At 44.8% G+C, this 55,044-nt stretch overlaps 1 protein-coding gene across 2 annotated transcripts; it reads left to right on the top strand.

The window, feature by feature from the left end:
* Positions 1 to 2,400: 2,400 nt before the first annotated feature.
* On the top strand, positions 2,401 to 50,739 carry METTL24 (methyltransferase like 24). Of its 2 annotated transcripts, XM_072332539.1 has the most exons (5): positions 2,401 to 2,694; positions 17,757 to 17,855; positions 20,043 to 20,182; positions 25,054 to 25,282; positions 49,921 to 50,739. In XM_072332539.1, exons 1-5 carry the CDS (start codon positions 2,434 to 2,436, stop codon positions 50,233 to 50,235), a joined length of 1,044 nt encoding a protein of 347 aa, XP_072188640.1. In that variant the 5' UTR covers positions 2,401 to 2,433; the 3' UTR covers positions 50,236 to 50,739. The 2 variants fall into 2 exon arrangements, with proteins under 2 accessions (XP_072188640.1, XP_072188641.1); XM_072332540.1 differs by lacking the exons at positions 2,401 to 2,694; positions 17,757 to 17,855 and adding an exon at positions 20,346 to 20,525 and having other exon boundaries at positions 49,921 to 50,734.
* Positions 50,740 to 55,044: the final 4,305 nt, after the last annotated feature.

The raw sequence follows: 55,044 nt of genomic DNA, 5'->3' as shown, positions 1-55,044 counted from the left end.
TCTTGTGCATGGATGACTACAACCAGCATTTCCAGCACAATCCAGGAGCGTAGGAGGGAGAAGAAGAAAAAAGGGCATCCTTCATTCCGTCCTGCAGATTTTGGCAAACAGCTCATACCAAATGATGTTGTTAAGCCAAGCAGAAAACAGCATTTTTATACATTCACTCGTTTGATAGGAGGAATGTTTTATTTCCATTAGCAGCCCTTGGAGAACCCAGTGAATTCCTAGTGGTGTTTTTCCTGCCTGAAGTTTAGCTCTGCCTGGAGATTTGGGCAGACAGACATCACACCAAGCCAGAAAGCAGAGATGCAGGCTATGACGCTGGGTGGGGGCAGAAGGTGAATGGCAGAAAGCACGGGGTTTGAGCTGAGAATGGCCATAAGGGAGATCAGCATTTAAGGACTGCTGCAGGGTATTTGGCAAGGGAAAGCAGAAGGAATTTGTTTTTATCTTGCCTTTCTGGTGTTGTTCACAAGTCCACAGCCCTGTGGCCTCTCTACTTTTCAGGTTTTCTCATCCCCAGCACAAAATCAACCTTTTCCCTCAGCTGGCTGCAGCTGGTTTCAGCCTTTGGAACCAGAAGAGCCTCACCTGGACTTGTTTGGATGAGCCCAATCAACCAGCTTCAGCTAAAGCAAAAAGATGCTGATGCTGACAGTGGTAGTCAGCCCAATGAGTACTTGCTTCACGAGGACCTTTAGGACTCTTTGAATTATAACGTTATGAATCATAGAATTACAGAATGCTTTAAGTTGGAAGGGACCTCAAAGATCATTTAGTTTTAACTTGTGGGCAGAGTCACTAGCTACTAAATTAGGGACTAGATTAGATCGCCCAGTGCCCTCCAACCTGGCCTTGAACAACCTCTCTGGGCAGACTTCTGACACCCTCTCAGTGAAAATTTACCTCCTAACATCCAATCCAAATCTTCCCTCTTTAAAACCATTTCCCCTTGTCCTATCACTACTCATGTAAATAAAGGCATAACGCTCCCTGCTTTCAGTAGGTATTCCATGCTCAAAGCTAACGTTTCTCTTACTCCTTGCAATATGTTCTCTGTTGGATCCAGCACGATGTATTTTGCTTTAAGACTATCCATCTTGTTGGGGGACAACAGGGAGGAGAGGCCATTTGCTGCCTGTCCCCCAAAGTGTGCATTTTGCAGAAGCACTGGAACTTTGCTTGGCTCTGTTTCCCAACAGCCATCTCAGAAGGGCTGAGATCATCCCCCCAGTCAGACTGGAGCTGAGAACATTATGCTGGAATTTTAATTTCCTTCTCTTCTTAACAGGAATTGCTCACAGTCAGGTGCCTTCGCAGCTGATTCCTGGGGGAAGAAATTAGTTCATAACTCACTTGTCAAAACTGAGAGGATGCGGAGAGGTGCAAGTGATGAAGGTACCACCTTAATTCCCATTGATACTTGTGCTAGCCCAGATAAGGCTTTCTGTTGTTCCCAATATTTCCTCAGATCCTTCTCTATCATTGCTCCCTTTTACACTGTCTCCAGAACCCCCATTTTGTTCTTGACTGACTTGCATTTAAAAGAGATGGGGGAGAGCAACAAGAGATTCAATGGCTGGTTAAAATACAAAAACAAGAACAAAACATCAAGTAACGTTCACAGAATGTTCTTTATCAGGGTGGCTTTCAGCACCATCCTCCCAGAGCACATTAACCAGCATTGTGGGAGGGGTATCATAGAACTGTAGAATCACCGAGGTTGGAAAAGAACTCCAGGACCATTTAGTTCAACCATCCACATCCCACCAATATTTCCCCACTAATGGTTAGTACATGTAATGGGGTTAGTACATCTACAGGTGTGCTGAACACCCCCAGGGCAGTGACTCCCCCATCTTCCTGGCAGCCCATTCCAGTGCCTGACCACTCTTTTTTTCCTGATATCCAACCTGAACCTCCCTTGAGACTTGTGCAAGGCCTGCACCGCAGTCCAAGCTCGGTGGTGATGAGGGGCTGGATACAGGGATGGAGCTTTCTGCCCAAGCTATACAACCACAGCAAAACAGCAAACAAACCTTTGTTGCTAGATACAGAAAAGCCTCCTGTCTTCTGCTCAGATTTATTTACTAGAACACACTTTCTTCAAGCTTTCCCCAAAGTCCCAGTTTCTCAAGGTTTAAACTTTGACAGAGTTTTAAAGTGAGTCCGGGCTCTTCCCGCTCTTCGAGCCTTGCTCTTCGTGCTCCTGCCCTTAAGATCTGCCCTAGAGCCTTACCGCCCGCCACCCCCTCTCCCGGCCCCACGCACCCGCTGAGCCACCGCCGCCCCTTCCCCCGACGAGCTTCGGTGCGCGGGGGGCAGCGCGGCCCCTCCCCGTCCAGCCCCGCTCGGGGCGGGGTTTCCCTACTTTTCAGGCCGGCCGCGGGCCCGGCCCGCCGGCGGCATGATCCCTGCGGCGGGGCAGCGATGCCCAAGGAGCGGCCGCTGTGGCGGGGCGCGGCCTTCCGTCTTTGCGTGCTCTCGGCCGCGCTGCTGCTCTGCCTGCAGCTGGCCGTGCGGCGCTCCTGGTGCCCGGAGGAGAAGCCCCGGCTGCCCGCCGTGCCGGCGTCGGGGCGGGCTGTCCCCCAGCCCCGCGACGCGGCGGCGGTCCCGGGGCGGCGGCGGGTGACCTACGTGCGGAGCGGGCGGCGGGGCGGCCGGCCAGGCTGCTGTCCTCCGGGCAGGAAGGTAGGGTAGGGCAGGACCGGGCGGGGGGCCCCCGGGCAGCCCCAGCTCGCAGGTGCCGCTGTTGGATTCTGGCAAGAACGAGAGGGTTGGGGTCTTTGTGGGGTGCCCTTGGCAGCCTTGCTGTGTCAGGCTGATGCTTTGTGGGGAGCTGTGTGCTTGGGGAAGCTGGAACGGCCCTGTGGGAATCACACTGCTTATCCCTTGGGTTAGATGGTCTTAGTGGTCTTTTCCACCCTTAACGATTCTGTTGATTCTATAAGGACTGCTGGCCTTGTGGTCTGCTGTTGGCACCTGGTTGAGGCACCTAGGTCTTGCAGTGTCAATTCTTCTGATTTTTGAGGCTGAGTTACTTGGTATTTCCCCAGCATCCAGATTTTGAGTGATCGTAACTCCAGGGAAGCTGTGGTGCCCCCCACCTGGATGCACTCAAGGCCAGGTTGGATGGGCTCTGGGCAGCTGAGGCTGGGACTGGGTGGGCTTTGAGGTCCCTTCTAACCTGAGCTGTTCTGTGATTCTAATGATGGAATAATTTCAGCATTCATATGAAAACCAATTGTGATCATGTGAATTCAGCTCGTTGTTTGAAAGCATGCACTAAGCATAGCATTGAACACAGGAGACCAAAGTAAAGCATACACTAAACCAACATTACTATTTTCTTGAGGAAATCCTAAGTTGGGAACCAGCAATATGAGAGTGCTCACCATGTGGCTGTTTGTATCAGCATCCTTCCAGCCACGCAGAAAGACACCTGGCTAGGACACAGAGATTTGGGTTGGGGAATAGGGACGGAACCCCAAGAGCAAGGGCCAGCCAGCTCAGCTGTGCCAGGGTGAGGTTGCATTTCACCACAGTTTTTAGGTGTTTTTCTGTCTGTTTGCAAAGCACCGTCAGTCCATTTCTGAAGTCTGCAGAGGCTTCCAGAAGTGTTTTCCCCTATTGGTGGTTTTGTTGCTGTTGTTGGAATATATTGTGATGTGTAAGCCAGCAGGATGGCAGTAATAAAAAGTCAGCAAGGGCCAGCTTTGCTCTGTTTCCTCAGTGCCATTTCATTACAGCTCTGCTTCCACTTACATCACTGGCATAAAACAAAAGACCGATGAATGGAATATTTCCATAGGTCTAGTTGAATATGTTATTTTCTTGCCATATAAAAGAAGTTGCAGTTACGTGCGGGGAAATTATTGTTGACTACTTGGAATCGTGTTAAAGCTTTCTGAAGCAGAGCTGTAGTTAAGCAAACAGCACCAAAAGGGAGGAAAGCCATACCCAGGCAGGGTGGGAAGGATGGGAGTTAGACCATAAAATTGTCCTGGTGTCTACAAGAAGTTGCTGGTGTAAATGTGCTTTATTTGTGATTGCTGGTAAATTTGTGTCAGTGGGAAAAGTGACTGCGTGGCAGATGGAAGAGTTTTGTCACCAAGATTACATGTGTTGGTCCCTCAGCACCTGGTATAAAGAATGCTAATTGGAAGCCACAGGGAGTAAGGTCACTGAAAACCAGATGCTGCTGGTCTTGCTGGCAACTAATAGTAAAAAACTGATAGGATCGAATCATAGGATCGTAGAATAGCCTGGGTTGAAAAGGACCACAATGATCATGTAGTTTCATCCCCCTGCTATGTGCAGGGTCGTGGACCACCAGACCAGGCTGCCCAGAGCCACATCCAGCCTGGCCTTGAATACCTTCAGGGATGGGGCATCCACAACCTCCTTGGGCAACCTGTTCCAGTGCGTCACCACCCTCTGTGTGAAAAACTTCCTCCTAATATCTAACCTAAACCTCCCCTGTCTCAGTTTAAAACCATTCCCCCTTGTCCTGTTATCCAGAGATGCATGTTTATAAAATGACTCTAAACTCTGCTTCTGTTAAGTGTTGGTATGGGAACACACAGAACATAAAGCAAACCTCTAACTATATGGAAGCAGTTAGCATTCGGATGTGTACCTGCTTGTGCAGTAGGTATTGGTGAGATCTGCAGCCATGTAGTGCTGCAGGTATGGGAGGGAAGTTTTAAAATGTTATTGCAGACTGTGATGATTAAAAAATAAGAAAATGTTATATTTGGAATTTGAAATAACAGCAAATTCTTATCACAGTGGTTGTGGAGAAAAGTTATGGTAGGCTCTTGTGTTTTGAAATGGGAGGGGAGGAGGGCTTTTCAATGAGTCTGGTTTGGAGGAGTTGGATTTACTTGACTTCTGGACAGATTTATCTCTGTGTAGGAGGAGGAAAAAAAATAGTTTTACTTGGTGCAGTGCAGTTATGCACAAAAAGCAAACAACAAGAAAAACCATCAGATATTAGTCTGGGCAGATGTTTTAGGTTCCTGTAGTTGTACTTGCTGAAGTCTCTATTTGCAGTCTCAGAGGCTGTCTCTCTGATAAAAACTGAGGTCTGACTTCTTGCACTCTGACCAGCTTTAGCTGGGTTTTGTAGTCCAGGGTTCCCTGAACATGGGCTTAGTGTATTGCTTCTAACCCTGGGCTGTAGCCATAGGTGTATTTTCTGAAAGGGTGCCTGCTGTGAGACTAGAAGCAAAGTACTAAATTTAGTTTTAAAGCTGTAGTATCAGCGGTAAATCTTTGCCTCTTGAAGCTATTGAAAGGTGGGGAAGTACACTTCATGTCTCCCTATATACCCAAGTGAACCTGATGTCCTTTTGGATGATTTTTCACATCTATGGGTATAAAAATATTTGCTTTAAGTGACTGAAACCTGAGAGTTAGGTTTTGCTGCCTGGGACCATGTTTGTTTTATTTAGGATCATAATGTGTTTTGAAACATGAAACGTCATTGCCTAGAACAGAACAGTTATGTGAGATTATAGTTCTATAGGTGTTACTTGTATGCATTTGTGGTTTTGTTCTTCATAAATGAAGGCTAATTCATTTTTGCTATTGTTTGTTGTTTTGCTTTTGTTTCCCTCTCTAAATAGAGATAGAATAATAGTTCCTACTGCTTCTCTGCAGTAATGGCTGCTACGGCCTTGTCTTTAATGCAGTAATATCTGCAGAGTGGTGGGGAATAAGTGGTTTATATGCTGTAACTAATATGGCTTAGTTATATGAAGTCGAAATGATTTCATGTGATTTAGCATTATGTTAATGCTAAAACTTTCCTTTAAAACTACGTTTTATTTTTACTTTGAAAGTGGTGATGCTACTTTTGGTGGTTTGTAGGGCTTCTGTAAAGAGTCATTTTGAATTCTACTCATCTACAAAGCAAATGTATCAGGTGTTTTCATGGTCTACTTGTATGTATGTTGTCTTCACGTTGACTTTGTTGAAGATCTATACAACTTTGAAGCTGCTTGAATAGGGAGTTACTCTGCATCTTGATGAGCAAGAGCCTGAATTCTTAAAGAAAACTTGAGAAGATTCAGAATGAGAAAGCTCATTCCAAAGTCAAATAATGTCTGTCGCAGAGTGGCTGATGTCTTAGCTTTTACACATTTGAATCACAGCTGTGATTTGGTTGCAGAACAGCGGTGCAATGCTTGAAGAGCTGGATATTATTTATTCTTTGCATCATTGTTAGTTCTGGACTCTTCCAAGCTGATGACCTTAAAGGGAAGGAAAAAATGTGAAGACGTACAGGAAGGACCTCTAAGGAAAGCCCGAGAGAGCCAGAACTTGCTTTAAGCAGGAAAAAAAGTAGGTTATAAGAGGCCTGTGCTTAAACTTGTCCAGTTGAAAAAGAATTTAGTATTTTGGAAGTGCACAACGACCAATTGTTCTATAGGTCCATTGCAAGTGGGACAAGAAGTAACTGGTTTAATTTTCAGGCAAGATGTTAGGAAAATATTTTAACTTTCCAGCTGGGTAAGCAAAGGAAAGGTTTGCAGAAAAAAGCATGAAGTTTGGTGAGTAACAGCAAGGGTCTTATTTATGCTGCAAGGCACAGAAGCAGAGCTGAGTCAGTCTCCTGCGGTCGTTCCTACTTTACCTGCTCTGCAATTAGAGAAGCAGTCTGGCAGGCAGAATGTGATTATCCAAACTGGAATTTAGCCTGAATGACCATCTAATGTCAATATAATAAAAAGAGGTAATGGGGTCTTTTAAGATCGTAAGTGGTCATTGCTTTGGCTTAATCCCTCGCTAGAGAGACCAGGCTCCACCATAATTGTCCTGTACTGATTGAGTAGCCCCAGAGGAAGGAACATTACTCAACAACTTCTTTCCTCCAGTGCTTGGAGGTCTCTTACCAAAGATAAGATGACCTGAAGTTGCTCAGATTGAGAGATTAGCAAGAAGTAGCAGTTTATGGCTTCGGGCTATTAGAACCTGGGGAACAGCTACAAGAGCCTTGGTTTTTGTTCAGCTGTTCAGACTAATGTCACAGACTAAGACAGGTTATTGTGTTTGGAAGAAAATAGCAAACTTTCATTGATAGCAGTTTTCAACATCAGAGAATCGCATGTTGGGAGCCAGCTGCTGCTGCATGGGGGCAGCTGAGGGCCCCAAAGGTATCCGAGCATGGAGGTCCTTCCTGAAGTCATCAAAAAAAGAAGCAATGCTTGTGGTTTTTTCAGCTGCAAATGAGGTGTGTTTATAGTAGACCATAACAAGGAGATGGTCATCTTATTTATCACAATGATGTCACTTGTGACTTAAAGGATCACAAGAATAACCTTGATTCCTACATGCTTTTTATTGCCTATAAGATTTGCCCTCCATGGATTTTTAAGAAGCAGCTGGGGAATGTTATCTTTCAGAAAGTCATTAGAGCTTGATGAGATTTAATTATATCCAGTGATACAGATTTCTTTCAAATACTTACTCAATATTTTCTTTCTTCTGTAAAGAGAATAACATTTCCTAGAGAGCCATAGATTTAGACACAAAATCTTTGGTTTCCTTCACAGGAAAGGTGTGGGTTTTTTGGTGTTGTTTCTTTTTTTATAATTAAATTAATTTCACTGTTTAAGAACATAACCCAGAGATAGAGGTAGAAATTTCTCCTGCTGATGTTTTTTGTTGTTGTTGTTACAGAATTGGCTGTTTTGACAGTTGCTCCAGCTTTTTCTTCAGCCAAGCATAACATATAGGCCTGATGTGGAAAGCGAGACTGTCATGACTGTGGTAGAGAGTGTAGGAAGGAAACCATACTGCCTCAATCCCACTTGCAGTTCTTAGCTCAAACTATCGATCTGGGGCTGCTGTCTAGGAGGCAGGAACGTGGTAGCTGGGACAAGTAGAAGCCTCAAGATTGTTCCTGCTAAATCCATGATGGGGTGGCTTTGGTGACTGCTGACCTCACAGAGGTCAGATGACAAATCCTGGACCTGAAAGCTCTCCGTCTCTGCAGGAACATCTTGATGATTTTTTTTTTTTTTCCTATAATTTATGTCTTCCATGACACATTTGTAAATTTTCTTGTGTCTTTGTGTAATGATAAACGTAGTAGTTCCAGCAACTGTTACCGTGTGTACAGAAGTCTCTTTTATTATGCCTTCCCCATATGCTCTGCAGATGGGAAGAAAGTGGCTTTGCAGTGCTCTTTGAAATTCGGTAGCAGAGAACTGTCTTGTTTTTATGAAACCCAAATCTGAGAGACCCTTAGGAGAATCCGTCTGCCTTAGATTTAGTCACAAAATCTTTGGTTTTACTTACTTGTTGAAGGAAGAGCTAACCAAGAGCTTGTTTAACAAGGAACCTGCTCACATTTGCTTTGGGTTTCACCCTCTGGTAGATTTCATAGAATGGCCTGGGTTGAAAAGGACCACAATGATCATGTAGTTTCAACCCCCTGCTATGTGCAGGGCCATCCAGGCCCTTGAATGCCTCCAGGGATGGGGCATCCACAGCATTCTTGGCAGCCTGTTGTTCCAGTGTGTCACCACTCTCTGCATGAAAATCTTTCTCCTAATCTCTAACCTAAACTTCCCCTGTCTCAGTTTAAAACTATTGCCCCTTGTTCTATCACTATCCACCTTTATAAATAGCTGTTTCCCCTCCTGTTTATATACTCCTTTTAAGTACTGGAAGGCCACAAGGCTTCCCAGAGCCTTGTCTTCTCCAAGCTAAACAAGCCCCGTTCCCTCAACCTTTCCTCACAGGAGAGGTGCTCCAGCCCTCTGATCATCTTAGCAGCCCTCCTCTGGACCTGCTCCAGGAGCTCCACATCCTTTCTATACTGGGGACTCTAGGTCTGAGCACAGTACTGCAGATGGAGCCTCACAAGAGCTGAGCAGAGGGGGACAGTCACTTCCCTCTCCCTGCTGGCCACCCCTTTGTTAATGCAGCCCAGAACACAGTTGGCCTTCTGGGCTGCAAGCACACACTGCTGGCTCATGTCTAGCTTCTTGTCCATTGCGACCCCCAAATCCTCTGCAAGGCTGCTCTCTGTTTGTGTAAATACCTGAGGTTGCCCTGGCTCAAATCTTAGGGCAAGTGCAAGGAGCCTTGTACTTAGCCTTGTTGAACCTCATTAGGTTCTCACAGGCCCCGGATACGAGGTGCAACTTTAGGTGCATTGCTGTTTATCTTTCTGGAAATGACAAAATCCTGGATGGTTTCCAGTATTGATCTTGTGGTTCTTGCTGACTAGAGGAATGGGACACTCAGCCCTTCTTGGAGTGTGAAAAACAAAGCCTGCAGAGCTTCTTAAAGGGCTTTTGATGAGCCAGTTAGGCAACATATCTCTTAGGGATATCCCTCAAATAAGGGATGCTTAGTGTTTTTAGGATTTATTTTGATGAAATAAGAGGTCGTGTGCTTTTTGTTTGTTTGCTTTGTGACAGACTGGGAAAAATTAGCCTAGACAGAAATGAAAGCAAAGAAGAATGTGTTGGTGACATAGTGGGCATAGAAGTGTTTGGGAAATGGGTGCAGTTGAAACAATGTTAGAGCCAGTGAGCACAGACATCCTAGCATCAAATCCCTTACTGCTTTAACCTCCTCCTGTCCATTCCCAGCCCTCTTCCTCATTCTTGTTGTGGCTTGCTAAGCCAAATAATTAACTGGGAGCTTGAAAGCCAGTGACCTTTATTTAGCATCCTCTTTCATATGTTACAGAGACAGTATTTGAAATGCTAGGGGGAAGAGGTGGCAATGTCTAACGACCGATACAGTGTGTAATTTTAACTATTATTTGCCACTTAAAGGCCTCAAATGATACGAATCAGTTGAGATCCTTCCTGTAGCGTTAGCAGCGCTTGTGGTGGGTAGAGATCTAAAGAAAAAAAAGCCACAAAGAAATGATAAACTTTGTTAGTTCTGATGTGTCTCAGTTTGGACTTCGCTCATTTGTGTTCTGCAGCACTGGAAATTTCAAAGACTGTGAACTTTGTTTCATCTTGAATAGGGCAAAGTAGTAGTCTCTTGTTCATTTTTCCCTCACTCTTTTTGAGAAAATTAAACAAGAAGCAATTATGTGTCAATTGGCTGCTGCTGAGCTGATATGTTTCTCTTTAGTTAGATGTCTTGATTAATGGTTTGATCTTGTAATTGTTATTCATTATGAAATCTGTGGGAATTCTGGGTACATCGGGAGTTCATGCTCAAACTGTGTAGCTGATTAGTGCTGTGTTCTGTGTAGCATTTAGAATTGGTGATAAGACATTGGAAAATGTCCTTTGCTGAAAAGAATGGTGTAAATTTGCCCATGTGTCTTCCATGAGCTTATGGCGTGTGGGTCTATACCTACTTATCTTGAACAAAAAATACATTAAAATCGTGTGCTTCGAAAGAAGCTTGATATCCTTCTTATAAATTGAGAAATAAATGTGAAATCTTAAATTGAAACCCCTAGCAACCGGTAAGCCAGTTCTCATTCCTTTTCTAAGTAGAGGGAATTGATTGCCCAATGCGTGGCTGTGCTTTCTTTGAAAGACTTTTATTTAGACTACTCTCCATTGTCTAGAGCTATAATCACATTAAAAACAAGCAAGAGAATATGGAGACATTTAAAGCTAGTGTGCATTTCATTCTAGGGAGCTCCATTATCTTGTTTTATTAACTAACACATGCATAAAATAAGAAGCTGTTGGAAACATAAATGAAGTTAGGCTGTTAGCCTTCCCTGGCTGCCCAGCAAAACCCAGTATGATCAAGTGAATGGGTTGTCTGTTGAGGGACAGAAGCACTTAGGTCCCTGTCATATCTGTCTCTTTGCCTCTCCTAAGGTTTTATGCTGTGAAATCTAAATGCCTGCAGAAGTCCTGCAGCCTTTCATTTTACCTGCTTGTAAGAATTAATATTTACTTACTTTACTGTATTACAGATGTCCAATTCCAGCATGTTCCCTCTCCTTCTCCCTAGGCACAAAAGATCCTTGTTACCGGTAGGAGTGGGTCCTATGTTTTGCTTATGGCTGTAGTGTCTCTCATATTTTTTGACTGAAATTGAGGGCTATATAGATCTACTGATCTTCCACTGGCGTGGATACATTGTCAACACAGGCTGTTGGTGAAGGAATTTTCTGATGCTCTGAATTGCTCTTTAGGCTGGGAAGTGAGTGGATCACTTCCTTAAAGACGTTGGTACTCTACTTGGAAGAGGGAGAGAGCTGTGCAAGTATGAAACACTTTTATTCCTGTGAAAGTGGAAGTGTTTTCCCTTTAAATCACTTTTTTTTTGGCCAGTTTTTAGCCCTAGGCAAAGCCTGCTGAAGCCAGTGCATAGACTGCTAGAGACATCCCAATCTTTACATCATGATTAGAGCGCTGGAATTTGCACAAAATAAACTCAGCTTATCTGGCTAGCTGCATATTTACTGATAAAGTCTCTGTTGTGGGCGGTGTTTTGAATATTGAGATGAAGCCAGCCTAGGGGAAAATAGCTATTTTTTTCCCACCTCTGTAGTATGGTTTATGACACCTCTCATATTTTCTCAACTAAAGAACTTCCTTTAAAGCTGTTAAGCATACTGATTGAAACCCCCAGTTTGGACTCTGCTTAGCAGAAGTCTGAATGTGACAAACAGTGGCCAGTGATTGCTGTGTCTGTTCCTGGCTGTCCTTATCCTTAAGTGCTGGCACATAGGCACTGCAGATAATTCAGTTGATTAACTATTAGGCTGTTAGACTGCTTAAGCAGTTTTGAGAATTTGCCTCCATAAATTTCAGACCATCTTAGCTCCTGGTCTCATCTCCATCAGATGAGTTACCACTCTGTCAGCCACTGGATAGTGCAGGAATACATTAGATGTGGCACTTCCTGAGTTGCCTACAAAATGACATTTCGGCTAGTGCTCTGGATGCTTTCTGTCAGCCATGGGCCTGCTCCCTGCCTGCTACCCGTGTGTTGCCGGAGCCTGGGTCTGCCATTGGGTTTACAGAGGGCTGGCAAGCTGCTTCCTGACACCTGTGTCCTGCTGAAGCCAGGGATTCAAGTTGGATTCAGCAGAGCATTAGTCACTCAGTCTTCAATGCATCCAGCCCTGCCTTGTTAGTTTTGGAAAGGCCTCTGAACTGTCCCAACGCTGTGTTCTAATTCTTTGAGCAGTATAAATTCTGTTACTTAATGGCGGTGCCAAGCATCTTTTTTTCTTTGTTTTCTTTCTTTCTCTGATATGTGCTTTTTATATGAGGTGCTTGTTTTGGTGGGAAAGGCCCAAAGTTAAAAGCAGAATCTGAAAGAGTGGAATGGGCTGTACCCTGGGGCACATGCTGGTCTTGGTGTGCTGTGGGAGATGCAGGCCTTGCCAGCCCTGGGGCATCACAGGACACAGAAGTTGTGCTTTAGGTGCAAGCTTCAGGCCTGGGAAGTGAGCACTGGTGGTGGGCTGTCAAGTCAAACCATGGGGTGACACTCAGAGCAAGCTGCCTGTGGTCTCTGCCACCAGCAAGCAGAGTTAGCAGCACCCCGTAGGAGGGGATAGTGCCCAGAAGGTGAAGGAAAGCCAGGTGCATCCTAGGGGATCCCTATTTGGTATAATAAAACACACCCAACCTGACACACAAACACCTCTGGGTATTAAAATTCTTCACGCGCAAGTTGTGTCAAAACCTCATTTAAATTTAAGACATCTCCTTATTAATGCAGAAAGCACTTCTGTCACATTGCCATTTTCCATCAGCAGGATTTAATTTTCTAAGTGGCCTTGCTGCAGGGGAGAACCTGCCTCTATTAATTAGATTGCTTGCTTGCTCATCATGGCGCAAGACTTCTATTCCTCAGCATGACGTTCCATGGTCAAATCTCAGGATAGAGCACATCAGTTTGATGGCACTGGGGCCCATCTGTGGGATGGACTCGGTATGTGGTCAACTTGTTGCACAGCATGCAGCTGCTACCTACAGGGAACAGAGCAATGGTGGAATTTGTTTTACTTGTGTCACATCTTGCTGCCCCAAATATCAGACATTTGGGGCTATTCAGACTTACTGAAGAATAAAGTGCAACAAATCATTAGGTCAGACTCGCAACTAAAGAGTGGACACAGCACTATAAAATAAATGGCTGTAAGATATTTTTTTGTGTGTCTGAGAGTCTGATCTGGGCTTCCTCATCTCTGATGTTAAATGTCTATGGGGTGGATTCATCTCAGACAGTCCTCTACACTGCCTTTGCAGTTAATGGAAAGAAATGGAGGTTTCCAGTGTGTGATTCATCTTTCTTATTTTAGGCATCTGCTCTGTAGTGAGATGAATCACACCCCTAAAGAGCCTGTCTGCCTCATCTGTCCTGTCAAATAACCGCTTTCCAGCTGACTGTGGGACTGTGGTCCCAGGTTGTCCTCGCAGTGTGAGTGTTCTTTCACTCCTGGCTCTCCCCTGGAGTCAACCAGCTAATTGCCTCCAAGAATGTGGGAGTTCATCAGGGAACATTTGCTGCTGCAAGAGCTACGCTGCCGTTAGCATGACAAGCAATGTACCCGGGTTGGCTCTGCCCTCACCTTCAGCTGCTCTCCCACACATCTCAGCAGACTTTGCTTTGCTGGGTACATATCTCCTTCAAATGCTGACATGTGCCATGCAGCCAGCATGTATTGCTGGGTTGCCACACAGTGCTTTCACTGCTCAAGGAACACTTGAATTGAAAACACCAAAACCCACAAAACTGTATGCTCAGGGGCTTCAAAGGTAGCCTGAAGAAGATGCCCCTGTCCTGTCAGTCATGTCTAGGGGCAGTCTTCTCTAGCTTTCAGGAATGTGACCCTGTAAATACATGTCTGCTTTGTCATTATGTGACACTTTGTAATTTGAATCCTTGAGAACAACAACAGAAAAAATACTGCAAAATTTCACCCAAGAGCAAAAATTGTTCAGCCGTACCTTTCCAAAAGGGGCAAACATAGTGGTTTGCAATGTAAAGTCGGAACAACTAGAGATGTATGGAGAAATGTATGTCATTTGTTTCTATGGCTAGCAATATTGATAGAGTTTATTGCCATGAGTGCTTTTCATTCATATTTGGATCTGTCTTAGTTGTTGCTGTCTAGTCAGAGGGTTTTATATTTTCACCTCATTTAAGATCTGGTGTATGTACTGCCAACTCTTTTCTTTCTTCATTGGAAGCAACAGACTTCTAGGCAGGGCACTGGGATTGCAAACTTTTTGTTTATGGCTGGTATTTGCTGTTAAATAGGAAGGAGACTTACAGAAGGGAAAAATTAGTTACTACTGATAATAAAACCAAGGGAAAATTCCTGACTAATCCCATTTCAGTTCCCATTTCCAGCAGAAGGGAGGGAAAGGATTGGACTGTTTGAGTTACTGGACTGAAACTGTACAGTTGATCAGGGAAGAATTTCATTATTTATACTGCTGTGTTCGAGTTCTGGTTAACCTGTGTTCTGCAGGGAAAAGTAACCACTGATTTTGACCAGACAGGTCAAAAAGAAATGTCAGTCTGTACATGTGAAATAAGTGGGAAAAAATAAATCAGACCTTCAAGTGGATCTTTAGCTTTCTTAGTAAAGCAATGGCATCGACTTAATGTGGTTATCTCTTCTCCATGAAAATGTAAGCATCACTCTGGGTAACATCTTTTAGATATCCACTATAAGTAAGGGAATGAGGAAGATGGTGTCTGATATTGCTTGTGATAAAGTCTTTCTGAAGACTGGCATTTTTTCTTACAGTGCTAACCTCAGGTCATGTGCTTGTAAATGAAACAACATATGCATAGAGATGCTTCAGGATATTTAGGAGGATATTTTAAAGTTATTTCCAGGAATAAGCCTTTTTTCCCAAAGCAGCTGGTTCAGAGGAGCCTCGTACCTTTTGTTTGCGGAGCTCATGGGAGCAAATGCTGTAGAAGAGGCTGAAAATCAGCTGAAAATCCATCAGCAAGGGTTACAGATGAAACAGGGAACAGCAGCTGCAGGAGGGCACTTGGTAAGCCCTGAGCATGGCCATACTGCACTGCCAATGTCAGCAGGTTGCCCCCCTGCAAGAGACCTGTTTCAAGAGGTGCGCTCTGTTTTCATCCCCATCCACCATTCCAGGTCTTATTGTAGTGTAATGACTGAACTGCTTAGTGTGGGTGTTCAGCAGGTGTCAGAGCAGATCTCTCAGATGTATTCATTAACGAATGGAAGTAGGCTTCTTCATTGCAAGGAGCCAGTTACCAAGGGGGGTGTTTTGAAGCTATTCACAAGCATTGCCATGAATTGGGAGCTCTGTTCTCATCAGTCACAGAAGTAGCATTTGTGCGGTGCTCATAAATGCAAAGAAATTGATTTATTTTATTTTTTCTTTTGTATGTGTGTGTGTATGAAGCTGACTTAGTAAGCCACTGGGCTTTTTATCTTCCTTTTTGTGTGTTTGTTGGTAAGTTTTGGAGACCTACCAGTGGGAAGGCAATTTGTCATCTTTAAAATTTTAAGCAGCTGAGAATAAGCCATGGTGCTTCTCTGGTGCTGCACTCACTGGAAAAAGAACCTTACTTTAGGATTAATTAAAAGGGTTTTGTTTTGTTCTTTTTCCTTTGTCTTCTCTGTTCTCACACTGGCTACCCTGTAATTCTGCTACCTAATGAGGTACTTCTCATGCAAATAGATTGTGGAATAACGGGGCTCAGATGTTTAGGTGTCTGGGGTTTCTTTTGCTTGAAAATGATTGTCAGCCTTCATTTTCTTTTCAGCTTTCGAGCCTGTTGAAACAGCGGCATTCCTGTCGTTGCAAGCGTTATTCAGCCGTGTGAACTCTGACTCATTCTGAAAGATTACACACTTCTGCCTCCCGAGTGTGCACCTATCCTCCCGCTGTGCTAGTTGCTTGCAGGCTGCTGCCTGAAAGCAGTGTCTCAGGGTACATGCTGCTGCAGAGCTTTATGGCTGCCTGGCACTTGGCATGGTGCTGTGCAGGATGTAGGAGCCCTTAGCTATTGCAGGCAGCAGGCTTCAGGGTGGGAGATGCTACTTCTGTCTATTTCTGGAAAAAGAAAAGGAATAATTATTAAATATCCTTTTCAACATCTCTTTGCAGCAAAACGTAACAATACAAAAAATAAAGAGCTCACCCTGAAGGAACAATAACCCTCATATGGACCTCCTGGCTGCTGTTCACTCCAGCATGTTTACTTAGGCTGAAAAATTACTAGTTTATAGTATCAGCTCAAGGCAAACTCCATCGGGTCTGATGGTCCTCTTTTATCATTTCTGTTTTCTGGTTTTGCCTTCTCTTTTTCTTTTCTGTGTCCCTCCCTGCTGTCTGAAGGTGCTTTTTGTCACCACCCAGGCTCATGGTTTCCAGTAGAGCCAACTGCTGCCTTCCATCCAGCACTGCCCACCAGCCCAGGTCTTGGACTGAGCTTCTTACCTCTGCCATTTGACTCCATTCAGGCTAGTGATTTGTTACTTCTTTTCTTTTTCCAGAGCTTCTTTGGAAATAAGGTCCCGTGATAACCCTCCATTTATTTTTATTTTTTATTTCTAATTTTTTCTCAGAATCATAGAAGGGCTGAGTTTAGAAGGGCCCTCTGGGTCCATCTGGTTCAGCTCCTGCTCAAACAGAGACACTCAGAGCAGAATGCCCAGGCCCATGTCCAGGTGGCTTAGCTTGTAGTTTATTGAAAGTTAGAATAAATTTTATGGGGGGAAAAAACACACTCATCCTGTTTACTAAGGAAGCTCAGTTAATCACAACTGATTAAAGGAAAGCTTGACATTACCTGCCTAGCCATAGCAGTGAGCTATCACTCTCAAGGATGAAGAACTGGGAGAAATCAGTCTTAATGCAGTACAACTTAAGACTGTGCTTGTATTTCTATCTACATGATGGCAAAAGGTAACATGTCTATACTTCCTAGCATGACAAAAGTGGGCAGAATTTGGAGAAGGTACTGCAGATGTGAGCAAGAGTCCTACTGCTATGAGAGTGCGTGCCTAGAAGACCTTTTCTGTTCCACTTTGAGAAGGAACTGTTGTTTCATAAAGTGACAAGATCCCTAAGGTTCAGATCTGATGGGCCTCATGGGGTATACACAGAACATCCGCTACAACTAGTTCCTTGTTATTAAAACGAGGAGTTGTAGGGCTAAAGGGAGCCATGCTGGTATTTTTCTGGGAGAACAAAGAATTCTGGTGTACCTCATCAGTCAGGTGTGGGGTACAAAGAGGTTTTTTCGCAAAAAATGTGAGCATTCTTTTCATATGCATCTGTATTTTGAAAAAGGAAAGAGTTTGGTGGGATTTCTTTTGGTGATTAGTGTTAGGGTACAAACCTTGCTTTCAGCGAACAGACAGATGAGATAGATGCAAAATACAAGGGAGAAATTTCACTCTTTTTAGATGTCCTGCTCTTGGATTTAGGTACTCAGAGTTTTGTTTCCTTTGTTCATTTATATAAACCAGGACTTACTTGGGTGCCTCAGAATAATTGTGGCAACATTTGAGTTTTGATAAAGAGCTGGGTTTTTTTGTTGTTCTGAATTAACCATGTCTGCTTTTGATTGTGATAAATCATACTTGGGTGCTTTATCACAGTAGCTCAAATGCTACTTTATTCTGAAATAACTTTGAAGAGCAGACAAGTCCCTAGGAAACTTTATTTGAAATGAAATCTCCTTAATTTGTTGGCTGTTGCATTTTATGCTTGTACTGAGAAATTAATACTGTTCCTTTAAGGTATTTGTTTTATTTCATTTCTGTATTTATTTTTGCTTTGCAGACTGTAAGGTGGCACATTGAACTGCAGCCATGGGCAAGTCCAACTCCTTCCTTGAACTATGAAGCCTTGAGGTTCCTGAAGTACATTAGCACTTCTCAAGTAGGTTCTTATTTCAGTTCTGTCTGATACAGTCTGTTCCTTCACAGATGAGGAATTAAGCTCACACCAAACTCTTTTTGCAATTGCTTTTGGATATAAAATCTATTTCTAAAGTTGCTCAACTTCAGAGTGATGATCAACATGAATGTGAAGGTCAAAACTCAGGGTAGAAAGTGTCCATGTGAGTTCTTTGTAGAAACATCACTTCTGCAGAGCAACATGTGTGAATCATGAATTTATTTCCTACGATAAAAGCAGAAAAAGTACTGGAAGGCCACTATTCTCAGAGTGGTTGCTTTAGATATTCAGCAATTAGCCCTTGAATGCAGATGTAATCATACCATCATTTACGCCAAAGAGCAGCAAAAAACCTCAGGTCACCATCATGTCATTCATAAAAGAATTTCTTTGTCAGAGCAATGCTTTCAAAGCCGAGACAATAGACTCACCTGAAACATGTCTGAAAATATTCTGCTCCACCCACAGTTGGTAGCTGGGAGGGCAGCAGGGCAATGTCTTACCCTCCAGCTTCTGATACCTCTGGCAAAATGGTCAGAAACATGAAGAGGACATCTCTTCCTGGCACTGAGTGGACTGGGGACAAGAAAACACAGCAAAAGACCTGTGTAGAGCTGCTTGGTTTACAGTACAGAAGTTCAGGCTGAGGAGGCATATTAAGCTGAAAACAGCCCTCATCTCATTGACTTAATAAACAGTGGCAGATGCTGCTAAATTCCACTAGTTAGGGCAAAACCTACAAGGACTTCAGTTAGCAGAGAATTGATTGATTCTGACACAGTAATCAAGAACTTTCATTCCCAGAGTAACTGACCCTGGGGACAAGTGTAAGTGAAAACAAAAAATAAAAAAAAAGAAGAGAAACTCTTGTTTCTGACCTGGCAGATGTTGCAGGATTAACAGCTGAAGGGCTGATAGGAACATTTCTGGAAATGGGTTTCATTTTAATATCAAGAGCTGTTAAAATTGCTCCAAGTTCTGAGTGTTGAAATTGCTCATAATACCATGAATCAATTAAGTGGCAGCACTGAAGGATCTTTTTATTTTTCCATAGAGAGCACATTTTTCTTCCGTGTCTTGAAATTAGTGCTTGTTGTCACAGTGCTGTTTATTCTTTGAAGGGAAAGGAGTAGTGGGGTGCAGTGCAAATCATCACTTAAAACTTAGTAAATCCTGAGAGCAGCATGAATAGGTGCTTTATTAGCTTTTATGAATTTTCCATGAGAGTTTGGAGCTAAGCTGGAGTAAGGAGGTGGTGATGCAGCTTGCAGTTCTGTGAATGTAGTGCTCCACATAATTATATTTCAGTGCTTAAGCATCTTTAACAAATCAGACCTTTATTTACTTATCATGAAGCACATGGTGGAGATTGCCTACCGTAGGAAAGGCTGGATTTCAGCTGTCATTTTCACCCCTGCTCTTGTCTCTGCTGTCATAATTTCCACTTTTTGTTGTTTTTGTTTGGCTGTCTGACAGTGCTACCTCCCGTCACTGCAGGCACAGTTAGTGCTGGGTTCAGAGAACAATTTCTGAGTCGTGATGGCCTGGCTGGGCTCCTGCAGGATCTGCATTGCTTCTCCTTTTGCATTACTTTTATTCTGACTTGAGACTCTTGAAACATAAGCGGGCAGAGTACAGAAACATATGTTATGATTCCTCTGTTTAGTTAAACACTTGCTAAAATCCCTTTGTAATTGGATAGGGGCTGTTTCAAGGTCATGGTTAAATCTTTCTGGGAGATCCAGGACCCTGCAGGTGTGGTGTACAGCATACATTGCAGTGACGCTGCGATCTGTTATTCCAGTGTCGAACTGTGACAGGATTTCAACATGATTCAGAATGCAGAACCTACAAAATGGTTTGAAAGGGGAAAAAAAATAGACATTTTAATGCTATAATGACGTCTTGTCATGAAAACCGATTTCAGGGCATAATGCTAATGTTTAATTATTTGCTTTTTAAACTGCGTTGCTCTTTGGGGGATTATGTAATCCTTGAATTTCACTAAGCAGAACAGACAAACAAGGGAAAAAAGTGTTCGAGTTTCCATAGCTGTGCATCAGATTGACAAGCAGATTTAAACAAAACTTCTCTCCACTCTTTACCCAGAAGGCAAATTTAAAAATTAAAAGGTAAGCCTTAAGATGAAACGTTCTTTGATTTCAACAGATTTCATGTGAGCACATGAACCTGAGCAGCCTGGGGGGCAACTCTGAAGCCATGAAGAGGCCCTGGTCAGTCTGTCTTGATGAGAGGTTTAGCCTCATCCACCGGCTCAGAAACAAGCAGTGCCGTCTCTATTCCCTGGGGTAAGTGCTCCATTTAACAGACAGCAGATCTTTCCGTGATGCATTCTAACATCAGAAAGCCTTCTAAATGCAGCACAGGTTGAGGCAAAGCTGTCTGTTAAAATACTGGCTTTGTTCAGTTGTGTTTATTGTGTGCTGATGTGCTTCTGTAAACTCTTTTTAGGGAGAAACCTTTCTGCAAGGAGGGTCTTCATTTTCCTTCACTTTTCTGTCAGTATGAAACCAAATTGCCTAATGGCGAGTAGCAAGTGGTAGTTCCAGCAGAAGAAGATGGAAATTAGTGAGATAAACTGAGGAGCGTACAGCATCTTTCCTGAGCAGAAGTGACTTGCGTAATTGCCAGGTACTTCAGCAGTGTTACTTACAAAACTTCATTAACTACCCCTGGGATGAAACTGTACATTTCCATATGAGAGAGTGTTTGCTGAGAGCTTCAGGGGTGATGTGTGCCGAAGTGATAATAATGAAAGCAGTCGTTGGCTTTATTTTAAAATGTTTACAGTGTGGATGTTGTTTACAGCACCTGAGATTGAAGTCATCGCTCTTGACTGAACTGAGGCCTATTTCCCTGCCGTTAATACCTCTGCCTCCTGGAAGGATGAGGGAGTGGGTCAGGCCTCTGGTGCTTTGCAGTGTGCCCCCGTGCACCAGTAGGGCTATCAGCAGGACCTGCGGCCACAATACTGCTGCCCCACACAGTTTTGCTGTCCTGTGAGCCAGCTTTAGTTTGGGGAATGCTGAAAGACTTCATCTCCCTTGAGCCAGCACAGGCTGAGCTGATACTGAGCTATGAGGGTCAGATTCCTTGGAGAGTGAGGAGCTCTCAGCTCTTATTCAGCTATATCTGTTGAATATTGCTGCAGCAGATAACAGTGCCACACCCCTTAGTTTGAATCCTGTCTGCGGAGAGCAAACTCCTCTTGAGGAATTACTTTCTGAGTGTTTTTTATAATCCATTTCAAATGATGCTTCCTTGGTTTTAATGCAAAATGTAGGTGTTTTTTTTTCTCAGTTTTTCACATTGCTGGGCAAGTTTAGAGAGATGCTGTGTTATCCCACACGTAGGTCCAAATTATACCTGCTCAGCTGCAGTACTGGCACGTTGCCACAGGCTCCTTCTGGTATTGTGGAGGGAGAGGCGGGTGCATTTGGTTGGAAAATCAGGTAAGCTGAGCAACCTTCTGGAGGCAGCTGTAGCTTTCCTTTGAGTATAGAGGAAGTCTAATGTGACTGCTGACTTTAGATGTCTTGGCAAAGTACCCATTGTTCAGTGGAATTAACTTGAAGGGTAACATCTACATTACATGCTCATTAATATTGGACCTGAGCTCCGGTGCTAACGTGCTTTTATTGGTATTTCTGATATTTTGAATGACATTTTCGTTGAGTCAGTCAGACACAAGGCACAGTTGATTTAATTTATTCTGGAAAATGCAGGTTTGACAGAAAACTGACCAGCACTAAGATAACTTGCTGATGGTTGTGAACAAGCCTGATCTGAAGAGTATATTCCAGTAGTCTGTGTGGAGCTGCTCTTGATACAGTACCAATGCCAGACTTTCTGTAGCAGTAGTGCATTAGGCTTAGCGGAGATTGAAACTGATGCTGTCTCTCCCATAAATCATCAGGTACACATGTGCAGTAAATAACCAGCTGTGATGTCTCTTGTGAAACAGCTCAAAAGTAAAGAAGAAATATTTGGGCTTAAGGAGGAGCAGTTTTTCAGCCTTCAAATTCTTTCTGCGGTCTTTAGAGCTTGTTACTGCGTAAGTCTTCTGTCAGACTCACTTCCTTTAGCTTTATGACAGACAGAAAAATAATTCTGTTCTGAGCAAGACAAAAATCCCCTTTAAATGTTTTTGTTATCTCATACACTTCATAAAGAGCAAATGGGGAGCAGCTGCTCTCAACAAAGAACTTCCTTAGCAGAAGGAATGGATGGAGGACAAATGTGAAAGTTCAGCGTATGTGTGGCTGGGAATCCTGAATTAAATCCATAAATCATTAGAAATTGAAGAAAACTTGTTTAGATGTCGCCTTCATGTATGCTGTAGAGGAGGCTGCTTGTGAACAGGAGTGAGCAGCGTCTGTAATTTCTAGAGGTTTTTTTCAGATGAGCATTAGTGGCTTCCAGTACTGGAAGGCAGCGGTGTTTGTGCTTGGGGGCACAATTTCCTGGTGTGATATGTAATTGCAGCGTGCATTAGTGAGCTGTAGTTATTAGTGCTAAATCTGCTTAGATTAAGCTAAGTCTGTTACAAACACAACAGGCAGGCACTCGAGCTGGGATGCTATAAATGAATAGGATATCAGAAACATAACCGGTGAGGTTTAAAGAGTCTTACTGTGGTGCCACTTGAAACCTATTTTAAGAGGCTCTTAATGTGTAGGGGCTTTAGGATCCAGGCAGGGGATGCTTCTTTTTGTTATGAGCCGAAGAACTTGGTTATCTGTCTGCCTCTGAATAAAAGAAAAAAAGAGAGAAACAATAAGACCAGAAAGGGAAAGCTGGACCCTAATATACATGCTCTGTCCTGTGGTCCCTTTGGGACCTGGAGCACCCCATGGGAACTGGCTGTGGGGACACAAGCTTTCCTGTTCCTCTTGTGTGGGATGCATTTTCTGCTGCTGTTAAGGCTCACCTTCGCCCCTGCTGCAAGGTCAGTCATCAACCCTTGTCTCTGGAGATGAGTTTTGTCTTCTGTTCTGCAGGAAAAACAGGTTCATGTCCCTACCGTTTTTGATTTATGTTACTGGAGAGAGCAGCTGGTCCCTCCTGATGGCCTCCCTGTTCTTCTGTCACCTTTCTTAAGGTCGTCTTCTTTTATTTATTTATCTTTTGAAAGTAACACAAAGTCTTCCTTAGGAAGCCTCATTTTTTTACTTCTCTCGTGCTGTGTTCTCACTTGGTGAGATCACATGTGAGCCTTGCATTTTTCAGATCTTCTGGAGATGACCTTATTTTGTCTTATAAACGTTTGTGATTGATTAGATATCTCTTCAGGCATAAGCTTGATCCATTGCCAGCGTGTCAGACGATCTACCAGCACTTTCTTCACCCTCAAGTATTATTTGTTCTGTTTTGCACCACTTTGCAGTCCACGTGTGAATAACAATCTGCTCAAAGGCAGCCTGAGGTCTGCCTGCATCGGAAGCATCTGGCCCTCTGGATTGCACAAGCTGCAACTGTTAGAAGTGTGTCACAGATGCATGTGTCCATGGGTTGGTGGTAGGCTCATCGCTCTAGTGCTGTATTTGACCCAAACAATTTGTATTTTGTTCATTTTTCAGCCAGCTTTTCATTCCAAAGGGATTACACTGGTCTTCATTCATCTGTGTCCCTTCTGTAGAATGTTGTATGCAAACAAATGTGCCAATTCACTCAGTTAACTTTGGAACTTTTTTCCTAATGTATTTTGAATGTATTAGAAAAAAAAACTGCTCTTCTCCCTCCTACACATCTGTACAGGCTGGAATCATGTGAAATATGATTGTTCTTAAAAGCATGTTATGCTGTTCTTGCAGTCTTTGTATCCTTCTGCTTGCCCAGAACTCCTAGAGAGGGGAAATGGTTCAGTGGAGAAGCTTTTGGGGCAGCGTTGTCCTGGGCTTGGCCAGTATGAAAGCAGATGTGATCCCACGTTAAGTAACTTCCAAATCATATCCTCTTGGCAACTTTGTTTCAGGAGTTGGATTCATTTTATTTTAGCAGTATACCATCTATGCAGAACACTTAGTGCTGGCTTAATGTCATCTCCTAGAATAGCGTGATGTAAAATGTATCACATTTTATATATATTGATGCAATTAGCCAGAATTATTTCAGATTCAAACAGTTTTGAAGATAAATGCCTAAGTATAATTGTGTTGTTGTCTAGCAGATCCTTTGGCAGTACACTGAAAAATACTGCCCAGCAGTGGTTTGTTTCTGGTGGATAAAGGCCATGCTATTAGTATGGATTGGAAATTCTCTATTAGTACGACTGGTTGAAGCACTGATTAAAAAACTTGATTACCTCTCCCACACTACCTGTGTGTGTGTTTCCAACAGCATGATTTTGATTAAGTTTAAGGTTTAGCACATGATTTCAACCATGCTTGGTACAAGCTTGTATGGGTAGCAGTGAAGAGGGCATCATGTTTTACACAGTGGGGAGTGCCTGCAGGCCAGATATCTGATTGCAATGGCAATGATTTCTTGAATCCCATGTGAATCATTTTGCAGTAGGAAGTGGGAATATGGAATAGCCTTGTAAAGCCCATATTTATCTTGCAGAGACAAGGGAATGCGGTGACATGTTTTTTTCTATCCAGTGGGGCTGTTTGTCTTTCTTCTTCTTTGGGGATCTTTGTGAAATTAGCATTAATCTTTCTTTGAGTGTAAAAACACTTTTGCTGTTGGGAAGGAAGTAGTATTAAATTCACATTTTAATTTTCCTGTACATGGAGAAGAGAGAAATTTGGTTCTTGTGTCCTGTCCCGGCTATTGGTCATTGTGGCACATAGTTGTATAGGCATGGCAGAAAATAAGTCTGATTTTTTACAAAAATGGTGTTGTATGCATTTTAATTATATTTGCTCTCCCATTTCTGTTCCTTTAAATTTCCTTTATCTAAGTACTTATTCCAAATCTTCAGCACACATCATTGCAGTCCATCGGCTTTATTTCTGATAATCTCATCAGAATTAGGATTAGATTGTGTGCAGCATCATGGATAAATCCAAAGAAGCAGCATAACAGCTTCTCCACTTTGCTTCAGAAACTAACAGGCTGGAGTTTTTCTTCTTGCATGCCCACGAGTTCTCAGGCTGTTCTACTCACCGGTGGGTCTTTTGGCAGCATTAATCATTGCATCTTTTTTGTTTTGTAGACTAGGCAGTGATGACAACCAGTTTGAGATCAGCATGGCTAACAGTGGATGCGAGGTGCATCGCTTCGACCCCAGCATTAAGTCAGCACACATCCAGGAGGGTCAGCACCTCTGGTATCATCGCCTGTCTGTTGACTGGAGGGATCCCAACCCAGCCATTGCTGCACACAAACTTCACAGCAACACAAAGAAGCTGGGCACGATACTGAATGAATTTGGGCATCAGAAGGTAAGGACTTGGGTGGTATGGTTCTGACTGTTGTGACAGCTGCAGAGCTTCATTCTAGAGCAGGGGGTTAGGCCAGATGGCCTGCAGAGGTGCCTTCCAACTTCAGCCTTCCTGTGATCCTGTGATTCTTAGGAGCTCAGATGCTTTCCCAGGTGATCTCCTGACAATTGGTTTTCAGAAATACCTGCAGTGTGTTCCTTTCTGGAGTGTATTTTCTCTCTTGTTTTTTTCCTAGCTCTGGTAACAGCCACTTTGTTTTTAAATTGCAAGCCATATGTTTAATACTTCTCCTCACTTGCTTTTTTACTTCAGCTGGCTGAAGTGACACTGAGTGTTCATTTTTCCAGTCCTGTGGAAGTTCTGGTTATTGCCTGAGTAAGAGTTCTAAACTACTCGTGCTGCGCAGTTTACAAAGAGAAGAAATATGTGTAACAACAGTTAGAAATAGTAATTGATGGGCTGTTTACATTTGCAGGGTCACTAATCCTAATTACAGTCATCAACAAAAACATCCTGTTTTGAAACTGGCAGCACTCTGTTTTTTTTAACATTTCTTATTTTTTTTTTAAGGAACTGTAAATATCCCAGAAATGTTGGGTTCTCAAATAACTATTGCCAAAAGACATTTGAGGAAGTTCCTGACACACAGGATTAGGCTGCTTTCAAGAGAGATTTTCCCTCAGAGGATATACTAGTATGAATTGAAATGCTAATATACTTCATTGCCTGCAGCTAGTTCTTCATGTCTTTGTGGGTTTTTTGGTGGGGCTTTTTTGTTTTGTTTTGTTTTGTTTTTGCTTCTAAATAGGCAGTCTGAACTTAAGAGAGCTTTTCTGTAGGATTTATAAAGCAAGCAAGCAGTGCAACATTTGTTGGGTTTGTTATTATAAAATTCAAGATGTCCTTTTCAGTTCATTTCTTGCTTTTCTTTAGCCTTTTCTTTTGGTTCAGCTCTTCTGATTGAACCATTTTGAAGAACAGAAAAAGCAGCTTTTTTTTTCCTGCTTCTTAGTCATTCTGTAATTGTACTAGGTTGTGCATTAGTGAAACATCTGGGAGAGAGAGATGGCTTTTCTTTGACGTATGCCTTACATTGATTGTTTTGATTGTAGAAGAATCAGTCACAAAGGAAATGATTAATGACCTGATCCAGAAAAAGCATGTGAATGTTGTGATATAGCAGACCTTGCTGGGAACAGCTGATTGTTTATCATGGACTGGTACAGAGTGTTTGTGAGACTTGCTGTGAATTACAGGAGTGTAGCTATGAATTCTGAACCTATAGGGTGAAAACTGCTTGACATGAAAGCACCCAGCTGGAGGGCATTCCAGAACCAGTGCACATAACATGTGGGATCGAGGTTTTCTGCACAGCAGAGTTTATTTTAGTGTGTTGGCATGTTGTGAGCACCACACATGCCTCTTAGTCTGTGATCATTCAAGCTGCTCCCCTGTGCAAAGTTATGGCATTAGTGAGGTCAGGAGCTGACTTTCCCCAGCAAGTGTACAGCCATTACATACCTCACAGTCCTCTGACAGAGTTATAGGATTGTTTGTGTTGGAAGGGACCTTTAAAGGCCATGTAGTCCAACTCTCCTCTAATGAACAGGGGCATCTACAGCTAGATGAGGTTGCTCAGAGCCCTGTCCAGCCTGGCCTTGAATGTCTCCACTGAGGACAGGACTTCAACCACCTCTCTGGGCAACCTGTTCCAGTACTTTACCGCCCTTAATGAAAAAAACAAAAAAAACATGTCTTGTATCCAACCTAAATCTCCCCTTCTTTAGTTTGAAACCATTTCCCCTTGTCCTATTGCAACAGACCTTCCTAAAGTCTTTCCTCTTTTTTTTCTTATAGTCCCACTTTAGATACTGAAAGGCCTCTTTAAAGTTTCCCCAGAGCATTCTGTTCTTCAAGCTGAACAGCCTGACCTCATAGTGGAGGTGTTCTGTCCCTTGGATCATTTTTGTGGCTCTCCTCTGGATGTGCTCTAACAGGACCACATATCTCCTGTTCTGAGGATTCTGCATGTGGACACAGTTCTCCAGGTGAGGCCTCACCAGCACAGAGTAGAGAGGCAGGGTCACCTCCCTTGACCTGCTGCCCACGCTTCTTTTGATTCAGCCAAGGATACAGTTGGCTTTCTGGGCTGTGAGGGCACATTGCTGGTTCACATGTGACTTACCATCCTCCAGTACCCCAAATTTCTGTTTGGCAGGGCTGTGCTCCATCTTTTCATCCCTCACCTTGTATTGGTAGTGAGGGTTGCCATGACCCAAGGTGCAAGAATTTGCAGTTGGCTTTGATGAGCCATATGAGGTTCTCCTGGATCCACTGCTTGAGCTTTTCTAGATCTGTCTGGATGGCATCCCATCCCTCAGGCATGTCAGCCACACCACACAGCTTGGCATCATCCGCAAACTTGCTGAGAGTGTATTTGATCCCACTGTTCATGTCACTGGTGAAGGTACTAAAGAGCATCGATTTCAGCACTGACCCCTGTGGAACACCACTCATCACTGATCTCCATCCAGACATTGAGCAATAGATCACTATTCTCTGGGTACAATCTTGCAATCAGATCCTCGTTCACTAAAGAGTCCACCCATCAAACTCATATCTTTCCGATTTAGAGAGAGGGATATTGTGGAGAACCACATCAAAGATAGATTCTATCACCAGTTCTTCCTTTGTGCACTAGTGCAGGTATGCCATCATAGGAGGCCACTAGGTTGATCAGACAGAACCTGCTCTTGGTGAAGCCATGCTGGTTGTTTTGCATCCCCTTCTGTCTTCCATGTGCCTCAACTAGCTTCCAGGAGGATCTTTCCCAGCATAGAGGTGAAGCTAGCTCAGTAGTTCTCTGGGACATCCTTTCTGCTTTTCTCAAAAAAAAATTCTGATGATGCCATTTTACCAGTTAGCAGGGAACTGACTTGACCACTGTGTATTTTCAGATAAAACTGAGAGTGGCTTGGCAGCTACATTAGCTAATTCTCTCAGGAGTCTTGGATGCATTTGTTGGGACCCATAGATTTACGGATGTTCAGATTCCTTAGGTGGTCGTGATCCTGATCTTTGCTTACAGTGGGAGAGTCATTGCTCCCCCAGTTCTCACCTTTTGACCCATCTGCTTGAGGGGTGTGTGAAGAGCAATTGCCAGTAAAGGCCGAGGCAAGAACGCTGAGTACCTCAGCCTTCTCCTTGTCCATTGCTAACCGGTCTGCCTTTATTGTTCACTGTAGTGGGAGTAGGCATTCTTGGATTTTCCTTTTCTGGTTGATGTACTTGTAGAAGCCTTTCTTGTTCTTTGCGCCCCTTGCCAAGCCCATTTAGTGTTAGGCTGTGGCTGTCTAACCCTGTCCCTACACAGCCTAGCAGCATCCCTATACTCCTCCCAGGATACCTGTACCTTCTTCACATTTGGGAAACACCCAAAGAAATCTATTCTACTTACATCATCCTATTTGGCTTGTCTCTGCTTGGAGGGCAGCCTGAGAGGCTGTTTGCATTAAGACACCAGTAAGCTCCAATTTATGACAAGGACATCAAAGTAAAAACCGTGTCATTCACATTTTCATTCTTCTAGTGAATACAACTGGAATGTTCCCATGATTAAATAAGCTAATTCAAAACAGTTTCCAGAATATTTTCCAAAGTCCTTTTTTTCTGTTTTACTTAGTTAGAAATTTAAAACATGTTCTTCATTCCATTCTTTGTAACTTTAAAAATCCTTATGCCTACCCTCAAAGCTGCTCTGTTACCACATCAAGTCGGGAATTCCATGCAACGTAATTTGAAGTTAATGCCTACTTTTCTCCTTGCTTTTATTCTTTAAGATCTGGGATTTGATCCAAGACCCTCCAAGTGAATGAGAACATTTCCACTGACGTCAGGGACTTTGGATTGAGCTGTTGAAATGTGGACAGACAAGACCTCCTGCAGATCTTGACACTGTAGTCTTGAAAAGAAACCGTGCATTTTGGGCTGTTTGAGGGGCTTGTCTGCAAGGGCACCAAAGAACTTCACAGGCTTATTTCCCCACTGTGGCTTGGATGAGAGCTGTTGTTTAGTTGATGCTGGGACCCCTTCAACAGAAGTGGAAACTGTTATCATGACAAGAAACACAAGCAGGTCTTTTGCTGTTAGAGTGGATTTGAGAAAGCATTAAAAGAACTTGATCTTTCTAAAACACTGTGTGACATAGCAGTCTTAGTCCTGAGTGGAATGTAAATAGCCTGGAGGTAGAGGAATCATCTAATACTATAATAAGATGAGATTGAAAAAGGAAACATGCAGTCAGAGTGTTTGGGGAACCTATGTGAAAGAGAGAAGTCTTTTAAGTGCTGGAATAATCTCCAAAGGCTGTAGAGAGTTCTGTTTCCTGGATGCTAGGCTGAAAATTTAATGGTATAGGTTTTGAGAACAGTATTTTATTGGCTGTGGGAGTGATGTGAGGATAAAGATTAAAGTAAAAAATTGATCTTTCTCTTTGGATTTTTTTTTTTTCCTGCTAATCTTTTGCTGTGTATGGATGTATGGAATCTCTATAGTACACTGCTGATAAATAGTGAAGAAAAGCCACTGAATGCATATAATTTTGTTTCTTATTTAAGCAGAGTGCAGCTACAACTGGCTCTTTCATATTCTCACACAGACTCTTAGGGTAGGGGTGGTAAGGTACTGCTGTTCCCTTTGGATAGTTGATAGATGAATGGGGGGCTCCCTTCATGAAGGATCCCTGGATAATTGAAGTCAGAAAGGATTTTGGGAGGCCTGTAGTTCAGCTGCCAGGCTCAAAGAAAGACCAGCTCAGAAGTCAGGCTGCTGAAAGCTTTATGCAGTCTGGTCTTGGAAAGCACCGAGTTTTTCTCAGAATAGAGGCTGCACAGCTTGTCTAGGCGAGCTATTGTCCTGCTTGGTTATCCTAGTTGTGGAAGAAGTTTCTTATTCAGTCTGAAATCCCCCAATTTCAATTTATTTGCTGTCTCTTGTCCTCCTTCCATGCACTGCTGAAGAGTCTGTTGCTTTCTACTTGGGCACTTCCTTGTAGACTCTCAATGCTGTTGACCATTCCCCTTGCTCAAAGCCGTCTCCTGCCAAGGTTGAACAAACCCCATTTCCCCAGCCTCTCCTCTCAGGGTAATTGCTCCAGTATACAACCATGCTTGGCTCTCTGTTGAATTCACCTCAGTTTATCAGTGCCTGTATAGATGCATTCCATGCTTTTGGCCTTCTGCAGGGCCTTTCTCCAGGGAGGTTGTGGATGCCCTGTCCTTGGAGGTGTTCAAGGCCGGGTTGGATGGGGCCCTGGGCAACCTGATCTAGTAAATCTGGAAGTTTGGTGGCCCTGCCAGGCAGGGGGGTTGGAACTTCATGATCCTTGAGGTCCCTTCCAATCCAAGTCATTCTGTGATTCTGTGATTCTTTCTGCAGAGCTGCTCACTAGCCAGCCAGGAAGATTTCCAGCTCATAATATCTATCACAGGGCTTCTTTCCTCACTGACTGTAGGACTTGGTTTGCCCTTGCTGAATTTCACTGGGTTTCTGTTGGCCCATCCCTTCAGCCTGCTTGGGTTCCTCTGGATGGCAGCTCTACCCTTGGCTGCGTGTACTGACTGATCCAGCCAATTTGGTGTTAGCCACACAGGCAAGAGTGAAGTTCATCAACTCTTCCAGATCACTGATAAAAGTGTCAGCAAGACAAATTTTAGTATAAGCCCTGTGCTTGTAACTGACTTTCAGATAAATCCTCTGAGCCCAACCATCCAACCGGTTTCTTACTCATCTTGTAGAAGCAAGGGGAATTCATTCTCTTTTGTTTCAATCGTGCGTGTTCATTTGTGCAAGCTCTTAATTCAGTAGTAGTTTGCCGTGCCTTTTTCTGGATCTCAGCTGGTTAGATTTTGTGCTGCTACAAGTTAGGTTGTGTTTAACTCCTTCCATTCAAGTCCTCTTGAACAAATTGTCTAAAAAAGACCGTATTGTGCCATTGCAGATTATTAAAAGAAATTCAGAGTGATCTTTGAGTCCCAGTTTTGATTTGGAAGCTTTAAGTTAAACTGGCTTCTGCATGAAGGATTGTGTGACAACCTGGCCAACAGGTGTATGTTTCATGTTTTAGAATGTGCTTAGTTTTAATGTTTCAAAATCAAAATCCTTCTCCCTTTTACCTGTTATTTAATACTCAGCACAACCTGAAAATTTTACACCCTGCAGCCTTACTGATTAATGACCTCATTTCCTCCTAGGCAAGTGATTTATCCCTTGCTTCATCTCCTGAAGCAGGTACTGCAGAGTCTACTTCATGCTGCACTTTCAGCTCTTTGAAAACTGGTGTGGAAGAGCAAAGATTAAAGAAAATTGATTTACCATTTTGATTTTAAGTCACCTCTGCTGGTACTACATCAATAAATACAAAATAAAAGCTTGGGAAAAAAAGATGTATAACAAGTTAATTGCTTGCAGAGGTTGGATTTTAACGAAACAAAAAATTAGCTCCCCAGATTGGGAAAAACCCACCTTCAAGTTTTGGAGCAACCTTTGTGCTCCTTGGGACTGCAGGGACCAGAGCAGTCTTCTGAGGTTTTGATTCTGCCCTGAGCTCAGGATGAGGAGCCAGAAGCTCAGAGCTGAGTCTTCTTGGCCTCTGCTACTGCAGCTGAAGATGGCCCCGCTGGGCTGGGAGCACAAGTTCACTTCGACTCTCCGCTCCATTTATTGTAGTGTCAGAGAAGGCCAAATGGGACCAGATCTCTTGAATCACTGCATCATGCGGATCCCTAAGTAAATGTTTGGAGTTCTATCTTAAAAGGGCTTCGTTTGTTTTCTTTGCTGTACTGTTTTTCCAGAATCTCAGTTCTAGGATGAAGGAAAACATCCTTAATCTGACTTTTAGCCATATGAGTTTCAGATATTTAGGCTTAAGTGGCCCTTTTTCTGTAGCTCCATTTTACTCCCTGGATGTATTTGTGAAGAACAGTCTTTGTTTAGTTAGGGTTATCACACCGGCCTCTAAGTCTCCTCTGACAGGAAAGAGCCAGTGTTTTTCATGCCATTTTGTTAGTATATGGCTGCCTCCCTTGCAGAAGAGGAAAGGCACACATTAGCACAGCACCCTTTTGCACCTAGCAGACAAAATATCATACGTATAAGAGCTTATAATCTAAGTGAATGACCTGCTGAGGGGTGAAGAAGTGTTGTCTCCACTAAATTAGCGGAGATGGCTGCTTTGGACAACTGTTGAGCTCCTTGTGAAACTCAAGGCAAACCCTTAAGGTGTGGATCATCGCATGCAAGGGCAGCTGCTTAAAACAGGCTGAACAGTGTGAACTGTACATCCTGAATTGCCCATCAGAAGGTCTTTTTCTTTCTCTCTGTGGTCTCTAGATGCAGCATGGACAGCTGCTTTGGGTTTACTTATCTAAAGCTGGGTGAGGTGCATCCCACCTCAAGTGGTTTGCCTCAGTATCACAGAGACACAGTCCAGCTGAGTCAGACAGTTCCCTTTTCCCATTCTTCTCTTTTTCTTAAATAACAACATTTCAGAATGTCATAAAAAAGAAGAGTGTAAGTGCTGAAGTGTAAGAAAATTCCATTAGAGTCAAACACTATAAGAAATTCTCCAGACCTGCAAGAATCACTTTCTCTCTCATCTGAGCCAGATTAAATTGCTGGAGCACCCAGAGGACAGTACGTAGTTCCCACTTCTCCGTCTGGCAGAGAATTATCCCAGCAGCTCTCAGTAGTGATAGTTGGAATTGTTTTTAGTTAGGAAAACAATTTGCACTTTTGTATTTGCTATAGGATGGTGACTGCTGAAAGCCGGTTTACCAATGCTGTGAACAGTATTGTTCTGGTGTAGTGACATACACAGCATGTGTATCTGGGCTTGTTTTGTTTGTAGAAGGCAGTGAGAAAATACTAGCAGATGTGACCTGAGCCACGCTGATAATGTGTGCATGTGTAAAGTGATCCAGGAGAAGCAGAGGGGAAAAGGAGTGGAGACTTGCTACTGTGAAGTGGGAGCAGTGTGATGGGCAAGCAGTGCAGTGCAAACAGATGTGGTGGGGCTGCAAAGGGGACTTCAGTAGGGCACAGAGAGTGAGTGTGTCCTTGAAAATTCTCTATCTTAATCTATTGTTTCTTGTTTGTTCCAGTGCCAGTCTGGTATTTCTCTGTGGGACCTGAAAGACATGAATGAATGCAAGAGAGGTTAGGCTGGGCATATGGCAACAGGAAAAGCTGTAGGGTGTGAAGAGCTGTGGTGGTGATTTCAAACCCAGCTGTGTGCTCAGCATCTGTCTGAGAAGTCTTGAGATCCAGACTTAAGAGTTCTGCAGATGGCTTACACCCTGATCTCTGTTCTCACTGTGCTGAAAGGAAGAGCCCCAGAGACGATAACATCAGGCAAGCTAGCTAGAAAATGTAAAGTAGCACCTTTTTAAAGTCACGCCATTAAAGCAAAAGCTCAGAGTGCTGGAAAGCATGTCATCCAACAATAAGCATCTGTCTTCAGCTCTGTAATTTGATTCATGAGTTCAGGTGAGACTTATTGTCCGTAACACACACATTTGGTCTCTCTGAGGTTGTGTTTGTGTATGCTGGACTGAGCTCACCGTCAGTGTAATGTGACTGATTTCCTTGGAGTTACACCAGAACTGCAGTTTGAGCCCTATTTATGAGTGTGGACTTTCTGTCTGCAGACACATCAGTGAATTAGGGGATATACTCCTGTTGCTGAAAAGTGACAATTGAATCGGTACAGCTGTTTCCAGCTGCATGAGGAGATTCTGCCTTCTACAATCTTGTCAGGCTTGTCTCTGAGTAATCTACGAGCTCCTGGCGCACTGTATCCTGGATGCATGTGTTTTTTAATTTCAATGATAATGAAATCAAGGTAGTAATTGCCCTCTGTTTGCCTAGTCAGCTGTGTCTGCTGCTGCGTATGGTATTTTCATTGTAGCTAGATTGAAGAGTTTGGCTGCAAGTAGAAATGCTCCTGACAACCTCATATTTCTGCAAGCAAAAGTCTTTGCTTGGTGATTTACTGCTCACCACCTCTCCCACCATCTGAATCATGTGCTAGAAATACATCATCTGCATTCCTGTACAGACCTCTTGCATTTCTTTTCACCTCTTTTAAATTCTCTCCAGCAGACCTCAAGATATTGATAGGAGTAGTGGTGTTTCTAGGGAGCAGGTGCTGTTTAGTATGCAATTACCGGGCATGGAGAGATGATCTTTTAAATGCAAGCATTGCCTGGATGAGATGCAACCCATAGCCTTTTCTTCCCCTAGGAAAAAGGCTAGTGCAGTGTCTGAATTGTAATGAAAAGTATTTCAGTGCTGAACAAATTATTCAGGTCTTCTTTTAAAAACAACGACAACAACAAACCAAACAAGAACCTGCAATTCTCAAAGCATATTACTGTTGCTCCTGTAAAAGCCTGGCACTGCCAGCTCCTTTCTCCCATTGCTTTGCTCAGCAGACAGGTTGCCCTGCCCCAGCATCACAAGGGGTGCCAGCTGCGAGACACTGGCAGAGCTCAGCCCCATGTTTGTGCTCCCAGCAGACTCCCTATGTTCATTTAGGTACAGTAACATCAACTGGCACAGATTTAATACAGGCAAAGTGGAGAGTGTCTGCTCAGAGTGACAGTCTGCAACTTGATGCTGACTTTATGAGAACTGAGAGCAGCCTCCTTACTATAAGAAGCCTGGTCATTCTCTACTACCCATCTTTCTCATGATTTGCTGATTAACATTAGCAGATTGTTTAGATAAGCGTCCTATCCATAGCAGCTAAGAGTTCTCTAAAATATGTAACTTTTTTTCCTCCTAGTGGCCTGTTCTCCCTACTCTGTCACTGCTTACAGCTTCTTTAGGACTGGACATCTCTTCTTTTCACCTTAGTGTCTGGACCCTTTCTGGTCTGTTTTGACCTAACATCAGTGTAAGGCATTCTGCCAGTTCTCAAAATCTGAAATGCAAAGATGAAAGCCTCAGCAACATTCATCCCTCCCCACTACCCGAATGAAGGCTGATGGCCTTGTGTGTAACAGTAGGACATTCAGCACATTCCTTTTTCTGCCCCTCGTGTTTTCAGGAATGTGCTGCTACCTTTTTGCTGTTGTTGCAAGCAAACAGCAGGAGTGGACAACCAGACAAACTTAACTATCCTCCTTAAAACAGAGGACCTTTTATAAAAGCAGGTAGTGAGTGATAGGACAAGAGGAAATGATTTTAAACTGGAAGAGGGTAGATTTTGACTAGGTATCAGGAAGAAATTCTTTACTGTGAGAGTGGTGAGACACTGGAACAGGTTGTCTGGTGAGGTTGGGGATGCACCCTCCCTGGAAGCATTCAAGGCCAGGCTGGATGCGGCTATGAGCAACCTGGTCTAGAGGGATGTGTCTCTGCAACTACGTGATCTTAAGGGTCCCTTCCCACCGAAACCATTCTATGATTCTATGATAATGTAGGAGAAGAAAGGTACATTGGCACCATGGAGCTCTTGCTCCTCCTGGCAGTTACTTTCCAAGATGGCTGAGGCAGTGGTGAGACTGGAGGATCTGGCGTTACAGTATTTATTCCCCTGAGAACACATCCGTTCCCACAGGCCTCCAACAGCGTCTGGCACAGCACTTCAAAGGCTTGGGGATGAGCAGGGGATGCTCCCTGTGGGGTGGGATGGACAGATGTGCTCCTTGCAAAGGAAGCTGTGTACTCAGCTGTGGCTGTGTGTGGAGCAGACATGCCTCCAGCCTGGGCTTCTGGCTGCTGGGGGAATCCTTGCAATATTCAGAATGCTTGCCTGTAAGCCTTGGTGGGCAGAACTCTTGCTGACAATCAGACTGGTAAATAATTTAAGATTTGGGCTTCTGGAGCTGTGTGGTGTGAATTCTCCACTTCAGCAATTGAGCTGTGGGATTGAGGGACTTGATGAGATAGCGTTTTGATCTTTTCAGGGTGGTGGAAGAGCTATGCAAATCAGAAAATGTAGTGGAGTACAGGGATCTACACTTGATAACTGCTGCTGCTCTGTGCAGGCAAGGAGCTTGCTGCTGGGGGGGTGTTACAAAGCATCCATGTCTTCATAGTGACCCGTTTGCTCTGGAGAGGCATCGCTTAGAGCAAGCAGGGAGTGCCTGTTGCCTATTCTGGAAGCTGTTGTCTATTTCATAGAATCCAGAATTGTTAAAAATAGAAAAGGCCTCTAGTTCTTCTAGTCCAACCACCAACCCACTCCTGATATGCCCACTAGCCGTATCCTTCAGTGCCACATCTACAGGCTTTGAACATCTCCAAGGACAGTGACTCCACCACCTTCATGGGCAGCCTATGCCAGTGCCTCACCACTCTTTCTGAGAAGCGTTTCCTAATATTCAACCTGAATCTCCCCTGGCACAACTTGTGGCCATTTCCTTTCATCCTGTTTCTGTTCCTGGGAGAAGAGGCCGACCCCCATCTCAACACAGCATCCTTTCGTGGAATTATGGAGAGCAATAAGATCTCCCCTGAGCCTCTTCCAAAAAAAGAGATAGAGGAGCAAGGAGCTGAAGGTGTTTGTGACAGGATTGCCTACATGTGGTGCTGGCCTGCTCTGTGCTGGGGTTTGTAAACATGGTCTTTGGGTCACTGCCTAGGAGCCTTGGTCTCGCTAGGTAGCAAGTTGGACAAGATAAGCACGGTAGCTCTAGCTTTAAGGTCATTATGGCTTAATGCTGTCTAAATCTATTAGACTTGTTTGAAAATCAGCTCAGGGACATGTATGTTTCAAGTCCAGAAAGTGGCTACCAAGTAAGCTGACATCTCTGGCTGGTATGGTGCCTGATGTGAGTGAGGGTGGGAGTCTGCCGAGAATGAATTCCATGGTAAAAAAGGTGTTTGCAATAACTGAGAGGCCACAAATGAAACGTGGCAGCCTCTTGACCAAATGTAGCCAGGGAGAGAAGATTTCAGGCCATCCTGGTGCCCTCAATCATGTGGCAGTTGGTTGTCCTCTGATGAAGTGACGATAGAAAAATTCCTGCCAGCTAAATGACTTGCGGAATCAAACTCTATAATCCAGAGACTGGTTATAAAGCAGGTATGTTTATTCCAGCGTTGCGCAGCGCCGGGTGCAAGGGGGATAGCTCCTCCAAACTTGCACACCGTAAGGAGAAAAGTGTGTTACAGATATAGGTCAAGCTAATACATAATCAATAGTCTCCTCCCCAGTTTGATTACATATTCATTACATTCCCTATGGCCCCATTCCTCACAACCCCATTCCCCCATTCCCTCTGACCCCATTCCCCGCGACCCTTGTTGTTGTTTTGGGATGACATTCTTCTTCTGTTTTCTTCTTGGTGTTATCTGCTGTTATAGTTCTCCCATGTCAGCGTCGTCGTGCCCGGGTGTATCTAATCCTTCTTCTTGTCAGAGGTCTCCGGACAATTTCTTCTTATCTTTATTTCCCTCTTCTCCGGTTTTCTTTTGACTAAGTGTCTGTAATTCCTCCTTTCTCTGTCCTCCCTTAACATAAACTACCTATCTGTAACTACCCTTTGCCTTGGTGAGGCCACTTTTCCCTTTCTGTAGCAAAATGTTCCCCTTTCAGCTACTATGGAGTCCTTTTTCACTATTCAATTCCCCCCTTTTCTTTAATCTAGCAGGGCTTCCACCTGCTAGATTATTTTATTCTTTCTTGATGCATCCTGAAATAAGCCCCACTCTCTACCTTTTGCCTTAGCTCATGCCTCTTCCATACCTCATATTCCCTTCTGATATCCTGGCACAGACACAAAGAGCATCTTATAACAACACAAGCAAAACACACGAAGAGTAGTAAGGTGATGCAGGCTAAGAAAAGCTGTTTTAGTCATCCGAAGTTTGGCAACTAGTAAGTTTATCCCATAGTCCAGAGAAAACCATTCCCCAATCAGTGTTATCCCTGCCTACCCCATGTTGCAATTCAACTTTGGATAAACAGGATACCTCCTCTTGGATTGTCCATCAGGCATCTGTAGCAGCATCCTGAACTGTTTCTAAGGTTACAGAAATTTTCATACAGTGATACCCCCCTTTTCTTGGGAGTTCTGTGAAATCAATTTGCCATTGTTGCCCTGGAAGGCCCCTTTGACCCTGTTCTTGGTACTGGGATTTTACTTTTTAGTGTTGGTTTGCCCAATATATTCTCTTATCTTCCCTTATAACCAATTTCCATAAAACTGGAACGTAACATTGTGTCCATCTGGGTTTGCACTCATCTGTCAGCTTGCTCTCTTCCCTTCTAAATCATTAATTAGACTCCTGTCCTCTTTAGAATATCTTACAGGTTTTGACTTGGGTTCAGAGATTTTAAGTTTACCGTCTGGAACTGAAGCCCTCTTCAACCGCCTGTTCTGCCATCTGATCTATCATCTTATTCTCTGTTTCCTGTGCTGTGTTACATTTCTGATGTCCTTTACAACCTATAGTAGCCATTGGTAGATTTACATCATGCTGTTTTCCTTGTGTGTGAGCAATCCTTGCTCTTTTCAGATGGTACTATGAGCATGTGGCACCCCAAACACATATTTAGCATCTGTCTATATAATTAAGACTCTCGTCAAGGCAGTTATTTCAGCCTTCTGAAGAGAAGTCCCCCCAGCTGGTGACTGTGCTTCTATTACCTGGTCAGTAGCAGTTACTGCATGTCCTGCCTTACAGTCTCCTTGTCTCATAAAACTGCAGCTGTTGGTTAACCAGGTGTATTCTGCATCTTCTAAGGGTTCATCCTTCAGGTCCAACCGACCAGCTGGAATGTGCAGCTTCAGTTGTTTCAAAGCGGTCGTGCAATCTGGGAGTTCTGCTAAGGAAAGATACTGAGTTGACAAATTAGTTACAATTATCTCTACATCACCCTGCATACCAGGATGGGCCTGGTATTTCAGGGATCTTTGGGGCGAGAGCCAATGTCCCCTTTTGCCTCCAATACAGTAAACACTGTATGAGATATTAAAATTAGTATCCTTTGGCCCAGTGTAGATTTATGGGCTTCCTGAATATTGAGCACCAGTGCACCCTGGCTATCCCTTACTCACTTCATGCTGCTTGAAGTTTACCATCAGTCAGTAGCTGTGTATCCATGGTTGGCATCCTCCTGTTGTTACTGGGAACGTATGGAGTTCCTTGGCAGTTTGCAGCTCAGGGGTTTAGTAGATGGCTTCTTTCCTGGCAGTCCTTAAGGTTCAAAGTCCAGCTGTAATCTCATATTCCAAGTATGTCACTTGCTGTGGAGTAAGTTGTGCTTTCTGTAAACCAAGACACTCAGCAAACTCTCAGTCTATTGTACACACTTCTTTTGTTGCTGTGGCATCCATGTGCTGCAGTAAAGTTCCACCCTAGGATGGAGGATCCCAGATCTCAAGTTCACGAGTTGACCAGTTCTCAAAAATCATGAAGCTGTTCTCACGATCCTGGGTAACACTGTCCAGGTTAACTGACCTGGAAAGCCCTCTATTAGGGCTTTCTTATTCAAAGGCAAATAACCTTAGGCTTCCTTTGGCCAAACCAGGCAGAGGAGACATCCCTCAAATCCAGAAGGTAAACTCCACCTATTCATTTCTTAATTTGGTTGATAAAGTGCATGGATTTTCCATGACTGAGTGTACCAATTCGATGATTCCCTTACTTGCCCTCATGTCTTCTACCAAACTAAAGCACTTGCTATCCAAAAAATTTAGCAAATTGGCAAAATTGGAGTTTTGTACTTGAATTCCCATTCAATTAGTAATTAAAACTCAAAAAAAAGTATCTATTATTTCTTTTATCCTTCTACAGTCACATAACCTCAAAGGGCATCACTTTATCCTGACTGGGTGAGCCCTTGCTTTTACTTCTATTTAGGGTTTCAACTTTGGCCCCAATGCCCACACCCCTAAGTGTCTTATTTGAGATTTCTGTAACTCCTGGGAGTACAACATTGTTGGTTTTTTTTTTTTTTTTTTTTTTTTTTTTTGTTTGGTTTTTTTTTTTCCAGTTTGTGTTAAAACCAGACTTACAATTTTAATTAGCTAATATTGTTTGACCCTTAGCTCCAGTTTTATTAAATTTCTTGCCAGGGTAACCTGACAGGTACAAGAATTCCTGTATTCCTACTTGTTTTTTTTTTTGTTTGTTTTTTTTTTGTTTGTTTTTTGTTTTTTTGTTTTAACTTATATTTAATTAATTCCAAAAGTAAGCCTTTTCTTGTTGGGCAGTAGCTTCTACTACTGTTACAAAACCATCTATGGGTAGTAAGAAGTTCCCATATCCATCAGAAAATGAACTACTTTATCCTGCTTCCCTAGTTGCAGTTTCATCAGTGTATCTGCTAGGGTAAACTTCCCAAGTTCTCATAATTCAGCTTTGCAATCAGAGGCAATTCCTTCTCACTCAGCTTGGTAGGATTTCTCTACCAGTGTCCCATTGCAGTTTGCACACTGCTTTCATTTCAGCCTCCCTGGGCTCTTCCAGCCCCCCTCCCCCTCCTTCCTCGTGGGGGATCTCTGGGTCCTACGGCCCTACTCTAGCACCACAACAGTAACAGCTGTTATTATTCTCAATTCTCAGAACATCTCTGTTTCTCAATCAGGTGTTTTGTTTTGTTTTGTTTTTCCCATATTGTGCACTTCTCTTCAGTCCTGACATCCCGGCTACATCTTGCTTATCTTTGCCAGCCTCAACCTGTGTCCTTCCCAAACTTTCGCACTTTCCAAACTGTCATTATTACATTTCACATCCTCTCCAGAGCCATCCAGTGCTAACACTGGGATTTCACGTTTCCTAGATCTCTGCACATTCTCACTTCCAGTGCCCTGTCCTCTCCACCTCCCCCTTCGCTGTTTACAGCAGCAGTCTCTGATCCTGGCCCTCCCTCTCACTCAGAGTTCTGCTTGCAGGGGAATGGTGCGGGGGGGTTGCTCTCATGCCAGCACAGATAAACTCACTTTCTCTTTAACTCTTTTTCCTCTGTACACTATTCCACTATTTGTACCCTCAGTTACACTTCCATATACCCTGTTACACTTCTGTAAGCCATTAACAACTACACTTTCTTATACCATCAAAACAGTTTGTCCCATTCCCTTCAAAACCCACAGATTAAACAACACAGTTCTTCAGTTTCCGTAACCACCCTTAATACCATGTAACTTTCCCTTAGCAATCCGTATCGTTCAGTTATAAACATCTCGCCACAGAATCAGCACTGACTGATCCACCTCCCTTACACCTCTTCGCAGGCAGAACACAATATCACATAAATGGGTTGACACTCATTCCACACAGACATCCCTCTATATGTTCATTATTCCCATCCTCCAGCTTATACATCAACCACCACTGATTACAATATTTAATCAGGATTTTACAGCTCAGGGTTCCTCCTTGTTCCCCAGCAGTATTTCACCAATGTGCCAGTATACACCCTATACACCCCAGGGGTGTACACTTGGGGACCTCCTTTCCTTGTGATCCCCCATCATAACTTAATCTAAACCACCGTACTATTTTACAAGTAGCAACACCTCCTCCCAGATAGCCCCATATGCGTTTTACGACAGTGTATTTTACAATAACCAGTAATTTATAACACAAAAATAAACACATATTAGAATAAGGACAAACAAGTATTGGGGGGACAACTTTCGCTTCGTCCGTCCCCGGCCGTTTCCCTCGCGGGAGGACGGAACCACGGGTCGGGACTCCGCACTCGCCCCGCAGCTGTGCTGCGTCTCACTCACACCACACTCACACGACAACAATCATTTGTTAAGCTTAACCAAAGATGTTAAGAACACCGGTGCTAGTTGTTGACTTACGTCACCTATATAGACAGCGCTGTATGATACCAATTATCCCAGGATGACCCAAATCACCCTGTAGGAGAGAGCAGACAAGCTCTGCCCTGTTAGCAATCACCTGAGAGCAATAGCTCTTTTACCATGCGTACGACTTACTGGCCCCTTTGTAGGCACTCCCTAGGGAGTCCTCCTAACCCAGCCGGCAACCTAACCTGTGAGCTCACATCCCTAGGGGGGGAGCACGCCGACTCCTCAGTGCCCTGCGTAGGACGTCTCCTCACGACTTACGGGTCCCCCATTTCACATACCTGGTCCGCCGATAGAGGGTCCTTGTCTGCTCCTGCAGTGATCAGATGAGGGAGGGGAGTTCTTCCGAGAAATCTCGGGGCGCGCCAAAGGTGTCCCCTTTCTCAGCTGGTCCTGCAGCTGAACAGAGAGGTCCCATCTGGGGTGCCAAATTGACTTGCGGAATCAAACTCTATAATCCAGAGACTGGTTATAAAGCAGGTATGTTTATTCCAGCGTTGCGCAGCGCCGGGTGCAAGGGGGATAGCTCCTCCAAACTTGCACACCGTAAGGAGAAAAGTGTGTTACAGATATAGGTCAAGCTAATACATAATCAATAGTCTCCTCCCCAGTTTGATTACATATTCATTACATTCTCTATGGCCCCATTCCTCACAACCCCATTCCCCCATTCCCTCTGACCCCATTCCCCGCGACCCTTGTTGTTGTTTTGGGATGACATTCTTCTTCTGTTTTCTTCTTGGTGTTATCTGCTGTTATAGTTCTCCCATGTCAGCGTCGTCGTGCCCGGGTGTATCTAATCCTTCTTCTTGTCAGAGGTCTCCGGACAATTTCTTCTTATCTTTATTTCCCTCTTCTCCGGTTTTCTTTTGACTAAGTGTCTGTAATTCCTCCTTTCTCTGTCCTCCCTTAACATAAACTACCTATCTGTAACTACCCTTTGCCTTGGTGAGGCCACTTTTCCCTTTCTGTAGCAAAATGTTCCCCTTTCAGCTACTATGGAGTCCTTTTTCACTATTCATAAAAGGCCCCTTCTCCGCCTGGTCACTGAAGTCAGTGACATGCATTGGCTGGGCTGAGCTGGGCGGATGGGTTGTCTCATCTTCTGTGGTGAGACTCCAGAGAAAAACTGCTTTAGTGGAGCAAGTGTGTGGGAAATGTCCAGGCATCAGGAACTGTTGGGGGATGTGGAAAACAAAAGTGCCGGGTCATCCACAGGCTGTGGGAGCATGTCACCACGACATGGGACTGTGTCCTGAAGAGCTGCTGGGGCTCTGAGCACTCAGTGCTGCGAGTGATGGCTTTTGCTGGGCCCCCTGGGTACATCTCCTTGCCTGGGACCAGCACTGCTTGACCAAGCTTTGCTGTATTGACAACTGGCCAATGGAGATGTATAATTAAGTTTTTTGTGATACAGTTTTGAAATGTATCCTCCAGGTGGATTTCAGTTTATGCAGTAAATATAAAGTGTCTGTTAATGTGCTGCCCCTGCTTTGCAGCAGTTTCACGAAGGCACATCAGTGCAACTGGGGAGAAAATGTTTCTCTTGAACTGCCGAGGCTGCAGAGGAGCAGCAAGGGCAGAGCCACAAAGCTCACCTTCACTCCCTGCAGGTGTTCATAGAATAACAGAACCTTTAGAGTTGGAAGGGACCTTTGAAGGTCATTTAGTCCAACTTCCCTGCAGTGAAGAAAGACACCATAGCTAGGTCAGGTCAGAGCCTGATCCAGCCTTGCCTTGAAAGGCTCCATGGACATAGCATCAACCACATCTCTAGGCAATCTCTTCCAGTGCCTCACCACCTTCAATGTAAAATATTTTTTCCTTTTATCCAACCTAAATCTGCCCTCTTTGATCTTGAAGCCATTTCCCTTTGTTCTGTCACGGCAGATCCTGCTGAAGAGCCCGTCACCTCCATCAGCCTGCTGGCCACACTTCTTTTGCTGTAGCCCAGGATATGGTTGGCTTTCTGAGCTGTGAGGGCACATTAGTGGCTCATATCCAGTTTCTCATCCACCAGTACTCCCAGGTCTTTTCCAGCAGGGCTGTGCTCAATCCCTTCATCGCCCAGCTTGTATTGGTACTGAGTGTTGCCTTGACACAGATGCGAGACCTTGCATCTGGATTTGTTGAACCTCATGAGGTTCACCTGGGCCCACTGCTCAAGCTAGGTCCCTCTGAATAGCATCGTGTTCCTCTGGTGTGGTGACTGTACCCCACAGCTTGGTGCCATCAGCAAAGTTGCTGAGGATGCGCTCCCACATTGATCCTGCTGTCAGTGTTACTGATGAAGGTGGTAAAGAGTATCAGCCCCAGCACTGACCCCTGTGGGACACCACTCACCACTCATCTCCATCCAGACATTGAGACACTGACCACCACTCTCTGGACTCAATCCTGCAGCCAGTTCTTTGTCCACTGGACAGTCCACCCATCAAATGCATATCTTTCCAAAAGGGTAAGCTGTTCAGTGAGCGGTGTATCTCATGAGTTACTTTCAGGGGCAGTCACCCCTGTAGTGTGTAAAAAGACAAATGATGATGTAGACACCCATATACGGAGACTTGCATTAATACCTTCAACAGATACTTGCAAATATGCCCAGTCTGTCAGTTCAGGAGCTCAAACAGCATGTTCTTTGGAGTTATACCTGCTGAAAATACAGACTTGCACTTAGTGAAAGGGAACCCTTTTTCTTTGCTGGTGTGGTCCTTAGTTGAGAGCTGTGATATAGAAGGATGGAGCACTTTTGCCCTCCCCTGCTCTGCTCTCTGCTGAGCTGCTGCTAGCAGTAATGTGGCCGGATTTCTTCCTCAACTGCTGCTCTTGATTGACTCTGCTCCATAGGGAGCTTCAAATGTGCCCGTGGGGCACCACGGAGCTGAGATCCTGCTAACCCTGGTGTTCCAGAAATGATGTAGGTTGACAGAGCTCTGGTTTCCACTTGGGGAAATGATGCACAGTCGTAACAAATCATTACCCTGAAAAGAAGAAATGAGTGCTCATACTGTATGTGGTAACTTCCACTAATTAAAACACATTCTTTTTCAGCTGCTTTGTATGCTTGGCCGTGCATGAGGAAAGGCCTTTATTTTCCCCAAGTATGACTGGTGCAACTCTGCGGTATGTTTACAGGGGAGCTAAGTATTGAGAAAACATGATTAAAAAGACACGTTTTTCTACTTCTCAGTGAGAAGCTACTTAGTTCTAATTGCTCACGTTTTGGCAGACTGGCTTATATGAAACAGAGAAAGAGAACAAATGTCTTGTAGTCACTCTTGTAATTTCTTTCTGTCCCGCACCTAACCCAGTGGTGGTGAGTTATGGGAGGCCCAAAAGTGAAGCCAGCTATTTCATTCTCTGAGCAGGAGAGAGGTACACAGCTCACTCCTGTGAGATCAATATTGGCCTCTTCTTAAAGGAAAGAAATGTAGGTGGGGGAAGTGTGACCCCAAAGGCTGCTAGCCTAACTCAGTCTCTTTCTGACAGTGACCCAGGACCCATTTCAGTTGGAAGATGACAAGCAAACCTCTCTGTCTTTGACAGAGCATCTGTGGCAGATAAGAGGATCCGGCCGTAGTGCACAAAGCCTGCAGGCTGCCAATGGCATCCCCATGCCATAAGGCACCAGAAGTCTTAGTTCTCTTTCTGGCATGTTTCCCCCCAGAGCTGAATCTAACTGTGCTCCTGGGTGAGCTGGAGCTCTGCATTGAGGGATTTGTGTGGTAATCCTCTCACTAGCACTGTGCATCAACATGCCTTGGAGGTGGCAGTGCTTCTCTTACTAGGAGTGCATGTCTTATTGCTGGGAGGAAATAAATACCTCTTCATAGAACTGATGTTTGGTGTTAGCAGGATGTGTTTGTTAGATGCTCTGACACAGGCTGTTTCAATGCTCATTTTACCCTGTCCACAGCAGAAAATGGAGACTGTGGGATGATGAGGTGGGCACTGTGTCCTGAAGGCAGTCACAGGAGGTTGTGGTACAGACAGTCTTCTTCCAGGCCCCTGAGTGGTGCACAGCACCCAGAGCCTCGAAGAGCTTCTGCTGTGTTCCTCCAGCACATTCCTATCAGAGCCCTATTGATCTCTGACCACTTCAGTACAAGGCAGCTCTCTCTGTCCTGCAGACACATTGGCTAGCAGCTGCTTTTTGGATCAGTTTTGTGAATGCAGCACAGTGCATGCAGGGTGCCTGCTGATTGAAGCTTGAGAGAGAAAGCAAACAAACCTGGGGGATGATGAGTGGAAACTGCCGTGAGAAAAAAAGATGTCATACCATAAAGCCAGATCATGGGAAAACAAAAGCAAACGCTTAGAAAAGTCTATTCACAGCTCCCCCCCTGCTACTGCCCCACAAGAGAAGTTCTGAATACTTTGTTAGTCGAAGTTGCAAAAGTATCAGAGACAGAAATGTGTGGCTTCTGAAGTGTTGCAATTGCACCCACATAGGATCAAAAGTACCTTCAAAATTACATTGCTGGCGGAGCCCTGTGTTGCTATCTGAAAAATAAGTAACTGATTTAAATGTATAAAGGGAAACAAGTGAGCTCAACCATGAAGTAGGTCTCAGCTGACTTTCCCAAGCAGGATCATTTGCATTCAGCCTGTTGGTGAACCCAGAGGAGCACTACGGGAAGCCATTTCACTGCCCCATACGTGGGCATGCTGATGCGGTTGTAGTTAGGCAAGGAAGCACTGAAGCTAAGAGTCGGCTGTGCAACCTTTGTCTCTCCTTCCCACACAGATATGCCACAACACAGGCTTTATTTCCATAATCCCACAGTCATTTTCCACCAGCCCACTGCCTCTGTCCACACACAGTGTAGCCTGGATGAGCAGATCCCTGCAGCTCAGTGTGCTGTTAGTGTGTGACCGTGGACCTCACTGAAGAGTTTTGTTTCCAGCTGACTTATAGCTTGCCCCACTTGCCTCACAGACCTTCATGGACACAATCCTCACACCCTTAAAGGCTGAAAACCCTCAGCTTGCATATTGAGACCAGAAACAGCAAGCATGTAGAATCTCCCAGTTCTTTTCACCCTGCAGGTGGGACCCTCGTGCGACACCCCCAACCAGTAGGTAGAGGGAGCACAGCTCCTGAGCTCTGGCATGGCTGTGAGCACTCTGCGCTTCAGTAGATCAGAGCTGGGGCCTCCAGTTGGCCACCTGGAGAACAAGGGAAGGTTGAAGCAACCAGATGTAGCAGTCTGGGTTTGGGATGCCATGGCTCCTCTTGTTTCCCTTTGCTGGATCATGAGCTTGCAGCTGGGAGGCACCAAGCTCTTCTCCTTCCTTTGTTTTTCCTCTGCCTGACCTGGCCTGTCCTTTGAGCCATTGGGGAGCGCAGACTGCAGAGCTTTGGGCATCCAGGTGTGGCCACTGAATGTACTGTGGGCACACGTGGGTTGCAGGACTTCTGTCATAAAGCAAGACCTGCTGTGCAGGAAGCCCACACAGTTACTGTCATTAACTTCTGCTTTGTAATATTAGGGTTAAGTTAGGTTTTGTGTCCAGCCCCAACGCCAGCCTGTTGCTCACTGGGTTGGTTCTGATGAAGACTGGGACTCACTGTGTAGTGGGTTTGTCTTGCTTCGTTGTCCCCATTAGTGACAAAATCAGCCCATTGTTTTAAGGTGGGAATGAGTTGATAGTTGAACTAGGTGATCTTAGCAAACTTTTCCAACCTCATTGATTCTGTGATTCCATTACTCTAAGATCACGGTGAATTCATGGGAATTGTTCTACTCTTAAAACTTCCTATCCAGTTTCCTTTGACTTTGTGGTTTTGGTCCTGCTTTCTGGCCTCCCAAGGTAAGGGAAGAAGAAGAAAAGAGAGAAGCAGCGTGTCTGCATAAGGCAGCCTTCATCCTCTGAACAGCACATGCCTGCGGAGAGCTTACAGCCCCCATCCCTAGGCCTAAGACTCTTGAAGGATATTGATGCGCCCTTAGGGAGGAACCAGCAGCAGTAGTTTGGCCTGAGTTCTGTCTTCTTGTCCCCTGGTAGCCCCCCAGAGAAGCGCAGTAAGTGCAGCCTCTCGTAACGGTGGTGTTTCTGTGTACAGCTGTGTTATTGTGCCCTTAAATCCAGGCTCTTCAGAGTCTGCCTCAGCTCACTAATGGCACTTCATCAGCTGTAATGGGGCCTGCCTGCTGACTTGTAACATTTCTGCCTATTTTTCTTTTTTTCTCTCTTCTTTTTATGCTCTTTTTGACTCTAAGTAAAGTCTGCAGTTCTCGTTTCAGACACGCTCTGAGTGTGAGCAGCTCAGGTGGAACTGGTGCAAGCAAACCACACTCCCCAGGGAGTTGCACCTGCTCTGCCCTAGGGAGAAGCGCCCTTTGGTTTGCGTGCACCACTGCAGGACGTTCCTTCATACCAGGTGTGATATTTTGATGAAAAGCTCTTTTTATTAGTAGAAGATACAGCCCCTCCCCCAACTCATCTCTAAACAAAACCAACCTGTGCTTACGTTGAGCTGTGAGAAGTTGGTTTTCTGAATGTAACTGCATAAATAAATAATGGCCTAAAATCCCAATGGAGGCACTTGATTCCATGGCATCTTTCCTTATCCTTATTTCCTGACATCCCTTACTGTTCAGAGGAGCTGCCCATCGATCTCTGCACTCTTTGCATACTTTTCCTTTGAATTCATCCTCCTTGCTGAGTGTGATGCTACAGGAACTGCCAGCAGCAGCTTGGCACTGGGTGGTTCGTGAGCTGTGCTGCTCGGAGCCTTCATTTCTCTTTGCCCTCCTCTGTCATGTGTGTGCTGTATGCAGCCGCTGCCTCCTCACGCACTGCACTGTCAGATCCACTGGAACCATCAGTGTGTGTGCACGTGGCATCTGGCAATGAGAACCCTGCTCTGCTATGATGCAAGTAGTTACTGTGAATAAATTTTGCTCTGTTACAGGATTTTTGTGCTGGATTGTATTGGTTATTAATATACAGATGGTAGCAAATGTACAGAAGGTATAAGTAAAGGAAAACTCACCAGTGGTGGTGCCTTGGCTGAAGAAGCTGGGGCAGTCCTCACTGGCAAGTGATCTCCAAGAGATACTGCTTCAATGGGAGTCAGCCCTTAAATGAGGTCTCAGAGGGGATGGAGTCGAGCTCCACCCCTTCCGGGAGCACAGCTACATCACTCTCACCTGTGCTCCCACAGCTGACCCCATACTTGCCTCAGCTGATTAATCAGAGGTTCAGGCTGTGATTACCAATCTCCCATACATGGAGAAATAAGGAACAGTAAGGCACTGGTGTCTTTGTTTAGTAGAATGAGTGCTGCCACAAGATCTGTGAAGGGCCAATAACACGCTTTGGCTGTAGGATCAGCATCAAGTGCAGAGCTTTTCAGACCAGGTGTCAGAGGCAGGAAGAGAAGGGCGATGAGCAGGCAAGTATGGAGCTTCATCTATGGCCCTGTCTGTCTTAGCCCATGTGTTCTGAGATGATTAGCTCTAAATACGAAGTATTGTCTTTAAATACACAAGGGCAGTGATGTGTATTGTACACCAGGAAAGCCTGGATCTGGATCTGGCTGATATCAGGAAGAATTTGTTCTCAGATAGAGCGGTGAGGCATTGGCACAGACTGCACAGGGAGGTGGGGGAGTCACTGCCCCAAAGGTATTCATGGCTTGTGTGGATGTGGCACTGAAGGACATGGTTAGTGGGCACGGTGAGGATGGGCTGGTTGGTTAGACTAGGTGATCTTAGTGATCTTTTCTAACCTTAATGATTCTCCAATGGCAAAGCCTGTCATTTTCACATAGCAATGATGTTTCTGTTGCAGATTGATGTCCTCAAGGCAGACGTGGAGAGCGCGGAGTGGAAAATTTTGGAAAACCTGATCCTGGAGGATGTTGTTGAGCAGATCGGGCAGCTGGTCTTTGAGGTGCACGTCCACTGGCCTGGTTTTGAGGTCAGCGGCAATGACAGCACTGTGGTGCGGTACTGGTACAGTCTGCTCCGAGAACTGGAGCTGAAGGACTTCAGGCTTTTCCATACCTACAAAGACTTATCCAAACCACAGATGCTTCTGAAAAAGGAAGCCTTCAATGCCAGTAGCTGTTACACACTGAGCTGGGTGAATACGAGATGGAAATAGCAGAAAAGAATCTACGATGTGTGACTGTGAGCCATGTGTCCTGTAGCATTATTGAAGAGGACCTTAGAGTCACTGGCTGAAGTTGCCAAATAGCGGTTGCTGATGAAGTGGGCTGGCTTTTGTTTTTAAACACTGTCAAAAGAGCTGAAAGTGGAACCTGATCAGGTGAGGTTCCACAGTGCCTTTTCTAGCACTGCATCTGGCTGCCTGCTGGCTCCTTCTCATGGAGCTCCCTGGCCCTGCTTCTCTCCCTGCAAGGGGCACACAGACGCTTGCAGAGGTGCTGGCTCTGGTCTTGGGGATGTGGAGGTGTGTCCTGCTGTATATGTGGGCTCTGAGTGCTGGCATGCGAGCTGGGTGCAGGGTGCTCCCAGCATCCCAGCTCAGCCATTCCCTGGGAAGCGAAGCAATGAGAGGGAGCTAAAAAGTATGTAGCAGGTGGTTTATTGTTTTGTTACGGATAATTTTGACATTAAACTTTGCATTGAAATACAAGGTCACACCACTTTCATGTCTTCCTTGTTCTTTGCAGGGCTTGAAATGCCTGAATGAGTCAGATCTTGTGCATCTGTGTTGGCCATGGAGGCTGCAGACCTTGGGCTTCTTTGGAAGAGGCTTCAAAGCCCCCTGCCATGATGATGAGGGCCTGCATGGTGCAGGACTTGTGGGACTGGAGAGGGTTTGAATCTCTTCAGCAACAGGGACAGACTGGGCCTGCTGGTGCTCCCAGCTGTGCCAGTGCAGGTGTGCACAGGCTCTGGGCATGGCTGCCTGATCACATTAAAGAGCTCTCTGGCACCATCTTGGCTCAGGCCACCTGGGACCTTCCCAGACCATTCCTATGCACAGAGACAGCCCAAGTCAAGGACAGCTTGGAACCAGCCACCTTGCATTGGAAGCTCCCAGGGCTAGGAACATAGAGCCACAGAATGGCTGAGGTTGGCAGGGCCTCTTGGTCCATCTGGTCCAAGCCCTGCTCAAGTAGGGACACCCAGAGCAGGACATGTCTGGTACTGCTTTGTTTTCTGGTATCAGTGTGCTTGGTCCTTTTTCTGTGCTCCAAACGTTGAGGTTGTGCAACAATGCAGGGCCTTACGGAGAGCTGTTGGAATGCACAAAGGTGCCACATCTCCTGAACCAAGCTACTGCTTGTTGGAATAGTCAGACAGCTCATCAGGGAATGGCTGCGCTTCCACTCTTCAAATAATGGGATGGCAAAAGGCCAGGTGTGAGCGCTGCTTCTTTAATGAAGCATGAAAATATAGACTGGAGCTGTAGAGCGCAGGCTTTTCCTCCTGGTGAGTGATGGAGTACTCAGACTGTCAGACTGTTATATAGTGGTTAAAAAGCAAATTAGGTTCTCTTTTATGTGTTAAAATTCCAAAGGGATGCAGATCTTTCATCACGTGATGCTCCTAAGAAGAAATGTAAATTCATTGTATATGGAAATTGCAGGAAAGGACCGGAGATCTGTATTGAGACCTGAGGTCAGAATTCAGTGTACCTTCACCCAGTCTTTGCTCAGGAGAGCTAAGTAGCATCAGGAGCAACTCGGGCGTTAGCAAATACGTCTTCTGAAAGCAAAACTTCCAATAACTGTGGCAATTAAAGGAACCTTATGGAAGATGCAGGATAGATAAAAGCAACTTATCATTCCTAAGGCAGTTATGTGATATTATGGGGAAAGGGAACAGCTCTCATTTTATGCTCTGTGCCTTTCTACTTAGCGCCTCTTAAAGCAGAGTTAGCACAGCCGTCCTTTCGGAGCTTTTGTGCAGCCACCCATTGGCTTTTATTGGCTTCTTTGACCTACAGGAGCAAAGCTTAATGAATCCATCTATTTCTTTATGACTGGGCTTTATGTAAAAGGAATGTGGTTGCTTCTGAGCTACACTGCTGTGGGGCAAAGGCTGTCTGACTGCAGCTGTCACACAATGCGGTCTGCAATGGCCCCAGAGATGAGCCCCTGGCAGTGGAAGCTGGCAGTATAAAGGAATGGGATCGTGGAATGAGAATGTCCCAAGTTGGAAGAGACCCACACAGATCACCGAGCCCAGCCCTTGGCTCTACACACACTGCCCAAAGTTCAAACCCTATGTCCAAAGAGTGCTGGGACGACCCTCCTTGAGCTCTAGCACACAAGGCCGTGCCCACAGCCCTGTGCAGCCCGTTCCATGCCCACAGACCTGTTCCTAACCCCCATTGCCCCTCCCCTGACACAGCTTCATGCTATTCCCTCTGGCCCTGTTGCTGTCACAGAGTTCAGCGCTGCCCCTCTGCTCCCTGCAAGGGTTGCCCACACCTGGCACTACTGGAGCCTCACAGCTGAGACCATCTGGTTCATTCAGAGCACAGGCTCTGGGAGCTCCATTAGCTGCTCTCTTGCCCTTGCAGGCACCCTCAGGGTTACTTGGTAAGAAGTCACTCCTGATTTCTTGCCACCTGTTAACACAACGTGACATTTAATTGCAGTCAGTAGAAGTTTCAGTGGTGGTGGGAGGTCAGAGCTGACCAGAGCCACATCTACACTTCTCTCTCTGCAGCAACCAAAGAATATTTGGACTGTGAACATCCTTACTGTTTGCCTTGGATTTGCACTGTATGCTCGTACTTTGCAGCAGTTTGCTGAAGGTAAGCTCTGTGCTCACAGCACACCTACAGTGCAGGTTGGTTGTTCTGTTTGTTTTTTTCTCCTAACGTTGCTTCATAAGAGTTTAAACTCCACCAAACCTCACTTACACCACAGGGGAAGCATTGGGGTGGTGAATTACAGCAATAGTGGTTGTGGGGTGATGGGGTGGTGATGCTGGGGGGGGCTCTGCAGCTCCCAGAGATGTGTCTGCATGGCTGTCAGTGGTCAGGGAGCCCAGCTGGGTTCACAGGGCTGAAATTGCTCCCCAGAGGATTTGTGGGTTGTTTTCTTCCTTTCCAAACCAGAGGGCACACAGCTCAGTGTTGACACCTCTCGGATTAGCCCAAGGACTGAGCCTGGCTCAGGGGACAAACCCAACACATCTGCAATAACACCTGATTTTAGCAGTCTCCCAGTGATGCAAAGCGCTGTGAGTTAACAGGGGCTTGCAAAGGCCCAATGCTTCTACATCTAGAATGTTTTAAATATGCTCTGTGGCATAACCAGGTAACAAGAGGCTCTGAGGTCGGACTGCCAGGGTACCTCATGTCCACGCTTGGGTGAGCATCATCTCAACTTGTTTGTAAGAGCTTTCAACTCCGCAGGGAGCTTCTGCAAACAGAACCCTTCCATAAGCAGGTCTCTCTAAGTGCTGTAAGGCAGCAGCGGTGCAGGTGGCTTTGTGGGTTTTTTTTGTTTGTTTTAATTTCACCAGGTAGCCTGACAGTAAAGATCTGTTTGACTACAAAATATGACTTAAATTTGGAGTATTATTTTTGGTAAATAGGCTCAACTGCTTCAAGTCTTGCAAGCAAAGCTTCCCACCTTGCCCTGCTTGCCCCCCTCACAGGCTGCTCCTTGTACAGAGCCCTTCTAAGGAGAAGCGAGGTTTATGTAATGACCAGCTGGGAGCAAGAAGGGAAGTACACAGTGTTACTATGCTGTCAGGTTTGCAAGGCTTTACTGTTTAAATGAGCCTTTGAAGACTGTGCTGTTAAATGGTGAACATCTACCTCTTGCTAAAAACTGGCTTTTTCCAAGGCAGTCTTGGAGTCTTCTGGATGCACAGTAATTCAGATGTTTGCTTCTTGCAATGAGGGCGAGGAATGTGCAGCCCTGTCTTCCTGGGGGCTGTTATAGGCTCTGTGTGAGACAGATGCCACGACCATCTGCCTTGAGAGAGACCGCCTTCCCACCTACAGGCAAGCTGCACCAGGACACGTGGGACATTCCGTCCTCTCACATATGAAAGAAGTCCATGAGGAAGGTGGCACGAGGCCAGAATCAGGTTTCCAAGGCAGAACTCCAGCAATGATGGCAATAGTCCACTTATCCACAACCCCCTGCTGCAACAGTAATTGGTATTAATAATAAGTGGCAAGACACTGCCACATCATTTCCCCAAGTTAGAGATGCACAACGGTGCTGTCTTTGCAGCCCTATGTGCCAACTTGTGGATATTGCTCCTCAGCAGCACAACAGGCTCCAGCCCCCAAGGAGCTCCTTCAGACTGACTTGCTGTTAGGGGATGCTGCTTGGGGCCTTGCCTTGCTCTGTCTGCCCACAGGCTGTCAGCCCAGAGATCTGTTTAGGCTTGTTCTGGCCAACATTCATAGCAGACCAATTCCTGGCATAATATGAAATGGGGAGGCAAAGAGGAGGACACGATTGGAGCTCATTAGCCTGGCCAGGAGTCCTTTCCCAGGTGGCTAAAGGAAGGACAGGCCTGCACTCACCCCACGCAGTCACCCGCTGCCTCTTCCAAGCACAGCAAAATGGCTGACACCACCAGCTCCGGAGTCCACGACTCTGCAGCTGACAGGGAGGAATTAATTATCCTCATAAAAATTCCCCCTGCAGGCTTCAATGCAGATGTGAGGAATTCCACATCGGATTAACAGGGTGACCAACAGCGAGGGACAAAGGAGTTCATCTATCTGCAAGTTCCCAGCGGAATTTTGATCTGAGGCTTGTTGCAAACATTTAATCCTAACTCATCGACTCCAGAATGTATCGAGTTTTGGTTTCCTTCCCCACAGACAACAGACAGTGCACCACTACATCCGTTTATATGCTTATTTATGCATACACATGCACGTGAATCAAGTACTGCTGGGTAGGTGATGAATGGAGCAATGCAGTACAAACCGCAGAGCCAAAACTTGTGTCTATTGTTA

This window comes from Excalfactoria chinensis, chromosome 3 (genome assembly GCF_039878825.1).
Source record: "Excalfactoria chinensis isolate bCotChi1 chromosome 3, bCotChi1.hap2, whole genome shotgun sequence".
NCBI classification, from domain to species: domain Eukaryota; kingdom Metazoa; phylum Chordata; class Aves; order Galliformes; family Phasianidae; genus Excalfactoria; species Excalfactoria chinensis.
The sequence above is the reverse complement of the archived record's forward strand: the minus strand, read 5'-3'. Positions and strand labels throughout refer to the sequence as shown.

Bases quoted from the DNA above. Each gene is read 5' to 3' on its own strand.
- METTL24 (XM_072332539.1), top strand. From the start codon at position 2,434: ATGCCCAAGGAGCGGCCGCTGTGGCGGGGCGCGGCCTTCCGTCTTTGC. The intron at 2,695-17,756 runs GTAGGGTAGGGC...TTTGCTTTGCAG, and splicing joins GCTGTCCTCCGGGCAGGAAG to ACTGTAAGGTGGCACATTGA. The intron at 17,856-20,042 runs GTAGGTTCTTAT...TGATTTCAACAG, and splicing joins AGTACATTAGCACTTCTCAA to ATTTCATGTGAGCACATGAA.